Source organism: Chenopodium album, chromosome 27 (assembly GCF_948465745.1).
Source record: "Chenopodium album chromosome 27, dcCheAlbu1.1, whole genome shotgun sequence".
In the NCBI taxonomy this organism is placed as follows: domain Eukaryota; kingdom Viridiplantae; phylum Streptophyta; class Magnoliopsida; order Caryophyllales; family Amaranthaceae; genus Chenopodium; species Chenopodium album.
Genome location: NC_137860.1, coordinates 8,137,819 through 8,199,092, shown reverse-complemented (window position 1 = coordinate 8,199,092; position 61,274 = coordinate 8,137,819). Strand labels below are relative to the sequence as shown.

At 35.3% G+C, this 61,274-nt stretch overlaps 2 protein-coding genes, 1 long non-coding RNA gene, 1 other non-coding gene and 1 pseudogene across 10 annotated transcripts; 3 read left to right on the top strand and 2 right to left on the bottom strand.

Annotated features, from left to right (window-relative positions):
• Positions 1-2,445: 2,445 nt before the first annotated feature.
• LOC145620515 (uncharacterized) lies at positions 2,446-17,085 on the bottom strand. 4 transcript variants are annotated; one of them, XM_081675201.1, is made up of 7 exons: positions 17,004-17,055; positions 16,681-16,726; positions 16,091-16,163; positions 13,287-13,315; positions 12,701-12,974; positions 3,105-3,363; positions 2,446-2,885 (listed from the first exon to the last, which is right to left on the bottom strand). In XM_081675201.1, the coding sequence occupies exons 5-6, from the start codon at positions 12,951-12,953 to the stop codon at positions 3,131-3,133; spliced, it is 486 nt and encodes a 161-aa protein (XP_081531327.1). In that variant the 5' UTR covers positions 12,954-12,974; positions 13,287-13,315; positions 16,091-16,163; positions 16,681-16,726; positions 17,004-17,055; the 3' UTR covers positions 2,446-2,885; positions 3,105-3,130. The 4 variants fall into 4 exon arrangements, with proteins under 4 accessions (XP_081531327.1, XP_081531325.1, XP_081531328.1 ...); XM_081675199.1 differs by lacking the exon at positions 16,091-16,163 and having other exon boundaries at positions 17,004-17,072; XM_081675202.1 differs by lacking the exon at positions 16,091-16,163 and having other exon boundaries at positions 2,446-2,882; positions 17,004-17,072.
• A 434-nt stretch (positions 17,086-17,519) lies between these two features.
• On the top strand, positions 17,520-24,284 carry LOC145620848 (uncharacterized). Of its 4 annotated transcripts, none has more exons than XR_014108308.1 (7): positions 17,520-17,738; positions 17,911-17,974; positions 20,679-20,799; positions 21,558-21,650; positions 21,931-22,076; positions 22,610-22,702; positions 23,963-24,284. It is a non-coding gene; the product is annotated as an uncharacterized LOC145620848 (long non-coding RNA). The 4 variants fall into 4 exon arrangements; XR_014108305.1 differs by having other exon boundaries at positions 17,523-17,738; positions 22,032-22,076; XR_014108307.1 differs by lacking the exons at positions 17,520-17,738; positions 17,911-17,974 and adding exons at positions 17,985-19,642; positions 19,729-20,078 and having other exon boundaries at positions 22,032-22,076.
• Positions 24,285-25,070: 786 nt separating this feature from the next.
• Positions 25,071-27,593, top strand: LOC145619630 (G-type lectin S-receptor-like serine/threonine-protein kinase At2g19130 pseudogene; annotated as a pseudogene).
• A 15,679-nt stretch (positions 27,594-43,272) lies between these two features.
• Positions 43,273-43,379, bottom strand: LOC145621730 (small nucleolar RNA R71). Its single transcript, XR_014108534.1, has one exon. It is a non-coding gene; the product is annotated as a small nucleolar RNA R71 (small nucleolar RNA).
• Positions 43,380-46,696: 3,317 nt separating this feature from the next.
• On the top strand, positions 46,697-47,647 carry LOC145619629 (uncharacterized). Its single transcript, XM_081674338.1, has one exon. The coding sequence runs from the start codon at positions 46,697-46,699 to the stop codon at positions 47,645-47,647; it is 951 nt and encodes a 316-aa protein (XP_081530464.1).
• The last annotated feature ends 13,627 nt before the right edge of the window (positions 47,648-61,274 follow it).

Genomic DNA, 61,274 nt, shown 5'->3' with positions numbered 1-61,274 from the left:
CTAAATCTTCAAACTTTGACAGACGAACAAACAAATAAATTAAACCTAATAGTAGATCAAACTTCATCATAAAGATGTGATCTTTTATGAAACTACATTAAATGTTCCTCATTCTATTTTTAAGTGTTACTCTTATCAAATATAACTTTTTTTTAAGTGTTACTTTTTTTTTTTATATTGGCAAAATACTACATTTTAAAATATACGAAGTATATATCTTTCTCCTCTTATAGTCCCGACCCAAACCCACTACTACATTTTTTTTTATTATTATTATTTCTCACCACTCACATCCATTACTTTTCAATAAACTATTAACCCTAATTCTTTTACTACCTCTGATTCGTATTATATGCAACTTTAGAATTTTTTATATCTCACAAATGATACACTAAAGTTATATCTCATGGTCTCCAGTTCTCCATCCAAATACATTAATACATTTTTTTTATTATTTCTCTCCACTCACATCCATTACTTTCAATAAACTATTAATTCTAATATATTTCTTTTGCTACCTCTGATTCGTATTATATGCAATTTTGGAATTTTTTATCTCTCACAAATCTATTAACTATTACTAAAACAGAAATGCTGATGTCATCAATTCTCTAAAGTGTCTTATGTGTCCAATTCTTATTAAAAATTTTCCCTCCAAATTCACGTATGATGTCATCATTTTTTTTTTAATTTTTTTTATTTTGCTCTTTCATTTTATTTGCTATAAACTAGGACCAAGTAGGTATGAAAATAAAAATTCAAAACTTGATTTGGCATAAATATTGTTTTATACTCCATACTACTTTTGGATATTCCCAATAAAACAATATTTAATAAATATAGATATAAGAATGCAACATTAAATATAATTTGTCTAACTATCATTTTAGTATATTTTTAGTAACACAGTAAATATTATGATGTAGCATTAGATAATAACAATTTTATAAAAAAAAATAAGGATTATATATATATGGGAGGGGGTCATGTGAGAACACCTCTCTTATATGAGAAAACTTTATATGTGAGAACACATCTATGTTCTAATATGTTAAGGTAGATGTTCTGAAAATAAATCAAACCCATCATCTTCAACCTCAACATTCGCTCTCCTCTCCTCAACAACACTAACCAATCTCTAGTACCTCTATCACCACCACCGCTTGTTCCATAGCCTTTATGTCGTCACCTCCATCACCATCACTCTTTCTCTTCTCCCCGACATCATGGCCAACACTCTTTCTCCTCTCCACGACGACCAACATCACCATATGCTCAAGAATTTCATGTGTTTTGTATCAACTTTTGAACAATTGTAGTTAAGAATTCAAGTTGTGAAGCTTAATCAATGGTAAACCAAGCTTAATTGACATTTTAATATGTGAAATCAAAATTTTTTCATCCAAATCAATCAAATTGGGCAAATTATAGAGTTTGAAATTTCAATGAATTTTAATTGAATATAAGAAACTAAACAACAATTCATATGTTTTTGTTACCTTGAAAATCAAGAATAAACTGATTTTGAATCAATTCGTTGTAAAAATCGAATTTCAATTCGTGTTCTATATTAACGAATTATGTTTTAAAAAATTTAAGTATGCTCTAAAAATTGTTACATATGTTCTTAAATATGTTGCATATGTTCTAAAAAATATTGCATATATGTTCAGATTTGTTTTTGAGTTCAAGGTCTTAAATTTGAGTATCATGTTCCAATTAAAACTATATTTTGAAAAGCTAAGTTTATTCTTCTAAGAACTATTACATATGTTAAGAATCATTGAGTCTATGTTCTAAATTTCTAGGCATTTTGTTCTAAACGCTATGCTACAAAAAGTTAAGTATGATGTTCTAAAAGATGTTGCATATGTTCTAAAAAGTTCTTCTAATGTTCTAAATATTAAAATGTTCTCACATGAGTAGAGCATTTTCTATATTTTACTCACATGTTCTAAATTTTAAAATCAGTTCTCATATAAGTATTAGTTCTCACATATGGGCCTATTCTCACCGAATCCCTCCATATATATATATATATATATATATATATATATATATATATATATATATATATATATATATAACAATTTTTTTTATTTATAAAAAAGCAAGCCAAGTCATGTTAAAATTTATAAAGAATTATTTATTATTTATCTCCACCGTACTAAACTAGTAATACACTAAAGTTATATCTAATGGTCCCACAAAACTCACTACTATATTTTGTATATTTTTTTTACTACCTCTAGGTCGTATTATATACAACTTTGAAATTTTTTATATCTTACAAATAATACACTAAAGTTGCATATAATTCGATCCAAAGGTAGTACAATTTTATAATACTTCAACTACTCCACTTATCCCTTATTATTTAATTGCATAAAATTGCCTAAACTATATGTCGATCAAAGTTGTAACACTTTAAAAAAACGGAGGGAGTAAGAAATTTGTTGTGAAATTGTAGAAATCAAACTACATTTTGATGATTTTTTCTGAAACAATTGTATATCCTAAAGATACAAACAACGTTTAACATATTTGAATTTCTATTAATGATGAATTTACATAAATAGCCCAAACCTCACTGCGTTTTTACAAAGAATACCACTTGATATTCTCATTAATCTATCAAGGAGGTAAACTCGAATTTCTTCAAGCCTTCCAAGGTATGCTTATGAATTGGACGGATGTAAATACATTTTACCTTTCTATGTGAAGATCACACCTGAAGGCAAATGTACAAATGATGCAATATTATCCAGTGACTCCTTAAATCCCTTGCAGTATTCCCTTCATTTGATACGACGTATATTCTAATTGACCACTCGACGATGTTTCACTCGCCTTCTATTTTGCTTGTCATTGCCAATGGAAGCCTCCTGGTTAAAAGCAACTAAATCTTTTACGAAAGAGGCAAAATCTAGTTCATTTTATTACAAAAACTCCCACCAGATGCAAATGTGATAACTGGGAAAATTAAGCATGAGCAATCACTAATAAAGATGTAAAAGCCGGAGAAAAAGAACCAAAAACCTTTTCCCATTAAGAATAATGTTTCCTAACACAATCCTTAGCAAAACAAATTGAAAATCACTTACCACAAAATTCACACTGAGGGTGCATATCATTCACTAGTGTTTAAATCCAAGTACATTCTATATGCATCTCTATCAGCTGAATAGTACTTTGCAACCAAAGAATCTATCCTGAAACCAAGTTTCTTGTAAAGATCCACGGCAAAAAATCTCGAGGGATCGACATGAAGAGAGATCCTCTGTATCTTCCTACTTTGACATTTTAGAATTGCTTCTCTAAGCAGTGCTTCCCCATAACCTTGTCTTCTATATTTCTCTTTCACTAGTTTTCAATAAAGAAAAAAACTTAATTCAATCAATCAATCAAAGTCTTAATCCCATCAGGGAATAACTAAATAAATAAACTTAATTAATAAAGAAAAAAAAAGTCCAATTAAGCTTTTTCAGTTAAAAATCAGCAAGTGCATACTTATGACAGGGTACATAATAGCTACGTTACTCAGACTCTTCATTTCACCTCAAAAACTTGGACATGGATAGGACACTTGACCCTTTATTTTGGGCTAAAACCATGTAATAAATACACAAAATAGCCAGGTTAGACACTTGACTATTTAACACGTACCAGGGTAAAAAATGGACACCCAAGTTACAAGTTAAATGCATCAAAAAATTGAATGCTTCCTTTGTTCCAAATTAATTTTACCACTTGTAGATGTTAAAACGACTAGGTTATTTACCCTTGCCACCCAAAACCTTAAACCCATGGAACTCCTTTAAACAACGAGAAGTCAGGAACCACCACAATCAACCAATTGCTACCACATTTGCACCTTTGCAATATCACACAACGACCAACATAATTCCACGACCACAATCTGCCTAATATAATCCACCTACTACCAAAATTACGCAACCCTAACAACACTACAATCATATCACATTGGCATAAAACTACAAATATCCTTATCTTCTAACCCCAATACCATTGCAACAATCCTCATCTCTTGAAATCGAATATTAAAGCATTTCTTACCAAACTGCCAAATTAGAACCTTTGTGATTGAATTTGACAATGAAGTTTTTAGATCTGAGACCTTCGATCAATTCTAACAACTAAAGGCTCTAACTTTGCTTATCTAGTAATCCCAAGGATAATATGGCGTGAAAAAAAAAAAAGGTTAGCATGAAGCTAGTAGGTGGGGAGTCTTAATTCTTCTGGTAGGGTAAGGGGCAAGACAAGTGGTGGTGGTTATACGATGGTGATCTGAGAACAAAGGGGATTGGGTTGGTCATGGTGGTTGTGCTTGCTGGGGGGTTAAGTGGGTAGAGTTGGTGGTGATACATGGTTGGCAACCAAGGCAGCTTAGCAGAGTGTATGAAGAGGGAGAGAAAAGAGATGATGTATAGATAGAGTGGGTAATAAATGAAAATTTAGTAGGATACGATTGTGAAATCTACTACATAAGGAAATGGTGTAGTTATTGTGAAATCACCACAACCGAAATATTACAGAGGTCTGAAAAAGGGTTCATTAACTACAAGGAGAACATGAAAGACCCTAGTTTCAACCAAGCAACAACAATTTACTAACTGTCCACCTTCTTAGAGTTCCCACCACAAGAAAACAATGAAGAGAGCAAATAGAAAGAGCTTATCATTAGTCCTTCACATTAATCACCCTATTTTATCCTCTGTTGCAACTTTCAACAATGATCAACAACACAGAACTACAGAAGAACACTCAGACAGCTCGTTACAAACTATCAACTCTAAATTTGTTAAGAAACAGATGTGCATAAGAATTTATAAAGACAACATATTTCGTGTTAGTTTTGATACATCAAAAGGCATAAACATATAACATGTAACATCTGTTGTTTGATGTAGTTCCTATGCAACCAACAAAAGCTCTAGTTTGAAAAGAAGTAAGCTGGTATTATTTATAACCTTGAGCTTTGCAAAACTATAATGGAGCACCCTCAACATATCTAATATAAGTACCTTGTTCAACAGTAAGGTACACAAACTGTAAAAACAATTGATAGTAATGCCAGAGTCATAAACATAGAATGACAATTCATCCAATAGATATAAGTAAACATTAAGTTAGCATCTATAAAAAAAAATTATTTGATTGTTGGTCAGCTGTGGCTACAATTTTCATCATAACAGTGGATATTACACTTGCTTCAACAAGGCTTTCATGATGTATCAAATACATGTGCGAGTGTGCGACTGTAAAACATTCTTTCAGATAATGAAATGGACATGGTCTATTGGTCCAGATATATCATAGCATAATCCCCTTGGAAGAATGCAGTACAAATCCTACATTAGAAAAGTAAACAGAAAATCTCCCCAAAGTGGCGACTTAATTATTTTTTTCCCCTTTGTTTTTGTTTTATAAAGCGCCACCCGTAAGCCCCTAATTATAAACTTAGTGCCATACTTCACAACTAAGCATTTAATAAACTTGTTTTTGTTAAAAATGCATAAAGCATTAATATACAGCCACATCATTTCGATAAGGCCATATTGTACAGGAATTTCAATTGACACAAATCATTTGGTTTAGTATGGGGTGTTTTAAAAACCTTAGATCTTGTCCAGATCAAATGTTCCAACCCTAAGTTTTTGCATTACACATTGCATCACGTATTTTACTTAAAACTTAGTTGCTATTAAATGTTACAATGAAAGATCCACATGTCTCCCCAATAATGGCTCTATGCCTCTAATGAATTTAACTATTCTAATAGCATAACTTAATAATAAAATCCTTAGTATTTTGAAACTAAATTTGACTCGGGACACATCCCACAATCAGCGCATCATATCTGTTCTCATGACATAATGATCAGTCAGATGATCACATCCAAAACCATATTTTTAATCTTTGGTGAACTAGATACATCAAGAGCAATGTGCTATCTTGCTGATTGTAGCTAGGTGAATCAAACCTAGGGACTGGACGTGAATCAATAAAGTTAAAGCTTTCTTGTATCCAAGCTTTCTTGAGTACCAACGAAAGTTATTAGGACAGATGAATCAGTTAATAAAATGTTCCTTTGGTGAGGAAATGTGTCAACAAAAAATGAAAAAGAAAATCATTGAGCATGGACCAAAGCTATTTTTTTCAGAGCAAGGAGGAGCATTTATATGGCATGCTGCTATAAAATATCTTTCGTGGACCTTAGAGATTAAAAAAGATAAGCTCAGGATCAAATGGATTCTTGCTAGCTTTAACAAATGGCTGAGATTGGAGAATAAGGTTCTGGCAATTAGGATCATCTCAAAAGACATGGGACTTTGAAACAAAAGTAGGTTATTAAGAATTGCATATGACAAACTAAGAAGACCTTGTGTAGAGAGGGAAGAACCGCAAAAGTCAATAATGTTATAAATGGAGTCTTAGATTGTGAGGAGGCATATATTGCAGGACAACAATAGTAGAACAAACAAACTCAGAATAGCAAATGATAAGGATTATGTCTTGTACTCTTGTCACTTTGTGTGGAAAAGACAACTATGACTAAACACATTTATTTTTGAAGTGGTTAGTGCAAGCTCAGATAAATTGGGTTTTCATATTACATGGTAACAACAAGCTGATCTAGATGTCAACCAGGAACATGTTAATGTCGGAAGCATAGTGGACACACAGATATATTTCAGATAGTAATAGAGAGGAAAACAAATGCACTAAACAATAACTCTTATATCTCTTATCAATTGTGCACCTTACTTTTCTATTTCTTTCTTCTTAGTGCAAAATGAATTACATATTGCGTTTATATAATATTGCATGCTGATAAATGAATGTTTTTCCTTAACATTCTCTCTTCCTCTCATAATAATAGCATTCCTAATTTCATTATTCATGAATAAGATATAATTAGCTATTTGCAGTAAATGTCAAGTTTATCACTTTTTAACCGTTAATGACGGCACTATCCTTAAAGATACACTGCAGCTATATGGCTGCAACAAATTGTAATAGTTTCAATATGGTAGCAGCTTTAATAGAGGGATTGGGTTGTTTGTACTGCACTTACGGTTTATCTGGATAGCAAAGTGGAGGAAGGGAGTGAAGAAGGAAAAGAAAGAAAGGAAATGGAGGGAGAAGGTTGAAGGTTTAATGTCTTCATTAAATAAAATTACTTAATATATAATGGATCAAATTATGGAAATAATTAATGGTCTGTTTCACCTTATTTTCACTTATTTCAAGTGTAATAAGTTCAGATAAATGAAGTTCAGGAAAAATAACTTATGATAAAGGTTACCCAATTACAAATTACAACTAAAATAACTTTTAATAAGGTCTAATAAGTTTAGATAAGTCCAGATAAGTGAAAATCAAGTGAACAGAACACACCCTAAGTTCGTCCTTTTGGTCATCACTATATCATAGCTAGAGTATTAACAATCTTTTGGCTAGTAAAATAGGCCAAAATCCAATTGAACGGATCATATAAGGTCACATAAAGGGCCTAGATTGAACATAAGAGGAAAGGGCCCATGATGGGCCTCTCCCTCTAGTGGCCCTGCCATATATGGAGGATTTTGAGTGAGCTTAGGTTTCCTACTTGGTCTAGGTATAATGAGATTATAAATAGACCAAGTGACTAGGTTTTGAGATAACAGCTGATGTGATCACCAAATCGAGTTAGCAAACACGAAGCCCAACCTCTTTCTCTCTCCCTCACTTTTCCATCCTTCTCCTTACTCCTGATGGTGGTGGCCGTTTGTGAGTAAAGGTGGTGATCGTAGTGTTTTCCTCAATAATTATCCGACCAATATATCATTGGTGGACGTTCGATCGAATTCTGTGGACTCAGTAGAGGAGCAACACTTGGGGCTCTATTCTCTCCCTGATTTGTTGTCAATCGCAACGTGGAATCACGATTTAATGGTATTATGTGATTCTTATTTGTTATGCATGTGATTCTGTTTTAAGTGCGTATGAATATGATTCATGAAATTCTGCTTAGAGTACCTAAATCCCTAAAAAGGTAAGGTTATATTTTCCCCTTGAGAATTTAGTTTATTAAAGAGGGAGAGGAAATGATTCCTGGCATATCTCTTCCATTCCCTCCTACCAAATGGTATACAAACAAGGGAGGATAGATCCCTCTTTTCTCTTCTCTTATTTTCCCTCCAATTATCACAATCTTAACAAAGCATAAGTGACCTTAAAGTTGGAAAAAAAAAATTACACTTTTTAATGGCCGCTACAATCATAGAACAATTATAGGATGTCGTTCTACCATTATGTGACGACTGTCGCTGCGGGTTGGCTATGATTTTAAATGCGTTGTTATGTAATGGCTTTTCTCGCAACGATAAGTCCCAAACCCGTTACATAACGGCCGTTATAGAAACGGCTAAGATTTAATTCCATGATCCATTGCTTCGTAGTTGCTAAAAATATGTATGGTAGTTGTTAGAAATATGTTGATATACACTAATAATTTACATCATTGCCCTTAATAATATTTTCCTCCTTCCTCCTCCCCTTTTTCATTAATGGCAATTAGATCATTTCGTACCCCTCTTAATTCCCATCCCCAATTACTAGCCTCTCCTAGGTATTAAAAATGTTGGAATTGAGTGGGAGTTTATAACCTATTCCTTAATACAAACAACGGAATTAATCATGTTGGTATATAAATTCTCATTCCCGCCTTAAACTCACATACCAAACACCCCAAATGAACTTCGAGAACTCTTAATAAATGGTAGTAATAATAATAGGATGGAATCAGTTATGTTGGTATATTTCTTCAAAAAAAAAAAAAAATAAAAAAAAAAGAAGAAGTTACGTTGGTACATAAATTCTCATTCCTGTCTTCTTAATCTCGGATATCAAACACCCCAAAAAAAACTTCGAGAACCCTTAATACAAGGAAGTAATGAACAAATTTAGAATAGAATATTCATTTTACAACTACATCTACAAAGCTCTCGTTTAAAAGCTCCTAAAATCAGGATTTTCAACTTAGCTTATTGGCCTTAAATCTCTCTTCTAATTCCATTCTCAACGATTTAGAGTTTTGGTATTTTTCAGACCTCTCAATTTACCACAACCATGTCTTTGCCACAAATCTCTCTCAACCAAACACTTTTATATATATATATTTTTTTCAAATATTATCTTTTATTTATCACCTTTTGTGATTCGCTGCCTTGTGGAAAATTAAAGTTGTAGTATCGTTAAAAATTCTAAAGTTTTAATATTGACACCTTATACAGATTTAGCCAAGAATATGACACGTTAGGCAAGGCAACTTAACAGCTAGCTAGCTCTCTCTCCCTCTCTCTCTCTCTCTCTCTCTCTCTCTCTCTCTCTCACACACACACACACACACACACACACACACATGTAATTTCTCTTTTACTGGCCACACATTTAATCAATACAAAGTTAAATAATGAAACCTCACATTTGAGGAATTTACTTGATTTGTGGAAACCCTCATATTATGTATGAGCCCTGATTGTGAGTTTTGCCTAATCAAGAAGACTAACCAATTACAACTAAACCCTAATAACATAGAATAATATAAAAGTGCAATTACAACAAATCGGCAGTATTTTAAAAAAAGGATCACTTGTAAAAGTCCAAATTTTAGGTGAGAACTCTAATTGACTAGCCAACAAGACAAAATTTATTTTTGATGAATACGAATGCCTCATATTGTATCCACGAAACATTCCCTGTCCTAATTGAAATGTCAATGGAATTATGAAGAGTTAGAATAAGAAGAGTTTGCACTTTGAAGATTCAAGGGGGATATATACAATTGCATGAAAAAAAAAAAAAAACTCATAACCTTTACGGCTATAGGTGCCTATAGATTGGATGCACAAGGAAATAATAAAACAGGTGAACACCTTCAACACCAGGAGGAAGATCAAGAAAAGATCGTCAAACAAATATCCCTCCAAAGTACAGAGCTTATATTTGGCAATTTTCCTGAGTGACTTAACTCTATAGTATTAATAACTGATGCTAGGAATAGAGACTGAGAGCATTCCAATTTTCAGAGATACAACAAAGCACACCTTTATTGACTATTGTTACACAAGATAATCCCTCCACTTAGAGAGTGCAGGTCAGGTGTGCTTATAAGATGGTGCAGCAAAAGGCTATTCAATGGCAAGAAAACTAATGGTGGGCAGTGGTGTGGTAGCCTAGGCCATATAATTTTATCCCAAACTTTGGATTTTGATCGGTCAATAAATATTTTCTTTGGTTTTGATCAGTAAAGAACTAAAGAAAGCAATCTTATGCCAGAGTACACATTTAATAAATTAATAATTTCATAAATATTAAGAAGACCAGTTCCATTTATAATTAACTAAAGAGAATGCATACGAGATTGAGATCAATGTTGTAATTGTCTAACTGACAAAAGTTTGAGGTTATTGCTTGTGTGATGATCTAAGCTATAGTTTGGTGTTCTAGGGGATGCTCGCATCATTCTAAGTGGATATTTGGGTGAAAATAGCTGAGACCTTAGCTACTAGTTTTGCAACAAGGATCACTTATAAGAAAGTGTTCCAATGAATGTTTGTCACTTACTTTTGGGAACACCATGGCAATATGATCGAAAGGTTAAACATGATGGCAAAACCAATGTGTATTCCATGAAGATTGGAAACAAACGTTTTAGTCTACAACCTTTGTCCCATAAAGGACTAAAATGTTAACCAAAGCTCAAGTTTGTTCCTAAGGGCAAAAGTGTTCGAGGAAGAGATCGATAAAGGGCCTATGGCATGTGTTCTAGTTAAAGAATATGAAAATTATGAAGGTGGTGAGTGAAAAGAAGACCTTTTCTAGTGATAGTGGTGATGAAGATTCTACATATGACATTGAAAAACTCTTTACTTGTTTTGATTATGTGAATTTGAGGGCAAATTCTTTTGAAGAAGGGGAGAATGATGTGAAACAAGAGTCTAATTCTTTTGAAGAATCTAATACACTTTTAGAAGGTCTAAATAACTCCATTATAGGCTGCCCAAACAAGGAAATAAACAAGGAGAGGTTCAATAGCTTAAATGGGAAAGAAGGAAGCATGATTTGCAAGGAAGACAAAATGACACATCTCACTTCCGATTCCGACTTCAACGCACCAACTCAAACCCCACGCGCCGGCTCTCTAGCTCCGTCTTGGACCCACCTGTGTGGTCAGGCGAGTGGCGCGTGCAATGAGCTACGGCTTAGGGAAGAAAATGATGATTTTTCATAAGTTTAGTTTAATAAGTTTTCTTAGATGATAAGTTTCCTTAGTTGATTGCTTTATTTTAGGAATTATAGGCTAAGTCAAACTAGTCTTACTACTAGTTTCCTAATCTAAGTAGAACTAGTTTTCCTATTCTATTTAGGTTACTTGGAGCTAAAGGCTAGGGGCTTGTCCTAGTCATATTAAACTTAGGATAAATTAGTTTCTAGTCTATAAATAGGGGACTTTCGTAGCTTTGTAAGACAACACAACAAATACATGAAAATTCTGTTGAATATAAATTCATGGTTTGCTTTTTGCTTAAACGTTTTTGCTAATTTTCAATTCAAGGAATTGGTTGAAGATTAGAACATTAAACACTTAGTGTCTAGGAGTAGGCTAAGAGTTTAATCTCAAAATAATTAGCGTACATGAGTGGGTTAATTAATTTGGGGATTCAAATCACGTTGAAGATTAGAACATTAAACACTTAGTGTCTAGGAGTAGGCTAAGAGTTTAATCTTAAAATAATTAGCGTACAGGAGTGGGTTAATTAATTTGGGGATTCAAATCACAAGTTTCAAGAGTGATCTTGTGAGGAGAAATATCGGTTCATTTATATTCAATCTAAACAAATCCTTCCAGATTGGATCTATATTTCAAGATTGTGGGTTTTCTAAAAACTTGACTAAACAAGGGGTTAGAATCCACATCTTGGCCATCATATACATAGGCTTCATATTTTCAATTTATTTCTTAGACCAACCAGATTAGCAAGAAGAAAAATCGTGTGCGGCAGTGCAAAGATATCTAATACTACGTACTACATAGAGGCTTGGCTTAGACTTGCTAGTACACAAACTACAATAGTTAGTCATACAAATAGTAAATTCAGCTTTTATCATCACAGTCATAAGGTAGATGTAGTGTAAACAAGTTTGCTCCAGCAACTGATAAACACATAATTATTCAAAAGGGTATAATTTGATAGCATTACAATCATAAATTTTCCTAGAGTTTCTGTCAATCAATGAAACAATAATCATATAAAAACTACCACAAATGGCAGGTACAAGATGACCATACCTACCATTGCTACTAAATCAATCACTAGAAATCAATCCCAGGAGATGAGCAGCATAGAAGCACTTAAATAACACCTTACCAAAAAAGCAATGGCACCTTTTTGTATTCAATCAGATGACACCGAACTTCTAACTAAAGCAATGATCGGACAAACACGAGAGCAACCAACAACACATAAGAAAGCAACATCAAAGCAAATAAGCCAATACATGAATAGAAACCACAACAAATTAGTCAAGCAATTTAGTCATGCTCCATTTAACAAAATCATGTTCAGAGATATGATGTAAGCAAGAAAAGAAAAGAAAAATTAAATTTGCCAAAAGAGGGATAAACTAGAACCTGCAAGCTTAGTGATGAGAGCTATTAACGATGTCGGCCAGGAGTACATAGCATAGCCAACAACTTCACCATTAACATATGCATATAGCAATCCAGCATTCTTTTTACTAAGTTCGTCATCGAACGACCTCGATAATGACTCGTGTTTAGGGAATATCTTCTTCTCCATTTTCACCACTTCCTCCACTATTTTTGAGTAATTGGGTGACTTCCTATTCAACTCTGCAATCACCCCTTCAGCTAACATTGCCATCTTTCAGTTTTATTGATATAACTGAAAATATAATTATACTTTCAAAGCATGAGTTATTAACATTAACAATATACATCATAAAAAAAAATCATTTTTACCCAATAAAAGTAATGAAAAATAAAAATGAATCAAATTGGAGCATTCAAACATGTCAAAGCTAATGAATTGGCTCAAAATTTATCATAATTGAGAAACCTTTAATAAAAATGGGACTTTAAAGATAAACTACGGATTCAAATAAAATGTATCAGATATTATTATTGTAAAAATAATCTGGAAATGCGAAAGCAAAAAAAACTCATGAATTAAATTTATACTACTTCGTATACTTACACAAAATGGAAGAACCGATGAATTAATTCCTGGAAACAATTAAAAAGTAAGAAATTAATAAGTAGGAGATGAAATGGGAGAGGGAGAACCTGAATTAGCCAGGAGTCCTATGGAGATAGGAAAACCGCTAGTTGAACTAAATAGTAGTCAAAAAGTTATGACTTTTGAGATGAATACAAATACTTTTAACAATTTTACTAAAACTAGGGTGGCCAACGCGCGCAATGCGCGCGATATGGCCAGCCAATGCGAATAAGCTATCATGGCTTATCTAGTTTGCTGAGTTTGGATTTGGCTCAAGTCTAATGCAATGTAAACTTATACTTCGAATTTTTATTATATTACCTCTGTTTCTTATTATCTATATATTTGGTCTCACAATTAATACCCCACATAATAAGAAACGAGTGTATTATCTAATATGATCCAATATCCATTCTGATATAAAATTTGGCATCTTGATTGAACCTTATGTAAAAATCCAAATTAGCTAAATGGCTTCATCTTTATCTTTGTATACTGGCCCGAGGGTTTTGTATTATTATTTTTTTTTATAACATAGTGCCAAGAAGAGTTGAATTAACCAATGCAGCCAATCTTTAGCTCAGCTTAATTCCACTCCACACTACACAGAAATACAATATATCATTAAGATGCATATTAGATGCAAATCAAGTCATCATGAAGCAATCAGCAGACAAGATCAAAACACAAAACTGATGGAGCAGGAAATGACTGAGAATCTCAACAATTGTTATCAATAATTCACATAATAACCATTTGGAGTTAAGTCAGATTAATGCTACATCCAATAGAATAAATACAGAATACATATACAGAAGCAAACACAAAAAAGACATAATTCTCAATTTAATTTACAAGGCTTTAAGAATCTACTCTTATGTGGCTCTATAGATCATGAAACATAGCAGCTATGATTAGGATGCACCAGAATCTCACCACAAAAGTGGTATCTTCTACTAACAAAAAACCTCTAAGATAGGTTATGATTGAAACAACTCGTCTCCTTTCCTTCAAACATTCATCCAGAGCCTCTACAACCTTCTAATCTTCTAAAGTTGCAAACCCTCCTTGCCCTCATCGAAATTTCTCAAAGGAATAGAAACTTGATTTAGAGCATCCATTATAGATAAAGATGAATTGAAGAGAGAAACTAAAATTACCATCCCATCAACACATAAAAGATGGGTTTTCATTAAATTGAATTTTGAAAAGAATTATAATAAGTTATAAATGACAATAATTGCAAAGAATAAGAGTACATTTATATAATTAGAATTTCAATTATAAAACATTTGATTAAATTTACATGCATATATATCAGTTACAAACTCTTCCACATCTTGAGTTTTAATTAAGATTGAATTGGTGGCACCAAATGAATGAATGAAATTTGAGAATAGTTACAATAATTTATAAGTGATGGTAAATTTGAATGAATGGGATATGAAAAGAATTACAATGCAACAATAACTTGCAAGCTAAGATGGTTTCTTATGACTAACCACTAAACAATACTCCTATGTATGCCAAATGTCATACAAAGCAGGTAAAAAATAATTGTAGCAAAAAAAAAAAAAATTATATATATGGATAAATAAATTTACATACATTTTCAAGGCTACCCAAAAAGCATTTATATGAACCATATCATCAGCATATCACAGACTATTTATATATGGGGCGTTTGGCAATAGGGATAGGGATAATGAAGATAAGAAGGTTGAATAAGGATAGGAAATTATTAGGTGGGAAAAGGATAGGAAATTATGATATCCATTGTTTAAAATGAGTTGGGAATTAAATTGGGATAAGTAGCAAATTTACTTAACTATCCTTACTAATTTTTCACCTCTCTCCTCTTCCTTCCCTTTCATTAAGGGTAAATTTGTCTTTCACCTTTTAATTTTTATCCCCAAACCTTATACTTGCCCCCCCCCCCCCCCCCCTTGTTATAGAAATAGAGGGATAAGCCCCTATTTAATCCCCATCCCTTTCACATGGAATAACTTGTATCCCCTCAAAGGCTAAAATAAACAAGAGATAATGAGACATGAGGGATTTTAAATCCTTATCCCATCAATAATTCCCACAAATAAACATGCTAACTGTGATTTAAATATTAGAGGCACTGCTCGTGATTTTTTATCTTTTAGAAATAGAAACACCCTGATTGCTTGTTAGCGCATTTTATCTTCTTATAAACCATGCATCATTAGGAGAGCCCCAAGACTCTTAGTTTCCGATAACATGAACAAATTACTAATTGAAAGAACTGTAGTATTCCCAGAGCAACAGATATAAGACATTGCTATTAATTAGATCCATCATCTCGGCGAGTCAATGATAAGTTAAATTAAACAACCCACATCACTGAAATTTTCACCAAGTAAAGAGACAAGTAATAGGAGAGGTAGTAAGACATTAGTCCAATGCAAAAATGGAAACAAACATATTATACCTAAAGCCACTAGCCAATATAGGCAAAAAAGAGTTATAAGACTAATTGAACCCACCCATGAGACTGGTGAATACCGAGTCAATTCACAGCACAAAACATCCAAACTAATCTTAAGTGGGGAAAGAACCACTACCACCGGGTATACTCTAAACTTACGTATAAAGAATAATTCTACTCAACTTGATGCCAACAATAGCCAAACATGAGATATTATAATGCGCTTGATAAATTAAAAAAAAAAAAAAAAAAAAAAAAAAAAAAAAAAAAAAAACTAATGGCGCTAGATTGTTCCGAAAAAAATATAGTGGGATATATACAATACCTTGAGAAGAACAGACAAGTATAATTCTCTACTTCTAAAATCTTCTATGATAGTGTTTGGACAATGATCCCATCTAAAATGTTAGCAATTTGCAACCAATCAAATTACAACCTTATCATATCATTGACAAATCACAACTCCAAACTACAATAGAATTACAATTATATTACAATGTGCGAAACTAATTACTGCTAAATTCACAAGCACACAAATCTAATTGCCAAATCTAGAATTCAATAAATTTTTGAATAAAATATTTTTTTAAAAAAATCACCTCTTTTCTACCAACAATCCATTTACGTGTAATTTAGAACTATATTAGAATCAGGATGTGTGACTCCTTATCGTTTACTTCGTCAAGGAGAAATCATATACAAGTAATAGCTTCATCATATTAGCTAATCAATTATGTTTTCCATATTTCTAATGAATGAACGATGATAAAATCAAATAGTACATAGCTACATTTTTCATGTCAAATGAATTTCCAAATTAGAATAACTGCACTCACTTAAATTGTTTAGAAAGCAACAACAACAACAACAACAACAACAAAAAATCAATAAAACCCTACTAATTCGAATTCTTACCATCTGTTCGAGCACGCTAGGCGTTTAAAGGATTTCTGTTATCCACCTGAGAACATGGATGAACCAAATTTCAATAAAACTCTAACAATTCAATGATAGAAAATCCTTAAATCAAATTTAAGAATCTCCAATCAGAGAACAAATAAAAAATTACAACCTGAAAAATTAAAACTGTATACTGTTAAAACCCTAATTAAAATCGAAAGGAATCAAAACGGAAAAAAAGCGCAGAATTCTAATATCGAACAAATTAAAAAACAAATAAGCTTCGAAAATCCACATTGATAAAAAATAATTGATGAGCAAATGAGAGTGAGAATTACCTGAGACATGTCGAGCAAGGAGAGAGATATCAAACAGAAGGGTGGATTGGTGAAGACTGAAGAGTATAGAAAACATAACCTGACCCGTATAAAAGCCAAATTGGGGTGAGGAATTTTTACTTTACAGTCTTTTAAAAAAATTGGGTGTACAATAATTATTATACATCCATTATAGATATGTTAAAGTGATTAAAAGTTACCCCTGAAATGAATAAAAGTTACCCCAATATGCATAAAAGTAACCCAATACAAATAAAAATTATCTACGTTTTATTAGTTACCCTAAAAAGGCAAAAAGTTACCCTAAAATTAAGAAAAGTTACCCTTATACTGCTCGATGTATAGTAATATTAGTGTAAACCGGGTGTATATAAAAGTTTTCCTTTTTACTTTTAGCAATTCTCTTATGAACAGTGCTCGGACGGTTATGCCCCTGCCATAATTTTTTTTGTTTTTGCTGCATGCTGCCCTTCCCTTATTGCCCTCTTCAATTTCTTTTTGGTTTTTTATTTTGTTTTGTCGTCTTTTGTTGATTCACCAAACCCAATCACCAATATCTCCACCGTCTCAACATCCACGAATTTCAAGTATATCGCTTTGTTCGTCAATCCCGAGGAACGCCTTCATCTTGAGCATGCCCAGAAACATGGGCATTGATCTTCCTTCTAATTTTGGTTTTGATTGTTTCAAATTGAAATTGATTCTAAATTTTTGTGCCAGACCTTTCTTTGTTAGGTAAAATTAAAGAATCACTATATTTGATCTATATTCTTCATCTCTTTTATACTATAATGTATTGATCAAATTAACGAAATAAACAGTTTAATGAATATTTTTACTTAAAAAGCTTCCATTTTGCTGGGACAAAAATCCCAATTCATGTTTTGTTCTATCTCTTGTTTTGCAGAATTCCTTGACCTAAATCATTTACAAATTTGCATGCTTTTCTTTATATACCAAAGCAGTTTCAGGTATATTTGCTCTTATTTTATCATTATATATATTAATATTTTTTTTTGTTACTTTCTGATCATTCCTATGATTTAGTGAAAAAATAATTATTTTAGATTTAGGGGTTTTGGTTGAATTTGATACCCGTGTTTGGAATTGTGTTGTGTATCTAAGATTTTGATAATTGACTTTGTCTCACTTCCGGGAAATGATAGTACTAATGTGATGTATGAGGAAAGCACCTTGTGTTGTGTAGTTACTTAGTGTCAGTTTCATCGAATTATGGTGTGTTCTTGTTGAGTTTGAGGGTCTAAATTGCATGAAAATTCGCTTTAATATGCTTATAGTGTGTTATTTGTCGTTATATAGGCTGTCTATCCTAGAACGGGTGTAATTATGCACACTCTCACATTTACTTAGGGGGCTTGCATTTTGGGTTTTCAAATTCTAAACTACTTCATTAGTCACAAAATTTGATGCTTAAGGTTGTAAAGTTTGATTCTTTATGAATTTTGTGTCTCTTGATGTAATGCTTTAGGTTCATTCATTCTCTCTTGTTCTCTTAAAGTCTTCTATGTTCCAACCCATTGACTTCACCTAAGTCAGTTCCTGTCTTCACATAAACACTTAAGAGAAACATTAGATTGAAGTTTGTTTGTCATAAACAAACTTCAATTGAGAGAACCAATTAAACTTAAAGCTACGTAAATACTCCTACACATATTCAGCTCATGTATGTATAGAGTACTTACCTCATGAAGCTAACATATGCAAACACTGTTAAGAAAAGATGCTTCAAAATATTAATAGTTATTAAATTAGTCAATTGTTAATGGTTAGTTATTATCCTAAATAATAGTAGTAGTTTGGTAGTATTGTAATTAGAATTAGTAAGTTTGTAAAGTGAGTTGGAGTAAATTGTGGTGCATGATTGCCCACTAACTTATTCATGTTTCCTATATTATTGGCATTAGTTAGGAAGTTGTTAGCTTAAGATTAGGCTTATTAGTATTAGTTTTCTGCCTATATAAAGGCTATTGTTATCTGTTTTATTTGAATGAGAAAGTAGTTCTATTTTCTTACGTTATTATCCCTAGGTTTTGCTTTCTTATTTCCAACAAATTGGTATCAAGAGCCATTTGATCCTTAGGGCTTGTGAGGTTAAAAAATAGTGAGAGTTCTAATGTCTACCCCAAACAATTTTTCACTTTCCATTTCCACATTCAAAGGAGATAATTATAGTACATGGGCTATCAAAATGAAATCATATTTGAAAGCCATGAGTCTATGGGAAGCAATTGAGAGTGATGTGTATCCAATTCCTCTTTCACAAAATCCAACCGTAGCCCAAACCAAAAAATATGATGAGGATATGGCAAAAATTGCAAAGGCACTTTCGTGTCTACATTCGGGGGTTTCGGATGAAATCTTTACAACTATTATGGGCTGTGATACTCCTAAAGAAGCATAAGAAAAAATTAAGGAGGAGTATGAAGGAAACCATCAAACCAAACTCATGCAAATTTTGAACCTTAAAAGAGAGTTTAAAATATGGGGATGAAAGGTAGTGAAGGTGTCAAGGAATACGGGAGTCGGCTAATGTCCATCGCAAATCAAATCAAATTATTTGGTGGAGAGTTTGACAATCAAAGAGTGGTGGACAAACTTCTTGTTAGTCTTCCAAAAAGGTATGAAACTAAACTCTCTTCAATTGAAGATACTAAAGACTTTTCAACGTTGACAGTTTCAGAGTTGATCAATTCACTACATGCAGTGGATCAAAGGAGGTCCATGAGAAATGAAGATGGTGAAAATAAGAATGAAAAAGCATTTCTAGCAAGGTCTCCTTATCAAAAGGGGAAAGGCAAGTCCCTCCAATGCAATATTTGTCACAAAATTGGTCACGAGGATAAAGATTGTTGGCATAAGGGGAAATCTAAGTGTTTTAATTGTCAAAAGTTTGGGCACATGGCAAGAAATTGTAAGTCCAAAATTGAAGATCAAGAGACCATGACACAAGTGGCCGTGGAAGAGAACTTATTTTAGAGTTGTGTGTGAGAAGTGCACCATGGAGGGAAGTACTCCAAAATATGAAGAGTATGTTGGTGAGATGTGCATTAACAGGTAAACATTGGTTGGTGATAATGTGCATCAACAACATTTGTGTAGGTGATGAGAAGTGCATCATGGATGAAGAGAAGTGCTTCATTAATTTATTTTTATCAAATTTGAAGCAAGGGGGGTGTGTTAAGAAAAGATGCTTTAAAATATTAATAGTTATTAATTAAATTAGTCAATTGTTAATGGTTAGTTATTATCCTAAATAATAGTAGCAGTTTGATAGTATTGTAGTTAGAATTAGTAAGTTTGTAAAGTGTGTTGGAGTAAATTGTGGTGCATGATTGCCCACTAACTTATTCATGTTTCCTATATTATTGGCATTAGTTAGGAAGTTGTTAGCTTAAGATTAGGCTTATTAGTATTAGTTTTCTGCCTATATAAAGGCTAAAGTTATCTGTTTTATTTGAATGAGAAAGTAGTTCTATTTTCCTACGTTATTATCCCTAGGTTTTGCTTTCTTATTTCCAACAATATTTACATAGTTACCTTCATGGTTCCTTAGCTATCATCATGCCTATCAACCATAACTCATCATTGTTCTTGTACCTTCTATTGCTTATCATATATTGCTCAGGTTCCTTATCTATACTTGACATTTCTCAGGTTCCTTGTATCCCCTTCCAAGCATAACTTGTTCTTTCTATGCACAACTTGACAAACACGTTAGATAGATAACACTACAAGATAAAAGATCAAAGAGGGCGACATAAATCGGTCAAGGAGGGTAAGTTGTAGTTTGCCTTGTTAGTTTCTATCAAGGAGGGCGAAATTATAATCGCCCTTTTATTACAGAGCAAAGAGGGCGAATTTTACTTTCGTCTTTCTATTTCAAAGCAAAGAGGGCGAATTTAATTTTCGTCCTCTATATCAGAGCAAAGAGGGCGAATTCCATTTTCGTCCTCTATTTCAGAACAAAGAGGGCGAAATTTTAGTTTTTCCCTCTAATTTTAGCGCAAATTCTACTCTACTCCCGGAGTACCGTGTGCATGGTACTCCAGGTTTATAAAATTTATGTTGAACTTCTTGTTATTTCAATTTATTTATATGTTATTTTAAAATAAGTATATGTTATTTTACATTTGCAAGTTGGTTTTTTTTTTTCCAACATTGATCCTTTCACTGTCCAAATTAATAAAATTCATGTTATTTTGATGTGAACCTATTATTATTTCAATTTTTATATATGTTATTTTTTAAATAAGTACATGTTATTTTAATAAATACATTTTTTTTTATATACATGATGTTAAAGTAAATAAGTGAATAACATATTATTTTAGCAAAATAACACAAGGTTTTAAGCAAAATAATATAAGACTTAGGTAAAATAACTCAAGTATATTGGGTATGGAGTAGTGGAGTACCGTGATCCAGGAGTATATAATGCTAATTGCGAGCAAAGAGGCACCTTAATAGTTAAACCCCCAAATTGATTGCTTGAATTTTCTTCTGCTCTAATCTCTTGCTCGAATCTTCTGCTAGAATAATTTGCTCGAATCTTCTGCTCGAATCATTTGCTCGGATCGAATCTGCTCTAATCTCTTGCTCGAATCTCACCCAAATCGAAAGTTTCAGGTATTGTCTCATTGCATGTTACATTGCTTAATTGTATGAGCTAGAATTCTTGTTCTTTAATTGTATGAGCTATTGCTTAATTGCTTAATTGTATGAGCTATTGCTTAATTGCTCGAAATTGTTACATTGATTAATTGCTTAATTGCTCGAAATTGCTTAATTGTATGAGCTATTGATTACCGTGAACTGTGATAATTGCTGTGATGAGCTATCGAAAGTTTCAGGTTTGTTTGTATGAGCTATCGATTCGTTGTTTGACTATTGATTACTGTGAATGCAGTTTATGAATCAATGAATGCAGTTTATGAGCTATCGAAAGTTTCAGGTTTGTTTGTATGAGCTATCGTTTCGTTGTTTGACTATTGATTATTGTGAATGCAGTTTATGAATCAATGAATGCAGTTTATGAGCTATCGAAAGTTTCAGGTTTGTTTGTATGAGCTATCGATTCGTTGTTTGACTATTGATTACTGTGAATGCAGTTTATGAATCAATGAATGCAGTTTATGAGCTATTGAATGAGTGAATGCAGTTTATGTTATGCTATTGATGATTACTTGCTCCAATTTAATTACCCGTACTTGCTATTGATGATTGATTTGGTTGAACTTTTATATGTATTTGGCTGAATTTTCTGTTTTCCTAAGCTTCAGACCTTTTGCTTGAGCTTAAATTGGACTTCAGTTTGTAAGTGGTTGAATTGCTGCATGTTGCTATCAAGTTAGGTGATAATAATGACTTGTTTTCATAGATATGTTAAATTGACATGCTTATAAATCAAAAGGACTGTAGTAAGATGCTTTTAGCTGACTTAGACCGCAATAGAATGCTGCTAGTTCTCTGCTTTCAGCTTATTCTCTTCAGGATTTGGATTAGAATGAAGTTGTCTCATATCCTTCATGAGGTTGTCTCATTTTCTTCCCCTTTACTAATCCTATATGTTGTTTTGTAACCTTTAGGAAAGGAGTGAGAAGAATCGGGCAAATGCTCTTGCAAAGAAGATCAAGTCGGCATGTGGTGCGAAATCAACAGCTTGCATAATTTATGAATTGGTGAGTATAAATGTGATATGGGAATGTTGTGTTGTTGGTTTTTGTTAGTATTATAAACATATACGAAGTAATTGTTTGTTTTATGTTGCTACTGTTTTTAAGTCTGTAGAAGTTGACTTCGCTGAATCTGTCTCTGTCTTAGCTGTTTTATCTGTCTCTGTGAGCTCTGACTGTGAAACTCTGCTGACTGTATTCTCTTTGATCTTCTATTAGCTTAGTCATTAGTGGCAAGTGTACAATATGTGGTTAAATAATAAGCTATGTGTATAGTCCTTGCTGTATTAGTTCATTTATTTTAAAAGATGTCATTACTATTGATAATTTGCTCTGAAAAAGCTATTCTCTATCTAAATAACCCGCAACACTCTTTTAATGAAATTTACTAAGTGAAGAAAATACAATTAATATCAACAACTTACTCTTCTTAGATGCATAATATAGTGGCTTCAGGACTCAGGGGATTGTCTTGGGTTTGATGCTATGTGAGGTATGGTAGACTATTATCAAGACTTAACTAAGCAGGGTTCCTGGTTTGTTATGATATTCATTTGTTTTTTTGATGCCTAGTTTGGCTATTGGTATCTGTTGATCTGAATGTCTGGTTGCTTATCTTTGAAAAGTTTAATGCTGGTGGTCATCTGTCCATGTCAGTGCCATAGGCTGCCCTTGCCACTAATGACTAAGCTAATTGGTTTCATATTCTACGGAGTACTTAACTGGTTCATATCAGTTTCTTTTCCATGAAGAGACATATTAACATATTTTTTCTGATATTTGTATCGTATCCACAAGAACTTAACTGCATATTACTACCCCTATTCTGTTACTTGTATCCTCGTCTATGTAACAACTTTGCTAATTCCCTGCTCTGAAATGGATTGTATCAGAAAACAGAAATACTTTCCTAAATGGATTGATCTTGCTGAAATTAATAAGTGTATGTATATACTAGTTTTACATTACATCCCCTGCTTTCCTCTTTTTATTTCCTAACTAAGTGTTTGGGCCTTCTCTATCCTTCCAACTTTCTTGGATTATTTCTGCCCCAATGTTGACAGTGATGAATGGTGATTAAAGAACAAGAATTCTAGTGTCGTTGAATTTTCTAGTGGTTTACAAAGGCTTTGTTGCCCTCACAAGACCATACACATGTACACTTATATTTATACCTCCATGATCTGACAAAATAGGATTTTTATTGTGTAGTTGTTGTTCATGTCCACATTCAGCTTACCTTTTTAATCTCTTGATTGCTGGCAGGATAGATAGAACTGGAGAAGGATACAAGAAAATGCAAATTCAAGATAGACAAGATGAAGGAAGTAAGATAGGAAATTTTGCTAGCAGAAGGAACATAGAAGGAACGTACATTATTAAGTTTTAGTACTCTTTGGCTTAGTTATATTTGCTATTTAGGAAAACCTGGTTAATACTTTTGTATATATAATGACAAAACTAGAATTTAGGCCTATTAGCACCTTTTATTTTCTAAATGTAATCCCTCCTAGAATTATTTTTTTTAAAAACTAAAAATTGAACAAAGAGGGCGACTTTGATTTACCCTATAAAATTTGATCAAACAGGGCGAATTTTGAGCAAGGAGGGAAATATGTATTGACTTGTTAACACAAGGCAAAAAAACTTTTCGTCTTGCTTGATTCAATCAAAGAGGGCGAAATTTTTTTGCCTTCTTTGATATTTAACAAAGAGGAAGAAAAATTTGTATGCCCTTTGAAGCTAATAGGACGGAGCTAATAGGGCGACTTGGGGGCGATTTTAAAATTGCCTTCTTTGCCTAATAGGGCGACATTTGAACCTAAGAGGGCGATTTATATAATATCTTGTAGTGTAATCATTATTAGTTTACAATCATCAAAACCTAATTACTCAACACAACTCTACACGGAAGTGTGAATACTTATTATTCAAACCTATGCTTGATTCCTGTAGTGCTTTTTTAATGCCTTTTAACACATCTAATAATATAAAAAAGGTAACGCAGGGCGGCAGGGGTCTCCTTTTGTCCAGCCAAGATCTTCAGGTAGTCAAACTTACATCCAATCTATGGAAGATTAGGTAATACTTTGTGCTATGTAAGTCAAAAATCACAAATATAATATGCTAATAACACACTTTTAAAGGCAAGTAATTACAGCTTAACGCGGTCGAAAAGATCAGCTAAACCAAATTAGTGTTTGATTAGGTACATTGTTAGACCCTATCACATGACCACCTTTTCAAGTCTTATTCACAACAATAAAATCATACTAATTTAGAATCCCTTTGAGAAACATTTTACACTTTAGTGACTGAAGTTGCAGTATGAATAAAATGCCTCTACTGTACTGATAAACTTCAGTCATTTAGTGTAAATCTGTATATCATATACTAGTATATGACTTGTTATTCAACCATGAATGTTGAAAACATATTACTAATTGTCTTTTCTGTTTTCTATCTACTTATTCTTTCATGTTATGGAGCTGACACTATCACTGGAAACGGGTATCTAACCGGGGACCAAACGATTGTTTCTGTGACAGGGTTGTTCGAGCTAGGCTTCCACAAACCAGGTAACACTTCCAACTTTTACATAGCCATTTGGTATAAGAAAATTCCTGGAAAAGCTGTAATTTGGGTTGCTAATAGAGATAAGCCGGTTTCTGACAAGTATACATCGAATCTAAGAATCTCGAATGATGGTAACATTGTTATTGTTACTAAAGGGTTTAACGCACCAATCTGGTCCACAAACTTGAAGTACAACAGCTCTAAACCTGTAGAAGCTGTCCTCCTAGATAATGGGAATCTCGTTATAAGGGCCGGGAATAATTCAAGTTCACCTCTTTGGCAGAGTTTTGATCATCCAACTGATACACTTATGCCTGATGGTAAGTTAGGACTGAATAAACTTTCAAAGTCGAGTCAAGTTCTTACTTCTTGGAAGAACTTGGAGGATCCTGGGAAAGGTCTTTTTACTGTAGAGCGCGATCCTAATGCTAATCAGTTTATTATGATGTGGAACAGAACTGAGCAATATTGGACTAGTGGCCTGTGGGATCCTGAACAAAGGATTTTTAGCCTAGTTCCGGAGCTCAGGTTTCTGAAAACACAGCTGTATAGTTTCAGTTATGTTGATAATGAGGATGAGAGTTACATAACTTATTCAGTTCATGACCCTTCCATTGTAACAAGGTTAGTCATGGATGTTTCAGGACAGCTTAAGCAGCTTACATGGCTGGAAAATTCCCGGCAATGGGTTTTGTTTTGGTCACAGCCTGGACAGCAGTGTGAAGTATATTCATATTGTGGTACTTTTGCTATTTGCAACCAATCATCTCTGCCATATTGTCATTGTTTGCAAGGTTTTAAGCCACATTCAGCAACAGAGTGGAACTTGAATGATTACTCTGGTGGGTGTGCTCGGAAGACAAAATTATCATGTGATGGTGGCCAAAATGGAGACAAGTTCTTGGTAAGTCCTAATAAAGTATTACCGGAACATCCAAATTCTGTCTCAGCTTCTAATGTCACAGAATGTGAATCAATTTGTTTTAGAAATTGCTCTTGTTCTGCTTATGCATTCGATGATAATGGTTGTTTCATTTGGTTTACGGACCTCTTGAACATGAGACAACTTTCTTACAATAGCGGTAAAAATCTTCATATTAGGCTTGCAGCCTCAGATGTAGATGTCCAAACAAGCAGGAGTAAGAAAATAGTCATTGGTATTTTGGTAGGCTTAGGTATGGGGTTGGTAGCACTATTTGGCCTCGTTTATGCTGTTTATTGGAGACAGAGACAGCGCTTGCGCATAGCTACAAAAAATATGCAGCACTCGCTGGCACGATTTGCGTATAGAGATCTGCAATCTGCCACCAAGAATTTCTCTCAGAAACTCGGAAGTGGAGGTTTTGGATCTGTGTTCAAAGGAATTTTGCCAGACTCAACAGTTGTAGCTGCAAAGAAACTTGAAAGTGTCAATCATACTCAAGGGGAGAAGCAATTTAGAGCAGAAGTAAGTGCAATTGGGACAATACAGCATGTTAATCTTGTTCGTCTTTGTGGGTTTTGCTCAGAAGGCTCTCAGAGGTTATTGGTTTACGAATATATGCCTAATGGATCATTGAACACTCATCTTTTCAAAAGAGAAAGCTCGCAGATTTTGAGCTGGAGAGTGAGATATCAAATAGCTACCGGAACAGCAAGGGGATTGGCTTATCTACATGAAAAATGTAGGGATTGTATTATACACTGTGACATTAAGCCAGAAAATATTCTGTTGGATGCTGAGTTTTGTCCAAAAGTTGCAGATTTTGGGTTAGCAAAACTGGTAGGAAGGGAGTTTAGTCGTGTTCTGACGACAATCAGAGGTACAAGAGGCTACTTGGCGCCAGAATGGATCTTAGGAGACGCAATAACAGCAAAAGCTGATGTTTATAGCTATGGGATGATGCTCTTTGAGCTTATTTCAGGCAGAAGAAACATTCAACTAGCAAGTGAAGGGAGGTTTGATTTCTTTCCGACTTGGGCTATGGAAAAACTAACTGAAGGAGAAGATATTTTGAGCATTCTAGACCCGCGGTTAGAAGGAGATGCTGAAAAGGATGAAGTGATGCGAATTTGCAAACTTGCATGCTGGTGCATCCAAGATGAGGAGAGTGAGAGGCCATCAATGGGTCAGGCTATACAGGTTCTCGAGGGATTTTTGGATGTCGATATGCCTAGAATCCCACGATCTCTCCGAATGTTTGGGAATAATGCAGAAAGTCCTATATTTCTCAGTGAGCTCTCATCAAGTCAGTATACAACTGAAACTACTGGCTTTGCATCAGCTACTTCTGATAGTCAGGACACCTCTACATACATGACTGTTACTTCTCAAGTGTAGCTACATTAGATTATCTATTATATTGCTTTTTTAGCCATTATTTGTAATGCTTTCATATGTTTTTTTGTCAATAAAAGTCTATTCTTTGATGAAAGTAAATGACATTCCTCTAGGCTATCTTCAACATAATTCAACACCAATGCCAAATAATTTCACTAAAAAATGGCTCAACTTTTTTTCATTTTATTATCTCAAAGCACTTATTTTTTTATAGTAACTACTAAAAATAATAAAGATTTAGTAAATTTATTTTTTAATCAATAAAATGAGTAATTTTATATATATATATATATATATATATATATATATATATATATATATATATATATAGTAGTGAATTTGTAAAAATAAATTAAATTTAGCAAAAACAATTTCAATTTTTTTATTTTTTTAAATTTTTTTTTAAGGTTTGTTACAAATAATTTCAGTTAAAAAAGGGTAAAGTGAACAAGGCCTAAGCCGATACTTGAGATGACCGACCAATATATATACTCCCTCCATATTTTTTTAAGTATTACAGTTTGACCGGCACATAGTTTTAGGCAATTTAATTGACTTAAGTAAAAAAAAGAGGTAAATGGGGTAGTTGGAGTATTAAAAAATTGTATTAGAAAGGTGGAGGGGTTAATAGTTTATTGAAAAGTAATGAATGTGAGAGAAAATATATAATAAAAAAAGTAGTAGTGGGTTTGGGTGGGGACCATGAGAGGAGAGAAAATTAATATTTTAATGTATCTTTTTGCCAAAATAAGAAGTGTAACACTTATTAAAACACGACCGGATTTGGTAATTGTAAAACTTAAAAAAACACGGAGGGAGTATAAGATTTGACATAATTAACAACTGTAACTAGATTAAACCTATTTTTTCTGCTATTCGGAAAATATCCTTTTATTCTTTGAAAAAAAATAAAATAAAATCCATTTACAATCCAAAGCATGGCAAACAGGCAATCAGTACAGATGATTTGACCCGATTCACTAGCCAAACAAACAAGTTTCAACTGAACCCCCAATTAACCCAACTCATTTAATACCCAAACCCATATGCACTTGAATCTTCTTCAACCCAACTAAACCCGTAATCAACTCATGTCATTTGCATATTCTTACATGCATCCTCATGCATGTAGGATATCTAACGTTCTTCCGTGATTTTTGGTTTCTTCTTCCCAATTCTCTCTCTTCTGATCTTTTCTTTCCTAATTCTCATCAAAATTTGTGCTTAATTTTCCTTAGAATTTCGATCAAAATATTCATTATCAGTTTCTTCTCCTCTGCTTTTTCTCCTTTGTTTTTCATTTTCTCTCTCCTCTGTTTTTTTTTTTAAAAAAAAATTTCCCTCTTTTTTACACTTTTTGATTGAATTTGTTTCTTAAAACATGAAAGTAGTTATTAAGTACAAGTATGAATTTTGTGTAAATTTCGATTTATGTATGAATTTCAATTTATTATGTGGTGAACTTGTGCTTAATTTCGATTGATTCAGTTTTATCTGAATTTTTGAATTCATATGAATTGAATTTTGTTAGCTTTGATCATAGCATCTGTGTATGAATTTCGATTCAATTCTTATGTATTTTGTAAAATTTATATGAATTGAATTTTATTTGATTTTTGGTTATGTTCGATCAATTTGATCTATGTGTGATTTTCGATTTCTTATGTGGTGACTTTGTGATTAATTTCGATTGATTAGGTTATATATGATTTTCTGCTTTTTTTATATCAATGAACATAATCATGCAAAGTATAAACATATGCATAGGTTCCCTTAAATGTGAATACTAGCTTTTCAGATTGTGAACATAAGCATAAAATATGAACTTATGCATTTCAGAAAGTGAACATAACCATTCAAAATATGAACATAAGCATTGGTTTCCTAATATGAATGAGAAACAAAAAATTCGAACAGGGTATCGAAAAATTCAAACGAAAATTAACGACGAAAGTCAGTGATATTCATAAAAATTTACCGTTTATTGTGAGAATCCTTTTGATTTTCATTCTTCTATGATATCCATTGTTAATTTTTTCAGTTTTTAGTGAAGTAAAATCATGTAAAGGAGAGAGAATGAACTTTGTTATAGAGAAAATCACAGTAAAAATTAATTGTAGACATCTTTGAAATGACTAAATTTTTTTTTTTTTAAATTGGAAATTTTAGATTTTAACACCACACAAAAACCCGAAAATGGTTTTTAACACCCCCATAAAAATATTATTTTAACACCAGACAAATTTCCAAAAAATGGGTATTACCACCACTTAACGGTTTCCGTCCAAAAATTCCGTGAAGTGTTGTCCACAGTGACACTTGTCACCATTTATTTGTTTTAAAAAAAAAGAAAAATTAAAAAAAATAAAACCCTAAAACTACCCAGCCACCACAATCGCGCCACCACCGCCCCACCATCGCCCTCCCCGCAACCCACCACTACCCTCCCCGAACCCACCACCGGCGACGCACCCGCACCCCTAACACACCCTCCCCCTCCCTTTCCCGCAACCGTGTCGCCCTTAAAAACCACCAAACCCAAAACCCTCCTTCCCCAAAACAGACATGAATTCGGGCACAAATGGCCGAAATCGACCGATTTTGGGGCTGAGTGGCCTTAATCGGCTGATTTCGGCCTGTAAGGCCGGATTCATGGCCGTTTTTTAGGAAACGAGAGTTTTGGGTTTGGTGGTTTTTGGGGCCGAAAATGTTACGGGAAAGGGAAAAGAAGGGTTCAGGTGGGTTGGGGGAGGAAATGCGCCGCCGATGGTGGGTTTGGGGAGGGCAGTGTTAGGTTGTGGTGGGGCGGTGGTGGGGCTAGGGTGGCTGGGGTAGTTTTAGGTTTTATTTTTTATTTTTGTTTATTTTTTTGATTTTAATTATTTAAATTTTTTGACCAATGATAAACGACACATAGCTTTATGGGCCCAATTAACAGATTCCTAAACAGTGTCAGTTAAGTGGTGGTAATACCCATTTTTTGGAAATTTGTCTGGTGTTAAAATAATTTTTTTTACGGGGGTGTCATAAACCAATTTCGAAGTTTTTGTGTGCTGTTAAAAGGAAATTTGTAAATAATAATCCCAACTTTGCTCCATTTTCTTTTAATAATCCCAACTTTAGATTATTCTGGAATAATCCTAACTTTGGGGGTTGTTTATTTTCTTCAATCCCAAATACCTGTTACCGGTAGAATGGGTTTATTTATTTATTTATTTTTTATTAATTTTAGTGACACGTGTCACAAAGTTAATTAGTTTAAAAAATTAAAAAAAAACCAAAAAAACCAAAATAATAATAAAAAAAGAACAATCCAGCCAAAACTCCAACCACTCTATAACTTCCGGCCACCGCCAGCCTAGCCCTCACCCTAGTCGGACCGCAAACCTCCCCCACCACTGGCGTCGCCCATCCGACAACTACCTTCTAAACCACCTTCCCCCCTCCCCGAAACCCACATGCAACCAGCCAACCACCATTAAAACCCCTCCACCACTTCGAAAACCTCCAACCACCACCCCCTTACCCCGAAACCCTAGCGACTAGGGTATTCGATGGTGAGGAAAGGGATGGTGGGGGTTTTCGGGAGTGGAAGAGGGGTTTCAAGGGGGTTTCGAATTTTGGTTGTGTAGGCGGAGAACCAGATCGGGGTTGGGGGTTTTCAAAAAAGGAGGAGATTGGGGGTGGGGGTGGGTTGCAAAACCGGTGTGGGGAGATTGGAAGGAGACCGGCGCAGCTTTGGGGCAGGGAAAGGTATGAGTATGTGCTGCCGGCGGCAGGTGGTGGTTAGGGTGGTCTGATTGGAGGGATAAGGGGTAATCTGGTTTTTTTTATAATTTTATTTGTTTAAATTTTTTTTTTTTGACCAATTACAGCTTAACACGTGGCACATAACCTGTTATTATAGGTCATTAACTTTCGTTGACCGGTTTGGGACTAGAGAAAATAAACAACCCCTAAAGTTGGGATTATTCAAGAATAATCCAAAGTTAGGATTATTAAAAGAAAATGGAGCAAAGTTGGGATTATTATTAACAAATTTTCCGTTGTTAAAATCTAAAATTTTCTTTTTGTTTTTGCTTTTGAAAAATTAAAGAGAAGTAAAACAATTCATTTTTTTTTATTGAAAACCAAAATATAGCGGTTGGGAGTAGGTCGCGTTTGGGAAGTAAGGGTTTGGGTTGGGTCGCGTTTTCGTTTTAGGAGAGTTTTGCAACTTGGCTTCTTGATTGGGCCGGTGTTGCATGTAAAATAGCTGCACAAGGGTGCAGCTTAGACCAATTGATAACGACGAATTTTCACCTATACCCCACGGCAGGGAACACTGCCTGCACCCCCCATTCTCCGCGCGTGCCCTGCCCGCTCTCCTTTATATTTATGAATTTTCTGCAAATTTTTATAATGTTCATTTATTCATTAGTAAATGTTCATTTATGTATCATAAGATGTTCATTTTTATAATAAGGAGTTTTTTTGTTCAAATTAATAATAAATTTTTTGAATTAAATTTTAAGAATTTTCTATAAATTACTATGAGAGAAAATTTCTTTATAAGGATTACTACGTTCAAATCATTTTTATTATAAGAAGTATTGCATCATCCAATGTTCAATTTTGTTTATTCTTGTTTCAACAAATGTACATTTCTGTAACATTAAATTTTCAATTTCATGAGTTACGTGTGACAGAGTAAAGTCGTATGCCCTAATCAAAAGTATTACCTAAATCCTTTAACTAATGGAGATAGGGAAGTAGGGTTGAATCCACAGGGAAACAAGTCTTTCTACTCCTAATTAATTATTATAATCTAAATTATCAAGGTAACCAATGTTGTTGTAATTAAAGACTATACTACGAAGAATATGATCAAGGAAAATAAAGTAGGGAGAAATTAAATATTAAAAGGCCTAGCGCATAGGTTCACTAATAAACAATATTTCAGGGTAAAACATAACAATCAATCATCAATGCATCAATTAATCAGATCATAAAGGGCTTTCGCTACGTATTACAATCACATAGTTAATTTACCGGTACTAAATCTCATCTCTCGAATCTCGACTTAACCATTTATAAATTAGTCTGCCTATTGAAACTAAGCCTAAACAGCAATTCTGATCTCTCGAATCTCGAATCAATATTGCTAAACTCGTACAATTGAACCTGGCCAAATCTAATTGCATAGCATTAAAACAATCAATAGGAAATTAGTTAAGCATTGACAATCAATAACCATAAATTACCCCTTCATATTAGTTATTAGATCCCATAACCCTAGAATTAAACTACTCGTGCATGCATAATTAAAATTAAATTAATCAAAGCGATTAAAGAAAGCATGATAAAAAGCAAGAATCAAGAGAAGAGAATAATAGTATTAAAGTAATAAGAAAACAAAATAATACATGTTGAAGTGAATAAAGAAAAGTCGGAAAGAAAACAAAACAAAAACAAAAACTAAACTACATAAAAGTTAAACTAAGAAAAGAAATTAACAAACTATAAACTAAGGGTTCGTTTGGCATCACTGTGGTTTTTTGTTTTTTAGTTTTTTGTTTTTCAAAATTATATGATATATGTCATATAATGAATTAAAAAATAGTCAAACTTTTTAAAATCATGATGAATTTGAAAACTGACAACAAAAAAGTGGAAACACCTTTTTCTTGTTTCCAGTTTTTTATTTTTAAATAAAAAAAACAGAAAACTGAAACCAAAAACAATGCCAAACAAGCCCTAAACTATAATAAAACTTGCCTAACTTCTACGTACTACTATTGCCTCCTTTTATAAGGAGTCAACTTCTAACCCCTAATCCCACTAAAACTCAAATTACTACTCCTCTAAACAATGTAAACCGAGTAAGTCAGCAAACAAAACTCAAACAACCGGCCCAATTTGTAGCCCATTAATTACAAACGCTGATGCGAGATCGGGCCCGGTTAGTCTTCAGTTTCTACGGCTAGCAGCTTTAGGAGATTGGATGTTTCCCTTGAATTGGGCTTCTTAAGATTCAGGTCCAAAATACTTCTTTTTTTTTTTTAAGAGGAAGGTCCAAAATACTTCTACTCACTACTTGATTCATGCTAGTTAATTAGACTTTCTTAGCTTACTCACTTAATCGAGTCCTTAATCACCCAATCAAATTCCTTTAACTTGGTCTTGCACTTCAAATATACGGTCATAAATAACGTTCAAACTTCAATATCTTCGTAGTGGTTTAATAAGCTCGGCAAGGGGGTACTAAATCACGTCCGGTATTTACTCGGTAATGCCCGTATTTTAAAAAATACATACTAATTTACCTTCCCTAAAATAACCCATCTAAACCTTTTCTTTAAACTTTTACCTTTCTCTCTCTTCACCCTTTTCACCTACCCTTTCTCTTTCCCCCCCAATTCAACCCCCCAATTCAACCACAACCAGCGGCATCACCATAATCAACCACCGTGTTTTTTTTTTTTTTTTTTTTTTGTAAGAAATTTCAGCGTTGACGGTTCAAGGGTACGCAGATGGCCGGAAATCAGAGAGGAAAAAGGATTGTCTCCGGCGAACAGGTTAGTGGTTTCGTTTTTTTTTTTAATTTTCCGTCGACTCCAAGGAACGCCTGGAGATCTGGAATCTCTAGGCTAGAAACGCCTGGAAAGTCCGGATCTCCGGCCGTAAGTTCGAAAATCCCAGACGTAACAGGAACGCCTGGAATTTTCGAACATACGGCCAGAGATCCTAAAATTCCAAGCGTTCGTAGCCTAGAGATTCTAAATCTCTGGGCGTTTTTTTTATTTTTTTTTTAAAAATTTTTATTAAATATTTGTCATGATGTGGTTGTTTTTGTTGTTGCTGTTAATTATTATGTTGATTATTTTTAATTGCTTGTTATAATGTATTATTAATGTTATATGGTTCATGGAATTTAAAGAGTTAGTTGTTTTTGTTGTTAATTTTGTTTCATGTATCCTTACTCTAATCTAATGTTTAAGAGAAAATTATAATATTATAATGTATGTTGTGTGAATGATGTAAAAAAAAAAGAATAAGTGCAAAGTATAGACTTGACAACATTTGAATTAATTAAGCCATTGAAATCTCTATGAAAAATATAAAAAGAGGAAAAAAAATGTCATGAAAATTTTCTAATTTAAAGAATTTTAGTAGGCTAGGTAGTGGAAATAAGTACGTAGTTTCATTTGTTTTAGTGTTATTGTTGTTATTATTATTATTGTTGTTGACGTTATATTATTATTATTATTAGTATAATTATTATTATGAACTAAAATTAGACTTATTTTAATTTCCTTTTGCCAAAAATTAAGATTGAGGGTTCGGGAACACGACACACTGTATCACGGCGCTTGAACGCGTCAATTAGGAGGGAGAGAGACCGATATTGTTTTCAGCCTCGTACAGAGGAGGACAGGTCTCAGAGGGATGGGTTGGGTCGAGTCTGACCAGGAGGAGGGTGAGTCACCGGGTCTCGAGTACCCGTACAGAGGAGGACAAGGTTTATCAGGCGATGACGATGACGAGGAGGAGGAGTCTGATGACATTATTCATACGAATAGGGGTGTTGATGGAAGATTTGTAAGTACTTTGGAGACTAGTCGTAGTCGGACTCTAATACAGGATAGCTGGTTAGAAAGTACGCCGATGGCCGGTGGTCCAGAGGATGGTAGTGTTATTCCTAGCTATGGTGGTCATGTTGCAGCTGCGATTTGGGGTGGTGTGGAGCGAGGTGTTTTGAGATGTATGAGTAGGAGAAAGATGTGCACTGCACTAGATCAGCTGCGATAGTCGTTATTACCAGAGACATTAGCCTCGATAGATCAGAGCGGGCTATCACATCTTCCTGGTATTATGTATGAGCACCTCGACTGGCCCTTGATTTCAGCATTCGTGGAGAGATGGCAGCCAGACACTAACAACTTTCATTTGCCGTTCGGTGAGATGACGATCATGTTACATGACGTGCAGTGTATCATATCCTTAGGATCTCTGTAGATGGCACTATGGTTTCTACTGTTATGGACCCCCTACAGTTACGACAGTATTGTTCGTTCATGATGGATTTGCCTGTATAGGAGCTACGTAAACCCACTTTTGCACCTAGAGGCGCGCTTTCTTTGAGGGTCCTCGAGACGACCTTCAATGTTGAGAGGCCCCTTGAGATCTATGTGGTGTCCTTTATGTGGATTTTACTAGGTTCATCACTCTTTGTGGACAAGAGTGGTAATAGACTTCATCCCTCCATCATCCATGAGCTTCAGCCTGTCGAGGGTACATTTGTCACTAGTTCCTACTCATGGGGCTCTGCTACTTTAGCGTATTTGTACCGTCAGTTGGGGCAGGCCTCACGGGCAGATTGTGATTCCATCTCTGGTTGTCTCACGCTTATTCAAGTGTGGATTTATGAGTATTTTCCATGCTTTCGCCCTCAGCAGGGCACTCTGACTAGGGAGCCTGAACGTGCACGTGCATTGTTATGGGATGTTGGTTCGCCACCGAAGAGCCCAGATCGGCTTTACGCTTTTCGTGCTCGACTTGACGTGTTGACTGACATTGAGGTAAATATGAAATTTATTATTTAGTTGTGATTTGTATCGCGTTACTCTTATGTGACTAATTTATTATTTGATTATGCAGGTAAACTGGCTGCCTTACGGACCTGACCCTGCCAGTGTTGATCCTACGACGTTATTCTCGGGTTTTATACAGTATCGCAACATCATCGAGCCGTATATGCCTGATCGAGTTGTCAGACAGCTTGGGTTAGTACAAGGTATACCTAGGTACCCTATTAGGCCTGAGAAGGCCAAGAGACCGAAGAAGGTTAAGATGTATAGTGTTGAGCTCCCGGCTGAGACGTCCACACACACGTGGGAGAGCTTTATTCCATTTGTTGCGCATTGTCTACTAGTGGCTCGCTACACTAGACTCAGTCACGGCAGTCCTACATGTACGGACGATTACATTCCATGGTTGGTCAGATACTCTCACCCTCGCGTGTCACCCCCTGACGTACCTTAGGGTCGCGGTCTTCCCGAGAGGACCAATACTGATTATGTAAGTACATTTTCATTTAGCCTTGTATTTCTTATCTGGTATTTTAGTATTTGTATTGATTATTTAACATTTTTTATTGTTTGCACTGGGTTGGACGCTACACAGAGTTCACACAGCGTGCACTGGCTGAGTCGCATGGGCCCATGTCCCGTGAGACTAAGGCCATGGCTACACGGGCCCTTCATGATTGGGATGTTATGCGTGGGTTATGAATTGAGTTACGCAAGACAATTTTATTCTTAGTTGAACAGTTTAATTATTGGTTGGACACTTTTATTATTTTGTTTTTCTGATTGTAATCGGACACTTTTAATATTTGTACGGACATTACTAGCACTTTACTTGTTAGTGTTTTTTTAAATTATTTTTGGCATGCTTACTTATAATAATAATAATAATAATAATAATAATAATAATAATAATAATAATAATAATAATAATAATAATAATAATAATAACAATAATAATAATAACAATAAAAATAATTATAATAAATAAATAAATTAATTAATAAATCCAAAAAAATCAAAGTGCAAACAAAAAAAAAATTCAAAGTGCAGACAAAAAAATCAACGCATTACATCTATCATGTTGCGACTAATCTTTCCCACAAACTAATTCTATATTGGTATCGTTGCTCCCATCCAATAACGCTAGGTTCACGAGCCCGGTACCAAACATTTGCAATCGGGGGAATCAGATGGTCTTGGTCAAGCTGCAAAAGTATAAAATGAGACCCACCAACAGTTGCTATAACAAACTCTCGAGATGGTGCAGTAGCATTGTCGGGGGCCCGCAGCGGTAACACAGTGATGCACGGATAGTAGCTCGTTGGTGTCAGTCCAATGCCATAACAAATCACGGTTGCATTATATAAGGTAGCAATTACATACAAATCCTGAAAGGCTACCATCTAATGTCTTTCCCTACATGGGCCACCACTCCAACGAATACGTTGTATCTCAAAATCCAAACCACCTTCCTCGTAATAAATCCTCCTGTATAAGTGCGGATAACCAGTAATCCCATTAGCCATGAATTGTCAAGCTAACCTCCATTGCTCTTGATCACCCATGAAGAAGGCGGCAACACAACGAAAGCCGCAATTACCATCACCAACGACATCATTCCACCCGATATAGGTCCAGGAAGCAAATGAGCGTACCTACATTGTTCGATGTTGAATCCATTTCCTCCTGAAAAAAATACACATTCGTAATGGGTAGAAAATAAATTAATATAAAATTCGTAATTGGTAGAAAAATATATATCACAAAAAAAAAAATACCAGATTCAGTTTGACGGTATTGCCTCAAACTATGTTGGCCCGGCCTTCTCCCTCTACGACCGCTGCTGTTACGCTCAACATTCTCAAAATGGCTACGGTTACGCCTAGTTGAATGATCCCGTGGACGATCCCGTGTTGAATGATTCACATCTGGCTCTTCAAGATCTGAATGATTCGGATGCAGCTCATCTTCAATGATGCGAGAAACATTTCGAACTGTAACAGGGTCACTAGCCAAAACCTCGTCGACAAGGGAACGAAAATGTGCTGCTTCTTTTGCCGACTCGTCGATGAATTCCGGAATATCAACACCATCACCAATGACAAGGCTCTGCCAAAATGGATGAATTTAGCTGCAATACAACCCCTTCTTATCACGCATTGAATCATGAATCTGGAAAGCGCATGGTATCCCATGGGTGATTCGTAGAGCACAACCGCAACGCTCATGCACCTCATAACTTAACCCTCTCATTCTTACTATCTCATCGTAAAGAAAAGACAAACAATGATGAGAAACCTTTTGATTCAGCCGCTGCAACAGCATGTGCCTGTACTTCTCACCTACTTTAGATCTACTAGCCTCTAAAGCGTTATGTATTCCAACAATCTGATTTCCAATCTAGCAATGTACTCGAGCCCATACCATATCCAAAGAACCAGTTGATGATTCAATCCAACTCTTGACTGCCGAGTGCTGACTCTCAACCCTACATGTACAAACATTACCAAAGTGCAGAATTCTGTTCGTCCAACATGTCACAAATTTCTCTTTATGAGGGAGCCAGGTAGTCTCAACGTATTTAACAACTTTCGGATACCGAGCCCAGCTTGTTTTCAATCTCTGCAAGGCTAACTCATATTCCGGCTCAGATGTAGCATCCATGACTCGTTTCCATCTACCATTTTTGAACTTTGCACCCACTGTCTTGTCCTTGAACAATCCAGTCACATAAGCTTCGACGTCCTTATTAATGTGCCACTTACAAAGTAAATGCGTAGTGTAGGGAAACTCAGCTTTCAATGCTGCACTAAGTCCAAGTTCACGATCAGTTAAGAACACTGATGGCTCCCGTTGGTATCCGATCAAATCCCTCAATCTCTGAAGCACCCATCGATAACTAGACTGTGTCTCGTTTCTCATGAAGACATATCCAATAAGAAAATTTTGATTTGTCGGTGTAACCCCAACTATCTCAAAGAAAGGCATGCCGTATCTGTTTGTCTTGTATGTAAAGTCCATACCAATCACGTACGGATATGTGCGTAACAAGTTACACGTGATCGGATGCACCATGAATGCATGCTGTAAAACGCCGATGTCATCAAACATAACCCAGTAAATGTAGCGACTCTCTCTAGCCAAATGCAGAAATTGTTGAACCACTCCTTTTCCTTCAGACTCCTCCATTCTAATGTCACTTCTACAATTGTATATATACTTGATGTTTGGATGATCTTCAGGAAATTGCTCAATAATGGTTGCCATGATATTACAAGGCGCAACCTTTGACCTCGTTAAGTTACGCACAACCTGTTTTGCACCTGCACTAAGACCACTGATTTGTCGATGACCTTCAGGATACACAATGAATGGATGATTGTGGGTGCCAGTTATATCATTTTTAGCACGGATCCTCCAACCATCAGTGCTTCTCTCATAATAAATCTTGATGTAGAAAGGACACCCAACAGACTTAGTTTTAGTGTCCTTGCGAATCACATTCTCTAAATCTCTTGGCCTTTTCTTTCGGCTGCGATCGCAAGCCAAATATCGATACGGCCGACCATCGGTGGTTTTTTTGTACGATGATCAAACAAATAAAAATCCGATTGTTCGCAAAATATCTTTCGCCCATTCAACAGCAGCATCAAAAGTAGGAAACACAGTGTCGGTTTGAAAATGGCCACTGTAATTCACACCATCACCGCCATTTTCTGATTCTGAATCCTTTAACCACAAAACAAACTACTTAAGAACCCATAAAATCATATAATAATAATGATATAATAATATTTAAATAAAATAATAATAATAAAATCAAATCAGATAGGAAACGCCTGAAACATTTGAATGCACCACGGAAGAAATGCCTAATATTTTAGAATCTTTCGTGGTACATTCTAAAATTTCAGGTGTTCCTACCACTGTTCGTCTAATAATTTAGTATGTCCCATGGAAGATACTGCATTTCTAAGCGTTTCTTATATGAAGCCAGAGGAACGCCTGACATTTTAGAATCTACCGTGGAACATTCTAAAATACCAGGCGAACAGTGGTAGGAACGCCTGAAATTTTAGAATGTTTCGAGGTAGATTCTAAAATATCAGGCGTTCCTCTAGCAATTACGAAAAAAAAAATCGGTCTAAAAATTCACCGCTTCCGTACGCACAGGTGACCTCTCCGGCGGCGTCTGCAATTCCGTAAACTCGTCCATTCACCCCTTGTGTAAATTGTTGTTGAAAAAAGTTTTTTCTTTTAAAAAAAATGATTTCAAGTTATAGATGGTGGATGGCGGTTTGTGATGGTGGCTGTTTGGTGGCCGGTGAATAGTGAAATTTATAAGGGGTAGAAGTAAATTAGGGTAATAGTAAATTAGGGTAAAATTAAAAGGGGGCATGTTTGTAAGATCGTGATAAAATACGGACGTTCCTCGTAAATACCGAATGCGATTTAGCAATTCACCTCGGTATTTGTCATAATTATGCAAATTCCTACAAAATAATATCAACTCTACAAAAACACTAGAAAACGTATATTAGTAATAAAAATAGCTCCGCAGAGCTCAAATTAGCACAAATATGACTGTGGGACGGGGAATAAAAATATATATAAAATAGACTCATCAACGAGTGAGTTTCATAGTAAATTGTATGCAAATACATATGTATTAGAATTCTATTTATTTAAATAAGATGTTGATAACAAATAATTTGCAATACAAAATAAATTCAATTTAATTACAATAATAACGCATTTCAATATATAGCTATACTATTACATGTAATTGTTCCATAAATATGAAAGTGAACCAAATGAACATAGTTCAATAAAATAATGAACAAGTATTAATATCTAAATGAACATCTTTTAGTTAAAAATGAACATCTTTCAGCATAAAAAATGAACATACACCAAAAATCAAATTAACATATTCAATATGAGAATGAACAAATATAAATATTTAATCGAGCATTTAATACTACCTTCGTTTCATAAAATCTGCAACAATTTCCCAAAACGGAAACTACACATTTTGTGCAACAAAAAAAAACTTTCCTAATATAGTAAATTTTTTTGTATGAATTTACCAACATACCCTTACTTAACTTTAATAAACCACCTATTAACTTATTAACCTAAATTAATTAATTCATAATTAAACCATAACCCATATTCTCTCTCCTCCCTCATAGCCCACATCCACCACCAACATCACCAACTTTTTGATATGTCTATTTTATATAGTATTTTACCCCCGTCCCTTGGTCATAATTGGTAGTGTTTTTGGCTCTTTAGAGCCACTTTTATCACTAATTAGTGTTTTCTAGTATTTTCATAGTTTTGGTTGAGTTTTGTCGGGAATTGCACTTTTAGAGCATTTTCCTGGGATTTTATGGAGCGACTACAAGAATTGGAAGAACACGACCATCTTTCATAGCCCAAGGACGGTTAGAGTCATCAAACCAGTGATTAAGGGCTCGACATAAGAGATACCGAGGCATTTGAGTGATTAAAGCCCCAAGGAGGATATTTGGTTTGGGTCAAGTTAAAAGCCCAAACGAGAAGTCTAAATCGCCACGTATGCATCGCCCGGTGCCAGGGTTCCCGCCCGAAGGCGCGCCCGTCCAATCAGGGCAAAAGAACAAAGGTTGCAGCATCCCTTCGCCTGAGCTCGTGCCCGACCGGGCGCGCGCGAGAGAAACACCCCGTGAAAAAGGCGGGCCCGATCGGGCGGTGCCTCGCCCGATCGGGCGCGTGTTTCTGGAAGCAAGTATAAGCGTCGTTTACTTTCATTTAAGCTTAGGATTTGTTATCTTAGTATAAATACGCTTTTGTTAAGCGAGTTTAGCACTCTCTCATACTCTCTCTTACTTTTCCTTACTCTCTTTCTCTCTCTAACTTTTCTCTTTCTCTCCCCTCTTAATTAAACTCTTAGTATTATTTTCTCTCTCTACAACTCTTGGTTTAATACCATCTCTTAATTCCTGTAACTTTGGTAATGATTTCTTCTCCTTTAATTTTAGTAATTTATTCTCTTTCTTTCATCATGACTTGTTTAATTGCTTTGATTAGTTTAGATTTAATTATGTGCGAGTAGTTTTCTTTCTAGGGTTTGTGGGGATCCATAAATAGTATGAAGGGGTAGTTTATTATTGTTGATTGTCAATGCTTGATTAATTTCCTATTGATTGATTTAATGCTATGCGATTAGATTTGGCAAGATTTAATTTGTATGAGTTTCGCAATATTAATTCGAGATTCGAGAGATGAGAATCGATATTTAGGCTTAGTTTCAATAGGCAGGTTATTTTATAAATGGTTAAGTCGAGATTCGAGAGATGAGATTTAATGCCGGTAGATTAATTATGTGATTGTAATACGTAGTGAAAGCCCTTTATGATCTGGTTAATTGATGCATTGATGATTGATTAATATGTTTTACCCCGGATTGTTATTTATTGGTGAACCTATGCCCTAGGTCTTTTATTCATTGATTTTCTCTATTCTTACTCTTCCATACTTTTACCCTTCATAGTTTAGTTTCCATTCGATTATTATATTTTGGTTACTTAATAATTTAGATTATAATAATTAATTAGGAATAGAAAGACTTGTTTCCTTGTGGATTCGACCCTAGTTCCCATCTGCATTAGTTAGAGGATTTAGGAATTACTTTTGATTAGGTGATACGACTTTAGCCTGTCAAAATTTTGCGCTGTTGCCGGGGAGAACCACCTAAAAAGCTCAGCGATTATTCGCAGCCATCCCTGACGGATTTTCCCCACCTTTCTCCTATTCCAGATCTCGAGGGAGTACAGTTCGAGATCAATCCCCAGTTTATCACGATGATAGAAAGGAAGCAATTTAGTGAAGCTAAGGGTGAAGACCCAAATCTTCACATTGCCGATTACTGTCAATATTGCAATACCATGAGGCAAACTGGGGTTACACAAGACCAAATCAGGGAGATTCTTTTTCCTTTCTCTTTATGTGGAAAAGCTAAATTATGGTTTAATGGATTAAATAGAACTGCACTTGGCATTACTAACTGGGAGACTCTTGAGTTAAATTTTTATAATAAATATTACCCTATAGAGAGAACATCCTTATTGAGAAGTGCAATTTAAAATTTTTCCAAAGAGCCGGATGAAACGTTATATGAGGCTTGGGAAAGATTTAAAGATCTGCAGAGAGAGTGCCCCCACCACAATTTAGCACAGTGGCAGTTGATACAAGCTTTCTAAAATGGGATTGGAAATACATCTAAAACAATTCTAGATTCTGCAGCTAGTGGGAGGTTTATGAACCTTAATGTTGATGATGCAGGGCAGGTTATCAAAGATATGGCAACCCACAATTCCCAATAAGGGAAACACCATGTTGATTCGGTATCCTTTTTGCAGGCTCAATTAACCTCTATTTGTCTGAAATTAGATAATCTCAGTACTGCTAATGTAACTAATGTTTCTACAATTAATAATAATTCTAACGATGCTTTTTGTGAAAATTGTGGAATTGTAGTTTATTGGGAACTAGAGTGCATGAGTTCCATGGAGCAGGATAACGTCTTTCAATCCATCAAGCAGAATAACCCATACTCCAACACCTATAATCCTGGGTATCGGAACCATCCATATCTTTCCTACTAGAGCACCAATGTGCAAAACCCCACACCTCCACCTCCACAACAATTACAACAACAAGCACCACCACCACAACAGAAATATTACCATCCTAACTCTGGCCAGAAAACCCAACCACAAACTCCTCCACCACTTTCCGATCCTGCCTTGTCTGAAATTATAGCGATGTTAACCAGTATGCAAAAGCATGTGGAGAGTAGAGATACACAAATTGACTCAATTATAGCTCATAATAAAGTCATAGATACTCAAATTGCACAGTTATTCGCTGCTCTACAGGCTCGCCAGCAAGGAGCCCTACCATCGCAGCCAGTACAACCTACAGATTAGGCGTTTGCAATTACCCTCAGGAGTGGTTCACACTATGATGGGCCTCCTATGCCCAAAGATGATGTACCTGTTTTAACAAAAATTGCTAATCCTGGTTCCATTATACCAAAGGATATTAATCCTAGCTTGTAGGGCTAAAGGGTAGTACTAATATTTCTAATACTACTTTGCAGGGTAAATCTCCAGGGAAGGTTGCAACTAAAGAGAAGAGTAACGATGCTCCAAACCCAGTTATCAAACTTCCATTCCCCGATCGCCATTTGAAGACCAATTTGGATAAGCAGTTTGGTAAGTTCCTGGAGATGGTGAAAGATTTACAGGTAACAGTTCCCTTCACAGAGTTAATTACCCAAATTCCTTCATATGCAAAATTTATGAAAGAAATATTGACTAGGAAAAGGTCTATTAGTGAGGTAGAGACTGTCGCTTGACAAGGGTCAAGCTAGGTCATTGAAACTAACCCTACCCTAGGCCAAACAAAATTTGTAATCCCTTAACACACCCTTATACAAGTATAATGGTAAGTCAAGGGTCAAACCACTAAGGAATGGAGGGAGATTTTATATTTCCAAGTCAAGCTATTCCGGAAAGGTGAGGTAGGGTGTGAATGCTAAATGACTAAACAAACTAGGTTGGAACAAATATAACAAGCACGAGGGTTCGGGATCCACATATACTTGTAACGGATTCCGCTAATTGGGAAAAAGTTGACTAAGTTGAGTGATGCGAAGGAAAACCAATCATGCAATAAAAAAAGAGCATATCAAGCTATTTTCCTAGAGGTCTAACTAGCGTCAACTACGAGAAACTCTAGCTAGGAACGTCACAAGACACCTCAATCGACAAATGCAAGCCACAAATCAATTGTCCGTATAAATGTGAACCTACAATGCAATCTAGTGTGAATAACAAGGTTGATCACGCCTAAATCAAACACACACATGCACATAATCGATTAACCAATTTAATCACATCATCAACTCCATCAATTTTCCAAAATTAACATTAATCCATTACTAATACATGCTTCACCATCACCCTAGCAATCAAACTACTCACAATCCATCAAGGACATCAAAATTAAAGCTAAACTTACCAACAAATTCATCATCAATTGAAATCAAACAACAATGTCACTCAATTGAAATCAAACTAAGTTAATCAAACAATCAACAAACTTGAACAATCAACAAAACAATTGAAATGAAACAAAAGATTGAATTAAAGTAAAAGGAATTCTTACAAACTTGATCAAAATCAAAGGAAATGTAGCTATCTTCAATCATCAAACATCAATCCTCAAGTTTTTCTCTCTAAAAACCTGAGAACAAGTTTCTCTCTCTAAGAAAATCCAATCTAAAACTAATTCTAATTCCTTCTTCTTCTAAAAATGAAGGAAAAACTATAAATAGTAAAACTAACAAAAGAAGAGTTAGTTAGATCGTCCAAGAGATATGGGTTCCCCAGAATAAGAAGAAGTCTGCTGCTTCTAACCCAAAGGTGGTAAAACCAGCTCTTGAGCTAGTCAAAACTGCAGAACAAGAACAGGACAAAGGTAATGGGTTCCAAGAAGTGACAAAATCTTCAAGGAAACTACCTGATCTATCATCTACGTAGCTATTAGCAACCCTTTTGCTGCTCTGGAGAACTGTGAGGATGAAATGGTGCAGGACAGTCTGAAGCTAAGTCAGAATGTTGATGCAGGGAAGATCATTGCTGCAGAGGTTGGACAGACCTCTGACAGTAATGGATAGAATCCTATCTTGGAATGTAAGGGGAGCCAACTTGACCAGCAAGCATAAAAAGACCAAGCAATTTATAATTGCACAAAATTGTGGTCTAGTTGGGCTCTTGGAAACAAAAGTGAAGTCTCAGAATATGGGAAACCTTTACCTTGGGGTTTTTGATGGCTGGAATTTCACTTACAATAATAGTGCTGTAAATAAAGGAAGGACAGTGGTTGCTTGGAAATTTCAATCTTTTGATGTGAATATTATAATGTGTTCTAGTCAGATGATACATTGTATTGTGACACCTAAAGGAATGTCTGAGAGCTTCCATTGCACCTTTATCTATGCTTTTAACACCAAAGTTGAAAGGGAGGTACTTTGGAATGATCTTGGAATTCTAAGTAGCAAGATTGATGGGGCATGGATTGCACTGGGGGATTTCAATTATATTCTGGGGGTTGATGAAAGAATTGGTGCTGCTGTTACTATGAATGAAATTGAGGATTTCAGAAATTGTGTTGATGATTGTAACCTGTATGACATGAAGTATGGAGGCAATTATTTCACATGGAATAATAAGCAAGAAGGGACATCAAGGATCTTTTCAAAGATTGATAGGGGATTGGTGAATGATAAGTGGACTGAAATGATTAAACATGCTGAGATATGCTATCACAATGAGGGTGATTTTGATCATTGCCCAGGAGCGGTTTCTGTATTCCCAGATCAAAGAGAAGATAAGAAACCTTTTTAATTTGTGGAGCAGGAAACATGATTTCAAAGATAATGTGAAACAAATATGGAAGAATGAAGTTAAGGGCACTGTGATGTATGTTGTAGTTCAAAGGCTTAAACAAGTGAAGAAAATGCTTGTTGAGAAAAATAAGCATGGAATTATGAATGTTGAAATTCAATATAATGTGGAAAAAGTTGAGCTTGACAAATGCCAGTCAGAGCTTCATAGAGATCCACAGAATATTGTTTTAAGAGAGAAGGAGATGGCAGCTAGAGAGGTGATGGTTACAGTTCAAGATGATTATAATTCTTATCTAAGACAAAAGGAAAAAGTTGACTGGATTGCAGTTGGGGATCAGAACACAATGCTTTTTCACAGATCTTTGAAGAAAAGACAGATTCAGAATAGAATTTACACTATTCAGGATATGAATGGAGAAAAGTCAGAGGACATTCCTAAGGCTTTTCTTGAATATTATGGTGTCTTGTTGGGTACAACAGTTGAAACAAGGATGACAGTCAATGATCATGTTGTTAAGCAAGGTCCATTGATTAGTGAGGAGTTGCAAGCTATGTTGTCAGCTCCTTTCAATAAGGAGGAGGTGAAACAAGCTATGTTTGATATTGATGAGAACAAAGCCCCAAGGCCAGATGGTTTTGGGAGTAATGTTTTCAAGGAATGCTGGGATATAGTGGGTTCTGACATTAGTGAAGCTGTTCTGAGCTTTTTGAGAATAGGAAATCTATTAAAGGAAATAAACACTACCTCTATAACCTTGATTCCTAAGACTAAATATCCTGTGAAGGTCAAGGAATTCAAACCAATTGCTTGCTGCAATGTGGTCAATAAATGCATAGCTATAGTGCTGTGTGAAAGATTGAAGAAAGTGCTCCCTGAGATAACAGCTGAGAATCAAAGTTCCTTTGTGCATAGCAGATATATCGTGCATAACATTATGATCTGCCAAGATCTTGTGAGGATGTACAACAAGAAAGCTGCCTCTCCAAGCTGTCTTATTAAGCTAGATTTAATGAAAGCATGACACTGTAGAATGGGATTTTCTAGAAAATGATGAAAGCTTTACAGTTTCCTAATCATTTCACTAAGCTTATCATGGTTTGTGTTAGATCTCCTAAATTCTCTCTGATGATTAATGGCTCTTTGCATGGCTTTTTTGGGTCAAAGAGAGATCTGAGACAGGGTGACCCTTTGTCACCTTTGCTGTTTGTGTTGTGTGTTGTGTGTTGAATATCTTTCTAGAATCTTGAAAGTTGTCAGTAATCATTCTGGGTTTCATTTCCACCCTAGATGTAAGGCTGTAGGGCTCACTCATTTGTGCTTTGCTGATGACTTGATCCTCTGCTACAAGGGTGATACTCAGTTTGTGAATCTGATGATGAAAGGTTTTAAAGCATTCTCAAATGCTACTGGTTTAAAAGCTAGTGCAGAGAAGATTAATGTTTACTGTGTTGGTATTAATGATGAAACTGTGAAGAAGATTCTGGACATGACTGGATTCAAGAGAGGTAATTTACCTTTTAGATACTTGGGAGTGCCAATCTGCTCCAAGAGATTATCTGCTGTGGAGTGTGATCATCTGATTGAGAAAATGTGTGCTAGAATTAAGATCTGGAGCTTAAGGAACATGTCTTTTGCAGCTATACTGGTGCTTATCAATTCTGTGCTAATGAGTATTCACTCATACTGGGCACAAATTATGATCTTGCCTAAGGCTATTTTTACAAAAATCAATGCTATTTTTAGAGATTTCCTTTGGCATGGAAGTTTACAGAACAAGCCTGATTACATAGCCTAGAAGAATGTCTGCAAACTAAAGAGTGAAGGTGGCCTGGGTATCATAGATGCTGAAACATGGAATAAAGCTGCTATTGGGAAACATGCTTGGGCAATTGCTCAAAATAAAGAGAACCTGTGGGCGAAATGGGTGAACAGTGTGTATATAAAAGGGAAGAATTGGTTGGAGTATCAGCATACATCTGACACTAGTTGGTATTGGAAGAAAGTTTGTGAGATGAAACAATCTTTGAGCAATGTGTACGATATATATGAGGATGATTGGGCATGATTCTTACAAAATAAGCAAAACCTATGCTCTTATGAGACCTGGTCAGGAAAGAGATAGATGGAGTAAAGTTGTCTGGGAAAGATGGGCTATTCCAAAGCACCAATTCATTTCTTGGCTGGCTGTGTATGGAAGATTGACAACAAGGGATAGACTACTCAAGTTTGGGGCTAATACTAAGACAAAGTGTTTACTTTGTGGTGATTATGCAGAGTGTCATAAACATCTATTCTTTTAATGCAATTACAGCAAAAGAGTTCTGCAGGATGTGGCTTATATTCTGACTGGTAAAGAGTATTGTCAGACTCTAAGAGCAGCTAGAAGAAAAGACAAAGCAGGCAAGACCAGATTCCAGAAAGGAATCATCAAGATGGGATTGCTAGCAGTGATAAACTGGATTTGGAAGGCAAGAAACACAGCTCTTTGGGATTTTAAGATTCCATGTATCCATACTGTTGTAAATACTATAAAATTTGCAATTAGAACTAGGTTGTTAAGTCTTAGTTCTAAGTACATAAAACTGTCTGATAGGGATTTTTTAGAGAAGCTTGTATAGGTGGCTTCTCTTTGGGCTATTAGGCTTTTCTTTTAGCCTTTTGTTTGCTCCCTAAGGGGACTTGGGTGTATAAGTAATGATTTTTCAATCAATAAAATCGCTTACTTACAAAAAAAAAAAAAATAGATTGTCCAAGAGAAACCCGGGAAGGTGCGATCGCAACAAGAGAGGCGCGGCTGCAAGAAAATGGGTACGGAACAGAGACCCACGCAGGCGCGCCCGCATCCGCATTAGGCGCGCCCGCGTCACCTAGGTGCGCGGCCGCACCACCCTCGTGCGCGCTCGCACCACCCTCGTGCGCGCCTGCACCTTGCAGCAGGGAGCTATCCTCTTCTTCGTCCTAGATCATCCTCGTGCGCTCCACTTGGTGATGATGATGAACACTAAGGTAGGCAGTCTTGAAATGGCTTATATACTAGGTTCACACCAAAAATGATGCCCCCACCGCATGCATGCACCAATCCCATGAACTTGCTCCTTGCATTCCTTCAAACTCAAGCTCCAAATGGCAAGCAAGAGGCATCCAAAATGATGAGAAATATGAGAGGAAAGCTCGGGAATCCTCAGAACACGATCATAACCTGAAAATACATAAAAACAAGCAAATAAAAGGGAAAAAGACCAAATAAACAAAGAAAAGCACAAAGAAGGAAAACTAACTAAGGAAAGCACAAACTAAAGAAATAAAGAGCAAAACTAAGGAAAACTAAGGAAAAGAGCTATGAAAGAGTATGAAATTCATCCTAAAAGAAGCCAATTGAGTGCCATAAATGACACTCATCAAATTCCCCCGAGCTAAACTTTTGCTCGTCCTCGAGCAAAATAAAGCAAGAAAGAAAAAGGATGAAAAACTTATTCAAAAAGAAAAAGAAAGACTCAAGATGAGAATATACACTAAGACTCACTGTCGTAGGAATCACGGTTGTTTTTAGCTACAACAAGCCCTTTAAACCCCAAAGTCACCTATGAGGACGAGTGAGGTCTCGTAAAGGTTTCCGAAGTGCTTGACCTATAACTCTCATAAAGAAAAACATGAGGCAAAACAAAAAGGCAAAATCAAATCAAAAGAAAAGAGAAAGATAGAAAACTCTACGAGTTGGACTTTTTCATCATGACTACAATTCAAATGAATGAAGAACTTTCTCAAATAAATAGAGGTGTGCACATTTCAAGATATCCAAGGTTGATAAAATAATAAAGCATGCTAAGCATAGAGAACTAAGTATCACACTTCACTTTCATCCCGTTCATTCTTACCGCGTTCTCCCTACTACCTTCAAATCAACCTCTAGTGAGCATCCCAATGATTCCTCGAAGGAACCGGAAAAAAAGAAATTTTTAGGCTACTCGGCATCTTGACTTTGCATCCCCTCTCCTTAGGCTAAAACTCACATTCCTCTCCTCCAATGAATGACTCAACCACTTAGGTCAAAAGGGCTTTCCCAAAGGTTGTAATGCAAGGGCGAGAAAGGGTGTAGGTAGGCTAAAAATTTGAAGTTGGTGGTTTTCCTAATCAATGAAGCAAAAGAATGGCCAATTATTAGGATCACATTCAAGTAGTCACCAAACCAAACAAAAATACATACACCTTATACCCCTAAGCTTATTCAAAACTACACTCACAAACATATACACAAAAGCGTAAACGCTCCTCCCCCAAGCTAAAATGAAGCATTGTCCTCAATGCTTAGAAGGAGAAAAGAATACATCAAAATATTATTGGATTTTCAAAATTTTCACTTTTTTTTTCTTTTTTTTAGTACTTTGTCCTCGCCTCTTTTAATAATGGATGGCTTTTCAACATTGCACTTGATTTGTCCTTGCCTTATTCACTTTGGACGACTTTTTCATATATTCACTTGCCATTATTCACAAAATATTCACAACACAAGCTTGCTTACAAATAAGAACCAATATCCAAACTCATATACCACAAACTCCAAAATATGACCATTTGCTTCACAAAAACCAAAAATGAAACAAAAAGAAACAAAAGGCTCAAGAATCTAAAGATGTGGCTTGAAAGAAGGGAAAAGGCTCAAACGGTTAATAAGAAGGCAAATGTAAACCCAAAAAGAACAAAAATGAAGAATACTATCCTAGAAAAGAAAAATCACCACCCCGAAAAGATGCCTTTGTCCTCCCTAAATGGTTCGGCCTCGGATTCAAGAACTATGAGTCAAGTTTCAAGATTAGGTTTGCAAAAGTCAAGGATCCATGCCGCTCATGCAAATAAATGTAGAAGGCTTGAAAAACAATGAACCTCACACGGATGTAGCAAAAACTCACTATTAGCATCAAATCAACTATAGGGAGCAACTACCAACATGCCACAAACAAGTAGAATCCGGCTTCATGATCCTCTTAGGTCTAACCAACTACCTTAGCATAAATTATTTCTTAAATCAACCGAGCATAATCCCAAACCGTGCACACCTTTACTATTTAGGAAGTTAATAATTCAAAGGCAAAAGTCAAGTGACATGTAATCCAAATCATAAAAGAGAATAAAAGAAAAAGCCTCAAAACTATAAACAAAGCAAGAGAAAGACAAAGAGAAAGAAAAATAAAGAAAAAGGGGAAAAAAAAAGAAATAGGAGAAGCGAGAAATAAAGAAAAGAACAAGAATGCACATGTAACACATAAATCCCTATCGTAAAACAAGTGATCTAATGGAAACAACGCCAAAGATCCCTAACACGCAAGGTGTTAAACACATACATCCTCGAACCATTCATCTTCCCTAAATTAATCATAATCTAAGCAACCAAGGAAATAAAAGAAAGAAATAGGAAAGGTCTCACCGAAAATCCATGCTAAGCCAATAATAAAGAGTGAAGATAAGAGTCACCGAATAAAACTCCAAAGTAGAAGCAGGATTAGCATAGCCGGAAGAGAGCAAAAGAAATAAAGAAAACTATATACAAAGAAAAACTGTTAGTAACTTCCAAACAAAACCAAAAGACAGTAAGAGAAATAGAAATCAGGACGGTAGATAGAGAAGCAGAATAGCATCAGGCAAACAAAATCATCATCAGAACAACATAGACCAACTATCATCAGCAAACTGACAAAGAAGCATCATAGGAATGTAGGCGTCGTTTGAAGTGCGCCTACGTAAAAGCATGTTGTGAATATGCTTGGCACTCATAGGAAGTGGGAATTGACATTACGATTAGGGACAACGATTAGGGACAAATAAAGTAGGGAGCCGCCAACAAGATTTAAGGAACTTGTAAACCGTTCACGGATCATTTAAGGTAACCACGAATAAGGGACAACGATAAGCAACAACGATTGACCCGTGAAGGTTACACCCCATTCATAATCCATGAGATTAGGGGTGTCCATAATTCGGATAAAAACCGAAATCCAATCCAATCCAAACCAAATTATCAATTCGGATCGGATCCAAACTTTGAATCGGATCGGATCGGATCGAGATTTTTTGAAAATTCGGATTTTCGGATCGGATCGGATTGACCCTAATCGGATCCAATTAAAACCGAAAACCGAAATTTAGATATCAACATGTATAATATGGACTGTTGTTTGGATTGTTTGTTGCTGCTGCTTTCTTCTTAGGTTGCTGCTGCATACTTTCTTTATAAGTTGATGATGCCTAACATTTTAAGTTGATGCCTCCTAGGCTCCTACTGCCTTCAGTTACAATTAGTTGCTGAAATCTTAAACAGGAAATTGTTGCTACTTGTTTTGAACAAAAATGCTGTAATGAACTCTTAGTGTTGCCTTTTAGTTGTACTACTTATTTTGAACAATTTAATTTGACTTGTTATTAAACAATTTATGTTAATCATGACTACCGTTTTATATTATCGTACTAATTTATTAGACGTTATAAATCAACTTATTTTAATTCGGATTTTCGGATCGGATCCAAAATAATCGAATTTAATACGGATTGGATCGGATTGGATTGGAAGAGTAATTCGGATCGGATCGGATTGAAAAATGAAAACCGAATTATATTTCGGATCGGATTGGATTTGGCCTAAATCCAAACCGAAAACCGAATGGACACCCCTACATGAGATTACTAACTCCTTATGGTTCGGAACCATGAAAGGAGAATCGGGGATGATGGTATGAAGTGAGTCATAGAGTCACATTCGCCCGTATTGGCCTCAACTCGATTCTTATAGTGAAAAGTATTCCTGTAATGTAACACCCTAGAAATTCCTTTCCTTTAAAAATACCTATTTTACTCTTTAAAATACGATTTAGGAATATCTAAGACATTACCGCCACCATGAGAACGGCTAAGGCAATTATCAAAGACACACAGCGGAAGACTTAAATCAAAACCATTCAAAACGAGTCAAGTTAAAAGTCAACCAAACGAAAGTAAAGTTAAAACCAAAGTCAAACGAAGTCAATAAGATCAACCTACAACTTGGAACCATTGTAGGCCCTTATCAAAACCAATTAAAATACGAAAACCTTTGCGTTAATCTCATAAGCATAACATAATATAATATTTGAAAGCAATAAACCACATCTCAACTAATAGAAACTAGCATGATTCGATCTTCACTCATGCCCCGTCATGAATATGCTTCAACACCTAAAAAGATTATCTCCACTTGTCCCCACTATTCTCCATTAAAAATGGTTCATCATAGGGCCAAGATAAAGACATGGCCAAACACACAAACATACACAATCACCAAAGCTGAGTACATAAGCATAATTAAACACACTAACATGCTTTCGCCTATCAACACACACTTACCTCAATGCACCTGTTTACAAGCACACACAACAATCAACAAGACACTTTAACTAGACACTAAATAATTCATTTAGCGTTGATTACGCATCGAACGGGTTTCCAACTATACCTCCCCCAAATAAATTGAGGTTTACTGACACGGGAGCTAACCGTGCCAGCGATAAAACCACTCAAAGGTGGCGGAATTCCTGCGCATAATAATAAATAAAAAGGAATGTACAGCGTCCTGTACTCCATTAGAAGTTATGGTTAAATATGAAACCCCATAACTCCCCCCATTGTTCATACTCAAGGTATATACGTTCCAAGAGTTTTGGTGCGTAATCTCTTTCACTTTGCGTTATTTACATGTTATTGGACTTAGTGATGACTCTCAAAGCATAATAAATCAATCAACAATAATTATTCAATCAACCAAACATACCAATTAAATTCTTGAATAATTAGTGACCACATATTATTTAATGTTGAACCCTTTTTAATTCTACCTCAATGTCAAAGACACCTTAAACGCATAAAGCGCCAAAAATCCTATCCCTCGGTGTTAAAAACACCTTAAGTGCACAAAGGCATCAACATACAATTTATTCCTCGTGTACATAGACACTTATATAACTCCTTCCTCATGCTTAAAGCATTAATAAAAATTAGATGAACCATAATAAAATTCCTTTCCTATATTCCAAGCTAAATTAAACATGTAGTTTAATTAAACATGCACTCTAACATACCATAATTCAAAGTGTAGTCCATGGGTGGCCTACTTGGCTTGTTGCCGTTTGCGGGGGAGGTTATCTAAGGGTGGGTGCCGCAGCTAGCGAGATGATTCATTGATAAGTTAAATAAGGTATAGTTATTGGCTGTGTATTTTTGCTCATTATTAGACATGTAATTGCGGTTGATTTATGTGAATCTAGCTAGCCTCTGTAGAATTAGGAATTTTAGTTCGCTGAAGGTCTAAATATACTTCTGATTGTGATGAAATATCATGTAAAAGGTAGTAATAAGATGCCAATATCTCATTGGGGTAAAGTTTGGTTGAATACGTGCACTTTGAATGATAGTTATGATTATGATGTTCCAAAACATTTATGTAGAAGTTTTCCATTTAATAGAGCTGACAGGAAAAATTCTTTGTTGATAAGTAAAATTCAATTTCATGTCGATTGGTATCTATCCCCATTATCTTTCGTGTTTTGATGTTTATGAGAGAGTTGAGCTTATTCTGTATGACTAAAACATGATTTGGTTGAGTTAAAATGATATTATCCAAATCGCAAGTTGTAGATTTTCTTGCTGTAATTTGTTAAAAGTTCAATGAGGTTTAATATTTTAGCAGCATGTGGGAAAATTAAAGTGTTATTCATTAATGATATGAGTTCTTATCATCATGTCTCTTAGCCATTCGGACACAGAACTCAGCATGTAGGCTGAGTGCAGTTAGTCATTGAGCATTTTGCAAGATTTGACAGTCCTGTGATATGTGATCGAAAGCTCACTTGAAATCTCCATTCAATTAGAATTAATGGGATTTGTCAATTGTCATATGGGTAGATCCATATAATAATCATTTTTTTCAACCATCTTTTCTGCGTTTTCCAATACTTTGAGTTGACACCTGTATCGTCCATCATCTTTTACAACTTGAGATCTATAATATCTGAACTTCAAATGTAAAGCTTTCTAGGTTAATGATCACAAGAAAATGTTTGCTTCTTGTATTGGCATCCTTACTACTTTTCTCTCTTATAAGCGCATTCACTGATCCCCTTAATGATTCTCCTTGTTGCGTAAAATCCGTTAATAAAGAATTGACATGAATTTTGTAAATGTTGACTTGTTTATTTTGTCTTTCGTTTCTTAATTATCAAAGAGCCTTGATGAAGAAAATGCTTTGTACAAGTAAAGCATGAAGATGACACATTTTCCTTAACACTCAACTATCTAGAGTTCAGAAAGATATGTGACCTTGAGTGTTTCTTTGTTAATCTGGAAGAATACCCCAAAGAATCTCTTCTATGCATGGATGTCGCCATTCATAAAGTATATCAAGCAGTTCTATTTCTCTGGTAAAAACTTCATATATTTAGGTTTGCTTGTTAGAATTAATTATCTCATGATAACACTCGTTGATTCAACACTTCAACCTCTTCAGAGTAGAGGAAATGTCAATATTCGCAACTTATAGATAGTTTTGTCAATTCATAAATATGAGCTATATGTGTCACTGATCTTAAAAATGAATGTTATTGTAGACACCCATTTGTGTCTCCCAAAACCAAACCCAGTGATGAATACCTTTCACGTCGAACTATAATCGAATAAGGTGAAAGTGTGGAAAGTTAAGTGTTGCGGTTTAGTTTTTATTAAAATTCTCTTCTCTCTGTTTTTGAAAACAACCTTATTTTATTAAAAATAGCCAATCTAGTTTAGTTTGGTCCGTAATAAGGGTCCAAAGTGTAATTGGATGGGGCTTGAAAAGACCTTTCCAACGATATATTATAAGCCCAATTCCGATGAATATTGAGGAAGTTATGGCCAAAATACTAAACTGGGTACGGTTCGTTATTTACATACGGCCCAATGATCTAGAGGAGGGCCCAATGTTAATTGTTATTCCTAAAAGTGTTAGGATTAATTATAATCTTCTAGAAGTTTCTAGAAGGTTCTTTTAAATTCAAATAGAGTTAGGATTAATAATTATTTTAAGATGGATTTTTACTTGGAATAAAATATTATTATTTTATTATTATACTATTATTTTTAATTATACGTTTTTAGCCTCTGTACGGATTCCGTAGATCAAATTTGGTTAAAGATCGGATTCCGCGTGGAAAGCGCGTGAAAGCCAAGCTGTCGCCAAACGACAAGTCTGTCGCCTCGCGACAGAGTGTATTTCTGGCGACAACGTGTAGTTTTATTCCTTATCAAATTCTGTCAATTTCCGGACTACTTTTCTTATAAATAGGGTCCTTGACCTCTGTTTTTATTCATCAACTCTCATCAAGCCTTACTTGATTTCTTCTCTCTCTTTCTAAACCAACCCTTTTAAACACAATACCGCATTCATAAGACTTAGAAACACCTAGCCAAGTTCGAAGTTACCTTTGCCCTAGTCGTGCAAGGTTGATAATTTCTGAGGGTTTGGTCCCAAATCTAGTTTAAACTTTATTTTATTTAATTCTTTAATTTTATTATTTCATTGAAGTTTACTAACGCGTGTATTTTGTTATTAGAAAGAGGTACGAGGCTTCAAAGTAAGTAATTAATTTACTCTCTTTCAATGTAGAAAGCATGTTTATTATTCATTAATTCCTAGTATCATGTTAGGATGTTTTTATTGCTTTCTAGAATCATGTTTAGGATGCTTTTTACTCTTTTCTAATACATGTTAGTACCATGTTAGGTTTAAAGATTTGATCTTTATTGCTTAGTGACATGCTAGGATTTGTTATTAATCTTGTTAGTATCATGCCTAGGATCTTCCTATTATATTAAGCTTTATTATTAACATGATTTTGATTATGATTATTATGTTGCTTGATATTTTATATTTATTGTTATTGCTTGACCACGCCTTTTATGCTTGTTAAAGGGAATTTGTACTTGAAATCACGCTTAATAAGATAATTAATAATTTGGTTTAGGCTAATATGATTTTAATTCAAGTGATCCCCAATAATAGTTTTATTTGTGCATTAATATTCAACCAACATAGATAAACAGGTTTAGGATTAATATGATGTTTGCATGTTAGTCAGAAAGCGCACATGAATACGAGTAGAATAGAGTAGAGGCCTATTTTATAGGGTGGGTCCCTTCTTTTGTAGATTGAATTCGTACCCTCATCCCCGAACCCTATTTGGTTCAAGACCTTATGGAGTTGACGATCTCCTGGATCGTTTAGGGGTGTAGCCTTCACCTCGTAATTGGTTTACAAGTTCCTAAAACTTGTTGGAGACTCTTTTGCTCTCTTTTCCTTTCCTTTGGACGCCACCATACTTAAGTGTATGATCACAGTGGGGTTCAAGCTTGGGGTTATATTGCTTGAAATATTCTCTACAGTTTTTGGCGACTCCACTGGGGAGGATTTCTATTTTAATACCTAAAATTTATTTTGGCAATTACTTAGAATGAGCGGATGAGACTCGAAAATTTCTAAGTTTTCATGTGCGTAATTTTGATTAGCATTATTGTCATATGCATAAAAAAGGTCCTCATTGGATAAACCATCCGAAATGAGTCAAAAACATAGGATTTTACACGTAGGAAATTTGAGAAATATCTTTCACAACTAGAATCGAAATAATACTGCGAAATCTGGAAAATTCTAAGAACACAGATACCTGCCAAGGCATGTAGGAACTAGCGTCTAGAAAACAGTGCCGGTCTCCTGTAAAGAGCTTCTGTCGCCTGGCGACAGTTCCCCGCTTGGCGATAGGGGTTCTTTTGCGGCGACAGTCCCTGTAGTCTAACGCCAAGTTCTTCCAATACTGAGCCAGAACTCTGCCTTCTTATTTTGACCATTTCTAGTATTGTTGGCTCGATTCTACTTCCTGAATGAGTTTTTCTCACTTTTCTGAAATCCATATGTGTTCTACATATGGCCATAACCCTTTGGGGGTTCACGCTCCATCTACCCAATCGAACGCTCCTGGCAACGACGGGTACATCCGAGTTAGTGAATCCACCAAACCAAGGAAGCAAGTTTTTTAACTTGCGGGGTCCCATCCATACGCGCCAATCCTTCCAAAGGTAAGGCTTCCGCACGATGCATCCGGACTCATAACCATGGACCCTCTTTGACTTAACCTACATCCTTGAACTTTAGAGAACTAGAGCCATGGTTAGGTTGCAAACTCATTGCATCATATTGTGACTATGTGAACTACTTGTGCATTTTTTTCTTGTGCATACTATATATGTGCTAACCGTTTGTTTGACTTGTGTTTAAGTCTAAATAAACCAATTAATGACTAAAAAGGACTTTGTCTAAATTAAATAATTAATTAATTTGACTAATTAAAGGCTAATAAAGTAATCAACTTGACTTAGTATGAGTTTAGGCATGTCCCCTTAGAGTAAAATTACTGGAAACAGTCCAGATTAATGTTCCAGCATTGGCACAAAAATCTGGGCTGTGGTGCCGCTGTTACCTGGCGACAGCTCTGTCGTTTGGCGACATGCTTTAAACAGTGGCGACAGTCCAGTTTCTTACTCAAGTCATCACGACGAGTCTAATTAAATAGTCTACTAATCAGTTTCACCAATTTATTAATGGTTTAAACCATGTTCAAGTCTTTAATTGAGTCTAGGCACTTAGTCCCATGGTCATACACAAGAGTCAAAGAATGTCACTTACATACACTTATAATGCGCACACGTAACATGTTTGTCACACCATGACCATGTCTAGAGAGTCTTGAATGCGTGTTTTCCGTCATTTTTTAGGGGGGTAAGTCGGATATTAATCCTCCAATCAACCACTTGTTTGAACCCAATCCTCAAAAATATGCACCCTATTTTTGCTTTTTTCTTTTTTGCTTTTTAAACCATAAAATCAAAGTCAATTAGAGTCGGGTCATTAAAACGAATATGGTTTAATTTACAGCGCGTAGACAAGAAAGGAATGGCGCCTAATCAAGGACAACACTTTCGTTCAAGTAGCACTTTTTGATAAGCCAATTGGTAGGAAAAGGAAAGCTAAGAAGATAATGGCAAGTCAAGAAGAACTCAATGAGGTTAGGGGAGAGGTAGCTAACCTGAGATATTGAAGGGTCTAACTCTTCAAATTAATGACCCTGCAAGACAACAACAAATGGAGCTCATTCAGGAAAGTTTGAGCAAGCTGTCCAATGACTATAGATTCCATGAGATTAGCTCGCAAGGGGTCTCGGTGGACAAGGACCTTCTTCCGCAGAAGTTGAATGCCAACGACATCCCGAAATTCAAGCCAATGGACAACACTTATTTTCATTTAAGAGCTTTCGAAACTGTAATGAATATTAAGGGAATAGATAAGAAAGCGTTTCATTCTGTGTTTTCTGTATCTTTAGAAACTGTGTGTCAACAATGGTACTTTTCTCTTGACAAAGAGAAGACCTCTAGTTGGGAGTCTATTGTAAGTGCTTTCATTGATAGATATAAATGCAATATTCAAGTTGAAACCGATCATAGAGAACTTGAAATATGAAAACAAAAAGAAAATGAAGGTTTCACTTCCTTCTTTAACAAATGGAGGGAAACTTCCGCAAGAATGGTTGAGGTGCCTAGTAAAAAGGAATCTGTAAGGATGTTCATTAAGAACCTCCAAGAAAAATATTCTAATCACCTTAAGTACCAAAGTAATTTACACACTTTCAAGGCCGTCTATGACATTGGTATCAATATTGAAGACGACCTAGCTAAATAAAAAGCTGCTAACAACTCCAACAGTGGCTGGAAAGGCAAGAAGAACGACAACCCTTCTTCTTCTAAAACCACCCACTCAAATAATGTTGGCATCTTTAATCTAAATGAAGTCCTAGCTATGAATAATAATCAAGGAAAAAAGAAACCGTTTAGGAAGAACTATACTCCTATCGGTATGAGTTATGATACCGCGTTCGATCGCCTACACGCAAAAGGTCTTATAACTCCTATTGGACCGTTTGGGACCCACCTGTTGAAAAGAGAACGGCTAGCTGGAACCCAAACGCGCACTGTAAGTATCACCAAGGTAGGGGCCATCCCACGGAAAATTGTTGGAGGCTAAAGGAAGCCATCCAAGATCTAATCGATAGCAATAAACTTCCATTGCCCCCTGCAAGCAAAAAGCCAAGTATCAACACTGCACCACTATCGGATTCTTTGGCCATTTCCGATGAGGAAAGTCAAGTAGACCCATCGAGTCTTATTGAACCTGTTGAGACTATCTAAGAAGAGGAGATCTTCGAGGATGCTAGTGAATCTTTCTCTTATGGGCAAAAACCCGCAACTAAACAGGAAGTATACATGCTTATACAACTTATGGCAGATGCAAACAGGTTATTGTATCAAGCCACGGAGGCTCTAAAAGAACGTAATGAGTTACTCAAGAATAGACCTCCACCAAAGGAGAAGAAACCCTTCTCTCTCCAAGTAATTGACACTCCCAAAAGGAACAATAGGCCATACACTCCAATTGGGACATCTTATACAAACATGTTTAAAATGCTCTCCGAGAATGGTAAGATTCAACCTCTCGAACCGAGACCATTTGAGTCACTTAAAAGGACAGATAGGTATTACTGTCCATA

Coding starts and splice junctions, on each gene's coding strand:
- LOC145620515 (XM_081675200.1), bottom strand. CDS start 12,953: ATGGCAATGTTAGCTGAAGGGGTGATTGCAGAGTTGAATAGGAAGTCA. Junction 3,364..12,700: donor TCTCATCACTAAGCTTGCAG/GTTCTAGTTTAT, acceptor ATTGAAAACTAG/TGAAAGAGAAATATAGAAGA.
- LOC145619629 (XM_081674338.1), top strand. CDS start 46,697: ATGTATGTTGTAGTTCAAAGGCTTAAACAAGTGAAGAAAATGCTTGTT.